The sequence below is a fragment of the Manacus candei genome, unplaced genomic scaffold (assembly GCF_025592945.1).
Source record: "Manacus candei isolate 608988 ecotype Guabito, Panama unplaced genomic scaffold, ASM2559294v1 h1tg000126l, whole genome shotgun sequence".
Classification (NCBI taxonomy): domain Eukaryota; kingdom Metazoa; phylum Chordata; class Aves; order Passeriformes; family Pipridae; genus Manacus; species Manacus candei.
This window is the reverse complement of record NW_026138174.1, coordinates 326,232-398,320: the sequence shown is the minus strand read 5'-3', so window position 1 is coordinate 398,320 and position 72,089 is coordinate 326,232.

Sequence of the window (72,089 nt, the reverse complement as noted above, 5' to 3'; positions counted from 1 at the left end):
TCATTATGGTTTCTGTATTTTACAGTCACTTGTGCACTAAACAAAAACCAGTTAAATGTAGCTCGCTGTAAGAGTGCAAGTGCTTTGAGTGTAAGTGCTTTGAGACAGTAAACATGAAGAAAACTGACAAACTCTAAACATCTCATCTTTTGCATCAGAGCGCTGTGCAGTGCCCTCAGCATGTGCTCTAGAAGCACCTGTAGTACTCACTGGAGAAAGAAGCCCATTCCTACACAGAAATTTTATGCTCTGAAACTAGATGATCTCTAGGGTACAAATAAGTCTGTGTACAGAAGCTGTCCACAGTAAGATCCAGACATACGATTGAAGCTCCAGGACACCAAGGGTTTACAAAGAAATAATGTGAAAAGTAAATGCAGACTTAATAACATTCAAAACCTGAATTTTGTAAAACTTGCAGACCTTGATTAGACCGTTCAGTTGCTAAAGTTTTGTCGAGGTTGTGTCTGAGAATTAATTTGCTCTAACTTTCTATTTTGTGGATATCCTCAGGAGAAAAGGTTGAACTGCTGAGAACTGTGGAAATCAGTGAGGTACCACATTAAAACACAGCAGGTCAGAAAGATGTAATTTTGTGCTAGGTTGCTACAGCATGTAATCATCCTTGAAATGTCTAATTTCTGTCAGGAACAAGTCTACTGTATGAGTGAGTAAAAGAAGTAGGAAGGAACACATCATTCTGAAAATTCAATGTGGTTGATGAGGCACCATAAAAATCCCTCGTGTTTAGTATAAACAAAGAGACATGACATTATGCCAACAGAAGGATGATGAAATGCTCCATCAGTAGAAAGGGACATTGAAAGTCCACCTGAGAGATGGTAGAAATAGATGAGAGAAATGGAAACAGCAAGAAATGGGGAACAGAGACAGATGGACCCAAAGGTTCTGTTATAAGGCTGGTAAGGGACAGATCTGGTTTGACTCTGGCAATTCTGTCAGCCAGATAAAGCCCTCACTGAACTAAAACATTGTGGAATTGATTCAAATTTAGCATCCCAGGAAAAATGGACCTCCAACTTGCTTCTGAAAGGAGGTCGTAGTGAGGTGGGTGTCAGTCTCCTCTCCCAGCTAACAAGTGATAGTACAAGAGGAAACAGTCTCAACTTGCACCAGGGGGGGGTTAGCTTGGATATTAGGTAAAATTTCTTCACTAAAAGGTGTGTCAAGCATTGGAACAGGCTGCCCAGGGAAACTGTGAAGTCACCCTTCCAGGGTTTTAAACATCTCCATCCCTGGAGGTATTTAAAAGATGTGCAGATGTGGTTCTTTGGGACATGGTTTAGTGGTGGCCTGGGCAGTGCTGGTTTAATGGTTGCACTCAATGACCTCTAGAGGTCTTTTCCAACCTAAATGATTCCGTGATTCTGTAAGCAGAATTGCATATGGGGTGAAGCAGTGGGGAACCATTGCCCACCCTGGCTGCCTTTTCTTCTGCCTCCTCCTCATGCCCTTCTTGCAACCTTTTTATACTAAAGCTTTGAGACACTCTTTGGGTTACTTTTGTTGAGATACTCTGCAACAGGTAAATTTAAACATGGGGAAAACAAACCATGCTTTTGAGAGGGCAACCCAGGTGTGCTGCAAAAGTCAGCTTTTTCCTCCCAAACGAAAGCCTGGGCAGAGCCCACCCATTCCTGTGAGGAATCCAGAGGATATCTGAGCACCCTGGTGGGTGGCTGCTCCTCTGTGATGCCCCCTGGCCGGTGTGACAGCAGCTGGGTGCCAGGTGCACGGGGCAACCTGGGGTGACCCTGGTTCCAGCCCTCCCTCCCTGCCACGCTTCACTGGCCTTATTTACACCCAGGGCTGCCGTGGTGGTGTTCCCTTCTGCAGCAGTGGGATCAAACGGGGCCGGTGAGTCAGCTCACGCGGCCAGGGGAGCTCCATCTCCTGCCAGCCCCACCCTCCCTCCCACCTGCACCCACGTGGGCTCTCTCTGAAGTGGGTCATCCCGGGCCTCCCTGCTTCCCAGGGTGGCTTCTTGGCTTCTGGAGAGCGACTGCCTCCTCCACACTGCGACTCTCCAACTGTTAGAAGCATCTGCCCTTTGCTAGCACTCAACACCGGGACCTTGGGGATGTGAACTCATTTTTGAGGATGAATGTTATTCTGGCCTCTTTCACTCCACAGCTCCCCATTTTTCCCTTCAAGCCACCTCCCAGAACCGCCCCCCCCCCCCCAATATCACAACACCCAAACCTCCCATCTCTAAAAGAATCGCTGGAACTGAACTGTGAAAAGGAGGGGAAGTGGGGGGGAAAAAAAAAGGAAATGGTTTCCATGGCAAATTTGCAGGATTTAATCTCGGCACAAAAAGAAGACTTTTAACATTCTGTCCCTGTTTTAGAACAGGCTGGGTAGCAAATGAAATTGTCTGTTGTGTGTTGGCTTCAAGGGTATCTCACTGATTCATGTCCACAGAGACTTTGTCCCCGTGTTTTCCTATTTTGTTCTCGCAATCACAAACTTGCTTATCACTGCCCTATGACGAAGATTAACATAATTTAAACCAAGAGCTTTGTTCAAAAGCTACTCAGAAGCCTGCTAGGAAATAACCGAGTTTCTAGAGGGTTCTCCCTTCTGGAGCTCCCTGTTGAAGTGCTGATGGCAATGATATTATTTGCTATTTGGTTCTTCCAGGTAGTATTAGGCATCCTTGTGGAAATTACCCTTTCTTATAATGCTCCAAAGGTCTTTTCTATTGTAGCTGAAACATCTGATTTGTTGGCCTTGTGACCCAAGATGCATTCAGTAGACAGATGTAGCAGGACAGACTTCAGTTTCCACTGGAAAATCAGCAGTGTCACACTAATTTGGCTTCAAACACTTATTTTTCCCCTCATGAGAATTCAGTCAAATTGTTCTGGGAGCAGAGTACCTTTCTGACTGGCATCAAGTTTGCACACTCTCCAGTTTTGCAAGATATAAACATATCCAAACCAAGCTTGCAAATGATCAAAGACGATTAAATAAATGGATCTTTTGTCTTCTGTTTCTTTCACCATGGTAGCTGATCTCAAATGTTCTTGATAAATAGTTCCTGTCCCACCCCTCAGCTCCACCATCTTCTGCAAATCACACAACTTCAGAGGAGATACCAGGTAGTAAATCTTCTAGATATAATTCCAAAAAGCAGGATCCATACTGTTAATATGTTTACTGACACTTCCACTTCCTAGCATAGAACCCCTTTTACTGAGAAACAGTAAAAAAGGGAAACAATAGGAACAATTATCAGTCTACATTCAGTTATGTAAATGAGTAAAGGTTTTTGGTGTCTGATTTTCAGTTAGATTGCTGTTATCTGGAGGGATTTTTATGTGAAACCGAAGTCATTATTTGTTTGCTTGTAGAGAACTCTTTGAACAAAAACCTGTGTATTGAAAAATCTTAACATGTACAGGTAAAAATGAGTTACATGGGACCTGTTTTGTTCTTCAACTGTAAGTGCCTCTTCCTTGCTCCTATGAGAATATACCTGCTTCTGTATCGTGCTAACTTCAAATGTTTGCCTTGAGACCTCCACTGTGTTTAGTTGATTGGTTTCAGTACATTGAGTACCTCTATATGTCTAAAATTTCAACACTGGGGATTTTTGAGGATCCCAGTCATGCTTACCTCCACACAATAGCTGCTTACTGCAGGCAAGAAAGAAATTACAGTATTTGTAAAAACGCATAGATATTTAGATTATTTTTTTTTCAATCCATTACAATTTCTACACAATGTCACAACAAGAAGTAAACCCAACATGAAAACTCAGAGTTTCTGAACCACTTTGCATTTATAAAAAAAAAAACCATGCAAAACCAAAAGGATTTGTTTGGACTCTCTCATTTGTCCCAAAATACACTTGTGCAAGAACTAAAAGGATCTGTCAGACTTTATACTGAGATCAATGTCTGCACTCCAGGCCTGTTTATTGTTTATGCAGTGCCAGCTCCTGGAGGCTTTGGTGGAAGTCTGGGTGCTTTCCACCTGTGGGACTAATTCCGTCATTATAAGCTTTTGAAGACTTTTTTGAAGCATAAGGATTCTCTTGGCACCACCAGAATATAAATAGTAACAGCACCGTTACTTTACTGTTCTAAACTACCCATAGTTAAAATTTGGAGGGAAATGTTATAATAATAATAATAATAATAATAACAATAACAATAATGATAATAATAATAATTGTTATTATTATTATTATTCAATAATCGTAGATAACTAGGTATTACCAGTTTACAGACAAAGGTTGGATTGGCTGCTTCTTATGAACACTGAATACAAATAAGAATAGCATAGGCACACGCTTGTTTTGTGTCACATACTTTCAAAATGTTTGTGAAATTATGTATACATGTACTTTTAATTGCTCTGTTCCATTTTTTCAAAAGTTTCAATAAAAAGTTTAATCAACAGTCCTTAAACATTCAAAAGTGTTAAAATGTTAGATGCACAGGAAAAGTACATCTTAAGGTTTTTCAATGCAAATTTATGACAGAGGCACCTTAATACTGTTGGGTTGGCTCAAAAGCTGCTCAGTCTTTTGAAGAGCTTATTCTAAATCTAACAAGTTAAGCCTGAACAGAAGAGATTCTGAGAAAGATCTTGGGACAAGAAAGGAAAGTGTTTACAACCCATCTTAACCAGTATATAGTAAAAATGGAATCCATCTCTAAATCATTTGTCATCACACTTCCACCTGTAAGCTTTTTTTCCTCACCCGTGGCTGGTGAAAGGAAAGAGAAAATCATTTCATGTCAACAAAGTGTGTTGCTACAACAGGTATTTTTTTTCCAATGCATTCCCAATATAGAGAAGCTTTTCTTTGGCTGCACTGCTCACAAGGCACAGATGGTGAAGTGGAAGACACAAAACTTCATCGGGCACAGCTTCTCTAAGGATCCCTGCACACATTAGTCGGCGCATCAGCTAATTATTTTTGTCGATTAATCAAATCTGTGTTTGTCCTGAACTCAATGCTAAGTCCTGCTTACAGGGATCCTGACGATTTCGCTTATTTCAGCACACCCAAATTCACACGGTGGCTCTAGAAGGAATTTTTAGTTGATGGTAATTGCATATGAGCCTCCTAATGAGTCAGATGAGCTCTCTTGCTTTCCTACTGCATTCCAATGAATTCATCTGGGTGTGGGAGCCGGGGAAAGCTTGTTAAATATAGAGCCCTGGCACTGAGAGACGAATGCAATGCTGCAGAACCTCTGTTATTTCTTAAGAGTTTGGGCTGGGCGAGGGCTGTCCTCGTTATCACTTCGCAGCCTTGCATAACTTTTTTTCTAAATCAAACAGCAGAACTACAGAGTGTTAAATATGCACTAACATGGTTTACTTGCTTCCTTCATTTTCATCTTCAGACATACAAACATTTGTGCATTTGTACGTCTCTTGTTCAGACAGACGCCGCTACCTGTTTTCTAGGCACGTACATTAAAGAGGTTAATCTCATTAAAAATTCTATAAAGTACAAGAAAAATTCTATAAAGTACAAGAAATACTATAAAGTACCGGAAAAAAGTCTACTTGTTAATTACTGAACTGGCTTTGCTGAAATTTTCACAACAGAGTGCTTCAGTGCAATTGCAACACTTTTTCTTGGTGCATTAAGTTCAGCTAATATTTTTTTAGTAAACAAAAGTCAGATCTTGAAAGTATTCTCGGGAAATATTATCATCTGTCATCTTTGCCAAAAGTGCAGCTGCACAGTATGTATGGATCTTCACTTCCTAGGTACTGCTCCTCTACAAATGCTGCACAGTGCACATATTTCTGAAGGTGAGATACATTGATTGGAATCATGATTCGACAGATCTTCTAGCTAATCTCCACCCACACACACACACAGAGTACAGTCCATTTCTCAGTGTAGTTGTGTTTAATTCATCATAAAAATGCATGTAGGGCTAATTCAAAAAGCAGAATATTTTCACCTCTATGTGAAGGCTCTATAGGAGCTCTCTGGGCAGCATGGGACCACCATCCAATTCACTGGGCTTCCAGTCTGACATCCACCCAGCTGGAAGGCAAGTACCTTTTGGTGTCAGCATTGTCAGTTATGTAGCAGAGAATTTAGGCTGGAAATGGGGTTTTTTTGTAGGAAAAAGTTTCAAAGAGCAGAGAGCACTGCAATGACGGAACAGCCACTCAGGAGTGAGGTCCATGTTCTGTACGTCAGAAATGTCTTCATGATAGGAAATCAATAAATTTTATGTGAAAAATACGTCAAAGTCGTGTTCTGTTCTCCAGCAGTAAAGCCTGGCTGCAGCATAGCCACAGTCATAGTATGATGAAGAACATTTCTAGTTCTTTTCAAACAACATGTCCTGGCTAAATTGTCAGGATATAAATAAAATTTACCTAATGATTAATATATGCTATACCAGCTCAACACAGTTTTTCAGCTGTAGCCTTTGGTAACATTTCAGAGAGGTCTGTGCTAAAGAACAAATCCTATAGATTTCCTCAGAACTATTAAAAAGTGGCCACAGAAATTTAGTTATGGTCAACTTCAGATTATTACTGGTTTAACAGGATGGATTTCTGGGCTTAATTTTGTTACTTGCTCTGAAAACACCGAAGAAACTACTTTAGGATGTAAATGAAAAGGACAGTTAGACCTTCAAAAGGAAAAAGAGCTCATGGTGTTCTTTTCCTGAGTTTTCAACTGTAATCCCTTCTTTTCCATGGAGTGGCTGCAGCAGCAGGTGATATATAATGGCTTGCCAGTGGCTTTACCAATATTTACTGACAGCAGAGGAGTAGGATGATGGGAGTGTCCCAGGCTCAGGTTCAGGCTGTGATGGGAAGCACCCTCTTTCCACTCTCCTAGAGCTTTGGTTTCTCTTCACCAGATTGTCCCTGTCTCTTCTCCTTGTTCGTGGGACTTTCTTCCCACACTCATTGATGTTGACTATTCAGTCTGTCCTGGTCTACAATTCAAGATTCCCAAACCCAACCTCCTCATCCAGCCCATCCTTTCTCTCTTTTTCCTTCTATCCCCACTCTCATGCACAACCCACTCCAACACACATTTTACACCCATGGTCCCAGGTCCATCCTTCTGGTTCCTCACCTGACCTGCCTCTTTCCTTCCCCCATCATATCTTGGCTTCTTCTCTCTTCGTCTGGTCAGTCAAGATGTGATCTCTACATCTCTGTTGGGCTGTTCTCTCCTCTGACAGAAAATGGGATTTGGGATCTGTGTCCCATGAAACAATTGCATTAAGTATTTCATTTAAACTAACTAACAAGGGAAAGGGAGGTGGTGGTGTCCTCTACTACCTGCATCAAACCACTCACCTAATGCCTTAAAAAAGAAAACTCAGAGTTATTTCCCAAACACAAATAACAAAAAATGCTTACAAATAAGGCCATCATTCCTTTTGTCTGTGTGTAAATATCATATCCATGTTCTCTACTTCCTCACTTAGTCAGTTCCCATGGTTTCCTCATGACCAACCCCTTTCTGCCACCCAAAACAGCCCTTGCCTCTCCCAAAAGGTGCAGGGCACCTGCCTGAAGGCATTGTTCATAGAAACAGGACTGGAGTGAACACAGTGCAGGTACAATAGAGTATACACCACTTCTTGGGATCAAGCCCTGCAGTAGTAGAAGTCCTTGAACCTTGCTCATGATTATCCACTTTTCTTCCCCCGTCTCTAGAAATAATGTACCTTTCAACTCCACACAGCTTTGCATTCCCCTGAATGCTTATTATTCGGTTGTATTTTAAGTGCTCTTCCAGTTTTTCCTCTGCATGTGACCACCCACCTCTCCACCTACAGTCTCTATAATGTGATTTCTATCTGCTGTAGCTTATAATGGTTTAAATTATGCTAATTGTATTCAGAGATTAAAGTAAAAATCAGTTCGACTATTATTCTGCCCATATACTGTACCAGTGCTGGTAGTTATTCACTTCAGAAATGAACATGGCTAATAAGATAAGAAAATTACTCTGGCATACAGTTAGTCAGTTTCATATTTAATTAGCAAGAAAAAAATTATTTCCATGTCTTCTTATTGAAGGAAAATTAACTCTTTTGCCTCTGACTGTGCTTGCTGTCGAAACTCCGGTTCATACCACGCAGATTTCTCTCCATGACACCTTGAGGTTCGGTTTCCTAAATCCCTTATGCCTTTTCAGTAAATATTTTTTTTCCTTGAAATGCCATGGGCAAACACATCCACACGGCATCACTGTGGGCCATCGAGGCCATGTCTTAGCAGCACACACAGGGGGTAACTCACTCCCAACAGCCTCGTTCGTTATAAAAGCACGAGAGTTCGTTCAGCAAATGTTTCCTGGTCTAATTTTGTTAATGTGTCATGAACAGACTGGTCTCCAAATCGCTCTCAAATTTGAGATTAAGCTTCTTAAGCGTTTACCGTGGCAACAACAAAAAAAAAGAGGTGCTTTCAGAATTTAAGATGGCCATGATATGCTGTCAGAAGAGGCCAACACACTCCCACACTTGCTATAAATAACGAACCAGAACACAAGTACAGGCTGGATTTAAGTGAATTTCTTCAATCGCTGCAAAGTACACTTTGCTACATGGTGAAGAGATAATGTGTCACAACACATTTTGCATAAAGTGAGGAATCTATCCATGAGAAACGCTTCTGTTTTGGATTTCCCCCCTGCCAGCATTGTGGCAGGGACCCTCTCACTGAAAGTAGCCTGAATCTCCATCTGAAGCAAGTGGACACCATTTGCCCAAGGGAAATAGAGACTCAGCCTCCCACATGCAGGTCAGGTTTGGTTGCAGGTGGATGGGCAGAGTGCTCTGAGAGCTCTTGTACTCATCTCCTTTCTGACAGAAGTTCCCAATATTTTTTTTTTTTAACTCTCTGTTTAGTTTTTGGTGAAACCACAAGTGAGAGCAGAGAACCAAGTCTGCTGAAGGGGTTTGATTTTGTTTGTGCAGATATTGTGCCAAGGTTTTCAAAACACCCTTGTCAGCAGTGATGAACCCCCTGCTGCCAAACCTTTCTGTCCTGTGAGGGACAGTTCAGGTGCAGACTATCAGGGCACTTCTGGACATCATGTGCCCCAGGGCTGGGATATTTTTGGAATATTGGCTTATAAAACTGTTTGCTTGCCTAGATTCACTAAAATCTGAGTGCTCTTGGTTGCGTATTGCAAATTTATCTCTCTGTGACTGCAGAATTTAATCCAGCACGAGCAACTCAAACCTGAAGCAAGTTCAGCCACATCAGTGCAAGACAGCTATTCCATTTAGTCTTTCCTTGTAACAGCATTTTATAGCCATTTCCATATCTAATTGCTACAAAAGATGTAGGGCAGTGGAAAATCAATCGTTACTACTACAGAAGCTCCACCTTTCCTGTTACTGGACTTTCATTTCTTTATTTTGTTTGTATTGAGACTTTTTTTATGATCCTGCAAAATTTATTTCTTTTTTATAGCACTTAATGTGTTGACTATGGTCCCTATCCTTTGGTGAGCTGCAGGCTACATGCCCATACTTCATATTAAACAGTACAATTTTAAGTTACTTAAAATTAGGTATATTTTTTTATCCAATCCAATATATTTATCTCAAAAAGAGAATCTGGAGCAGCTGTACTGTTTTACAGTTCCTTTCCCAGCAGTTTCAAAACAATACTTTTATTAAACAACACACACATGTGTGTTGTTATCCTCCATGTCAACAGAAAGACTTATGGGTGAAATTTGCATTTTATCCCCACTGGAAAACCTGCAGTGCACTTGCCTAGAACATCAGGAACATCTAATCCACTAGCACATGCAAGAGAACCTTTTTTGCAATAACAAAATCTGACTCTTTGCCTGTGATGTTGGATTCCATTCAGGCTATCATGGTTGTGGGGATTTAAACACCTGATTTATAGTTTTTGTCATTCTTCTTGGTGCATTGAGAGTGTTTCTGAGCATGAGACTGATGAAACCAGCAAGAATGTGGAATGGGCTGAATTTAAGAGATGCAGATGAGTTACAGAGTCATATTAGTTTTATAACAGCTACAATTTATTATCCTGGACCATTGCAGTCATTGCAATGGACAGTGCTTTGGGGGAAAATGTGTAGATGTGTTTATGTAGCACATCCAAAGATAGATAACTGGGGTAGTGCCTTGGCATGAAATTACTCCAGGAACTGGAGCTGATGATCCTGATTGGTTCCTTCGAACTCAGCATATTCTTTGATTCTACAATTCTACGATACTCAGGTAAAGGGCAATCTGCTGCAGCACCTTCATCTGCTTCAAGTGATTATTTTCCTCCTGGATCTTCCCGTTTCTGTGACTTCCTGGACATCCAGGACTGCCCAGCACCACCTTGCCTGTCACATTCTGCCACATCTGTCTTCCCACAGGGGTTCTTTGTTCTACCCCCACTCCCCAGGCCATGCCAAGTCTTTGCACCTCTTCCAGGCAATACCCTCTGTACCCCCTCCCTGCTCCCAAGCCTAATGTTAGTCCCTACTGTGTGCTTACAGGAGAGCTAGGCTCATCCTGCCAGGTGCCATGGAGAGCACTAGAAGGGCAACTCGTGATCTCTAGGAAGACACAAAGCCTAAAACCTTCTTCTGTGCCTGGTGAGGTAGAGCTTGTGAGCACAGCCAGCTTTAACATTCCTTCCAACCCAAACCATCCTATGATTCTCTGGTGGTAAAGCAACTAAGCTGAGAAATAGTTCTCTCTCAAAGCTGACATTATTTCTCCTTTCTGACATGATCTCTTTGATGTTGCTGTTCAGGAAAGAAGTTCTGTTCTCTCCTGGCTCATCAATAAGCAGCTTTGAATAAATCATTCCCGTTAATGATTATGTGTTTCTGATTCAGAAACCTCAAAATGAAGTGTAACAATTGTTCCATTAACAGGGTAACAGGTTTTATAGCAGTGGCATCAACTATACCCTAAATGAGGGCCAGCCCAGTCATTATTGGGTAAAAAGGTGGGTGGGAATAGTTAGAAGTTGTAGGATCCAAATCTATTTTGTTCCCACTGTCGCTGTGGCAGTGCCCGTGTTCTACCTTGGCTTTACCTACTAGGAATGAGCCAGTCTCTTTAAGTCTTGGACCTTATTTATGAATTTATCCATTTAAGCTCTCTTGGATCTCTGACACTGGGTCACTCAATAAACCATCTGTGCTGCCTTTGAGGAAAATCATTGAGTTTAAACCCTTTGCTCTGGAGGGGAAGGCAAACTCTGTATCAGAATTAGCAGTGATTGGCTGCAGTCCAGACCTGAATAACACTCAGTTTTACAAGAAATCAAGACTGGGGCTCTGAAAAATGAAAAAGCTGATATGTTGCTCTGCAAAACCAAACACGTCAGCAGATCTCAAGTGCTTCAATAAACTGGACTGTCCCTGGGCTCCACCCCATCGCAATAACCTCTGCTGGGCACTGGGATCTCTTTGCTCTCCTCCCACCTTCACTCTGCTCTCTTACACAACGCTGCTGCAGGACCTCTGTGTGCCTCCTGGGGACCCTCCATATGCACACAAAGAAAGAGAAGGCTCAAGTTTGGCAGAAGATGGAGCTGAACAGGTGGTTTTTTTCTGCTGATGAAGCAACAAAGCGATTTGGTTTTGCCTGAAGTAACGATTGCAGTGTCGCAGGAAAGCAACTGGTGCCAGAAAGTTAATCATCAGACCCTTTGCACACTTGCTTCCCACACTCTGAAAATTCAGTTCTGTGTGTTAGTGCAAGCTCCTCATATTGCCATTGCAAGCATGAAACCATTTAACCTGATATGATCATTCTGGATTTTACAATAATTTTTTCCCTGGTATGTCTTAACTGTAGTCAAGATATTGCCAGGTAAATGAAATCCACACCACTGGATCACCATTAAACTGCCCAAATTAAAGTGCACTTCAGTATTTTATTTTGTTATCACAACGAAGTATTAATTGCCAAGATCACCTACAGATGCTCAAATGGAAATCAACACAGCCACTTATCACATAGACATCCTTACTTGTAAGGATTGTATAGTTAAATGATACAAAAATCCTGACTACCACTTAGGAGAGGTCTACCTGGAAAGGACTGGAAACACGGGAAAACCTACAAATTCTGTGTGTTGAAAGCTCAAATCCTAATTATTCTTACTTAATGGTATCTCATAGCATGACTCCATGCAGCTGAGGAAATAAATCCCTTACCTCCTTATGAGTCCAAGAATAGCTCTTTCTGCACACAGATGAGAGCCTTGCCCAGATTAACGGGAGTGCTTTCTAGAGCACTCTGCTTGGAGGATCTCATCTTTCCAGTATTTGTTATGCTTATCTGAACTTTTGTTTAACTCTTTTGCTCTTCTGCGTTTCCCTCTGAAATATTGATTTTGATCAGAGGCCAGAAAGAGGGTGGGGTTTTCCAACACTCGAGCTGTGGCAGCTGGGACTGCAAGGATTAAAGACATCAAGGAAGAGGGCGTCCACTTCTCTAGGATCAGCACTTCACTGCCACTGCAGGGAGATTTCATAAATATTCACAGCCATTAGCTAATTACAGAGGCTTGAATCAGCTCCTGTTTCGCTTCTCTTTCATAAGGTCTTTCTGCACCTGTTTGCCTTATCACAGTTTGGATTTGTTGTTAGAAAACATCAATGGTAAGAAAGTTAAGGAAGAAGTTACGTTGATCCGTATCACTGGGGCTTGGAGACAATTTGGGAAGTGCAGGGTATGTTTGTTGGCCTGCAGACCAAGAAGCTGGGAAGTACTTGGGGTTAAAGTTCAAGCACAGCCTCCATCCCTCCCACCTTTTCCCCCAAGGTTTCAGGTTTATTGCCTAGCATGCCTACCCCAAACAATACAAATTTGGAAAAAACCTCCAGCTACATTCCTCCTCCACAGCTTTAGATGATATCCGCAGCAAGGAAAATATACAGATTAACAATAAAAGCGTATCTCATATCCCCTGAGACCAGAGGCTGGGTTTTCTTTAGCAAAACTTCAGTTCTCTTTTTTGGATACTGAGAAGAACTGGACTCAGCTGCAAGTAGCTATTTAGCAGTTGGAGCACAGTGGTGGATGCTGAATTCATCCTTAGCACTGGTCCCACTGGTCCCACAAACTCATGCTCCTTCTTCCCACAGGACTTTCTGGCAGGAGAGCTGCTATGCAGCAGGACCAGGAGCTCTCTCTTTTGTCCCCTGGGTGACATCTGTGTTCTTATCACATCTTCCTCCCAGAGAAAGTCAAGTCTTTGGATTATTTTTTGGAACAGGTTGTTTTTCTTCAGAGCCTCAGCCAGGCACACAAAGGCTACTGGAAAAGAGAGAGATGTTGATCTCCCTGTCAGGCTGGACCCAGAATGTAACTTCAAGCAAGCCTGAAAGCTCATCTGGGGTGTTCTCAGGACATTTGAATAGGAACAGCTTGTACCTCCCTTGGTAGGTAAAAGTAGATCAACTTGTATCACCAGAAAAATAAACATATGAGTGTAGCAATCTTCTTCAGGTGCGTGGTTTCACTCTCGGTGACATGACTGGGCCAACTTTGGAGATTTAGCAGTTCTTCCAGTCTAGGATACATGTGGCTTCAGTTATGGTTAATCATCTTTATGCTGTACAAACTTCTCCCTTGCTTGGGGCTAAGACAGGTCTGGAAATCAAGAAATACAATTCTGTTTCAGGCAAGATTTGCCCTTGCATTGTGTTTTCTCCACATGAGATATAAGAAGCACGCATTAAACATGAAATAGTTGATCTTGACAAGGTCTTTTTGAAGTAGTTGAATACACTTGTCATTTTATGCTGGAAGCTGGGGCACGGGGAAGGTATAGGGACTAGCTACTGTCATATATTAGTAGAATTGGGACATCTGTCTGTTTCATTATAGTTCTCTAATGACAATTTTTTCTTTACTATTTCATCCCTAGGCTTATCTGGTTTCAGTGAGGGGTTTGCATGTCTCTCACTGAGCCTGCTCTAAACTAAATAGCTTAGGAGCAAGATAGATGTGTTTGTTTTGCAACTGGGTTTCTGCCCTTTCCTAAATATCATAGAATCATAGAATGGCCTGGGTTGGAAGGACCTAAAAGATCATCTAGTTCCAACCCCCCCGCCGTGAACAAATCCAACACTGAGATGATGGGTTTTCCAGCAGCTGCTGATTTTTCAGTTTCCCAGGTGTCTTATTCAAAGTTTCATTGTGAGTTGCAGAATACATGTATCAGAGTGTCCCATTTACCCAAAGCACCTCCAATGGAGATGCAGCACTTCTTTTTCAGGAATGAATCATGTTTTGTATCCATCCCAGCAGGCCCAAAAGGAAACTCAAAAGTAATGAGAAACTTGCCCACTACAAGGGAGTTTCAACTCAGAGGTGAAACCTCACAGCTGGCTGGCTGACAGTCCTTTGCAGCATCTAAATTTCACAGCTGTAATTCTCTATTTCCAACAGCAACAATGAAGACACGGGTGAGATTGGCATGTCTTTACCACTTCATCCTCCCGAGTTATGATTTTACTCATGAGTTTCAGACCCAGATCCCAGACACGGTAGAAACCAAAAGATGTCAAGCCTGAGTGAGCTCGCTGTGCCACTTCTTTTTATTCACAAGTTCTGTTGAATTAATTTTCCCCCTTCAGACTTCATACCTGGGCCTCCCACAGAGCTTCTCCAGGGTTCCTTCTTGTCTCCTTCCCCTCTGTGAGCATGGGGTCACCAAATCTGGTGAAGCAACAGTGATCAGTGGCAAGCAGTGCTTGTTAGCAAGGGAAAAGCCACCAGCCTAATGCTGACTGGCTGTGGTGCCTGTGTTTGAGAAAGTCCTGCTCCCATCTGCACTCTCTTTACTGATCCCTGACATTTCACTCCCGTTAAATTCTTTCGCTTTCATTTTCTCTGAATACACATTCAGTTTCTTCACAGCACAGTGTGTCGAGCAGGGAGGAGAGGGGCTGCATGGTCCACAGGATTTATGCACAGCATAGAGGTCTCCAAAGGTGCAAAATGTGTCAGTGCGTGGAAGCACAGGAGGAAAACAGAGTTTGTTTTCAACTCTTGCACATACTTACAAGTGGAGCCCCTAGTAGCACCTTCATATGGGCTGGTAGGGCTGCTCACAAACTCCCAGGTTTTGTGGACAAGTGAGGATACTGCAGCAGGGGCAGAGATGCAGCTGCAGCCACAAGGTGACTTCAGTCCCTCACTGTTGGCATCCTGTCCCTCTTGGCCTCACAGGCATTGCAAAGGTTCCAGCAAGCAAACAGGGCTCTGTGGAGAAAGTTTAGCTTTCCTGGGCAGGACCATCTACACAGCAAGCTGCTAAGACCCTAAGGAAGGGTCTTAGGTGCTGAATGAGGCTGCTTAAAAGGGCAACCAGCCAGGGCTTTAGGGTTTTGGCAGAGTAAAGGAAGAACAGCACTGACCCAAGGCAAATGCATCTGACTGTGAAGCAAAAGTCAGGCTCAGGGTGTATCAGGCAGAGATAACCTGCACCTTTCCAGAGCATCTGGGACTTATACAGGACAGCATCCCTCCCTGGGACTCTGCAGTGACATGGAGCATGGTGGCCTGCCAGCCCTGCCCTTCAGCATGCCTCACAGAGGGGGGATAATGTATCAGGATAGCTTATGTCGCTGCCAGCATCCACGGGGAATCCCAAGCCTAAAAACCCCACAAAAGTATTTTATATCCCCACCTACAGCAATATTGCAGGCTATAAATTTTGCATGTGGTCACTGTATTTTTCCAGAGCATGTGGGCGGCTGTCAGCTTCCTAATCCTGGATTTATTGGCAGCAATGAGAGGAGAGAGGAGGCTCTTGTCAGGGACCAAGAGGACCAGCCTATTCTTGGCACTTCGGAGGACTCCTCTGATGGTGGTTTGATGCATTGGAGTCCCCACAGGCTCCCATAAATGTCACCCTTGCCAAACCTGAAGGTGATCCATCTCTACGAGCAACCCCCTCATGTTTCCATTACAACCAGCCCTCAGTTCCCCTCCCTTTCCCATACCCACATTCTGGGTGGTAACTCAGCAGCAGTACTCTCACAGCTACTGCTGAGGAGCTCAGGCAGAGAAGTCAGCTCAAGCTCTGTCTCCTTGCAGGGAGACAATTTCCCAGAGCAGCTTTCTCTGAAGCAGAAAAGGAAGACTTTGGGAGAAATGTCAGTGATGAACTGTGGCTGTGCTCTGCCTTGTGCTCTGCCAAGACATGTTGAGGGCCAGCAAGTCCCACCTGCTGGAGGTGGAAAGCCCAGATAAGGACCTCCAAAGAACTTGATTTCATTTCTAAGACTCCTCTGGTCCCCCAGACCCCTCATTTTCCAATTCAAAATAGTAGTAGAGACTGCAAACCCATGAGCTGGAGTTGACAACTATTCCTTTGTAGCCAGTTGAAAGGTACAGGGGGATTTTGCTGGAGCAGGACAGCAGACCCAGGGTGAGTCTGTGGCTCTGTTGACTTCAGACACACCTCCACACCCCCCAGCTCTCCACTGCTGCAGCACCCAAAGAGATCTTGGCATTCATCCATAAGCCCTTCTTTATGTTGTGGCAGGAGTCTAAAGCACTGTGGAAGCCAACGAGTAAAAATGGTGCTCACAGCCTGGTTCCAGCTCCAGGATCTCTAAATAGCAGCTACTGGTGCCAGGGTAGGATTTATTACCAGAATAACATGAGTTTCTTCACTGTTCCTCCATGGATTTTAGCATTTCTTTCAGAAACAAGAGGATTGCTTGTCTGCTGGTGCCTATGAAATGAAAAGGTGCCTGGTGCCTTTATCTGGAGTACTCTTCTCTGAAAGCCAGGGAAGAAAACATTTCAGAAGAAAAGCAGGGAAACCCAGAACTGTTTCTTTACATTATTCACATGGACTCTGCTACCTAAAGACAGTCGAGCACTATTCGTGTGTCTCACTTTGTGCAAACATGTGAGCATCTGGCAGAAGCACATAACTTACCCATGGCTGGTGTGAGTGGAACTCTTGCATCCAGCAAAGAGCAACAAGTATCATGCCATATAAATAAGTGACAGCTTTGGAAATGAATTCATTTTAGAAGAGCCTGTCAACTTGAAGCCTAGCCACTTCAGAAAAAAAGCATTTCAAAAGGTTTTCAGGTTGATATCTTTGCTGAACTTTCCCCATCACTCTCAGCATCTCATTTTTGTATCATTACCCTTTTGCTCTGCTGTTAAGAATACACACACACACACACACACAAAGCTAGAGGAAAACCAATCATCTATGCAGATTTACATGAAAAGACAAAATCAGGAATGTGTCATGACTGAGGAAAAACTGATAAGAGAAATCAACATGAACCAGAGAGGGAAGGCAGGAGAGGATGTTAGATGACCCTCCTTGTAAAACAACTTTCTAATATACCTGTAATAAAAGTGAGTTTACCAGGACAAGAAACTCCAATCCTGCAAGCTCTGCACAGAACCCCTAAACCAATGCAGAGTTGCACTATTTAAATTTAATTTTGTTTTTGTTTTGGTACTCCCTAATAGCACAGTTTAGAGCCACCTTCAATATACCATGCCTTGGTGCAGGGAACTGGGTTTTCACAGCACTGTCTGCAGCAGCACAGACTCCGGGCAAAAGGGTATCAAAAGTCTCTTTTGCATTTCCCACTTTGGCTTCATCCAGTGCTAAAAAAATGAGCCCGTTTAAGCATAACTCACAGTTATCTCTTTCAGCTCGCCTGTAAAATGTTAATGCGATGTGTTCCCTTTTAAAGATCGCTTCGCGCTGCGAGGGACACGTGAAGCGGTCTCTACAGACAGGAGTGCGCCCGAATTAATCTAACGTGGAAGAAGGAGGAATATGAGGGACCTTTGCGAAAGGCAGGGTGAAATCCACCCCAGTGCCAGAGAGCCCACTGGCTGTGTGGGCAGGCGGCATGATCGGCGACACTGTCCACCCTGGCGCCGGAGAGCTCCTCGGTTCGATCCTCCGAACCAGGCAAGATGTGACTCACGCAGTTTTGCTCGCGAAGAAGGAGGACCATCTGCTAGTCATGAGCAGATGACAAATTCACTGCATTGCGTCTTGTCGCTACTTCCAAATTTGTAAGTAAACACATTTTGTAACCTCTCTCTCAGAATATTTGAGAGCTCCGATAATGGGAGGGGGGGGGAGGGAGGAGGCAAAAAAAAAAAAAAAGAAAAAAAAAGTTTAAATTTATGTAACGCACGGAACGGGGGATGGGGGGAAATAAATGTTTTATTCTGAATGGGGTTCGAAAGCACCCGCTCCAGCCTGGTGCCGGCTCCTGTAAAAGCCCTGCAGGCGAAGAGCGGCGCTCCCTGCGCGGGGCCCGCGGTGCCTGCGCTCCCCCGGGCGGCCGCCGCTCCGCGATGCAGCCGCCGCTCCTCCCGCTGCCCCTCGCTCCCCTCACGAGCGGACAGTGCCCACCCAGAGCACACCTCGAGACCGGCAGCCTCGGAATGGGAACTCCCTGATCCCCCTCCACCGCGGGCTGAGCCCCCGCAGATGCCCCGCAGCATCCCACCCGCCTTGAGTCGTGCTGCTCCTTCGCAGCCCAGTCCGTCCATCACCAGTTCCTAAAGCCGTTTAGGGCACGAGTTATGTCCTCCTGCCGCGTCAGGGGCAAAGAAGCTAGGCAGCACAGAAGCAAGGGTTTCAACACCGTCAGCAACCTCTGCGGCTCGAACAGGTCAGCCCAAAGCTCGAGCTGTATGTTGTTACCTGTGTGTTGGATCTGAGCTTGCATAACCAGAGGAACCTAAGGAGTTTCACCTGGGGAGGTTTAGATTGGATATTAGGGACAAAAACTTTCACTGAAAGGTTGATCAGTCATGACAGCAGGCTGCCCAGGGAAGTGGTAGAATCGCCATCCCTTGAACTGTTGAAAAGTTGTCTAGATGTGGCACTTGGGGACATGGTTTAGTGGTGAACGTGGCAGTGCTGGGTTAACAGTTGGACTCAATGAGCTTACAGGTCTTTTCCAATTTCGACGATTCTATGAGTCTAGGAATTTAAGCGTCTGTATCTTGCTACATCTTCATCCCAGACACTGAGAGAAATAATTCAGAGAGTGACCACAAAACACTCCAGACAAAGTATTCCCATGATTTTTGAAGGACAAGAGCCTATGACAACCAAAAAAATTGCAGTAATCACAATTATGGAAGCCATACCCTAAATGCAGACATAAGAAGGGCCAAAATCACAGGACCACCTTCATTTTTCGTCAGTCCAGCCCTTAATGGTCCCAGACATAGTACAGTCTCAATTGAATGGAACTTTACTGCTTTTAGCGAGAGATTGTCCTTGTCCAATCACTCTCCTGGTGAATAACTGCTTTGCTCTGAGTCTCTGCCATCTGGACCAGACTGACAGGATGATGAAGGACTAACCATGCTGTCTCTGAAAACTGAAATCGGGGGAGTAGTGTGATGATGAACCTTGTGGCTGTGCAACTCTCATGTTAGCTAGCCCCAGGAAAGCAAAGCCTCTGTCACTGTTCTGCCTCCTCTGTCCCAGCTCTTTGCACCTGCCCCACTGATTCCCTGACTTCAGCAGCTTTCAGCACCTCTGCTTCTTCTGGGTTTGAGTGACGCTGATCTTTAATGCAGGATGTCCCAGCCTGCCCTCAGTCTCCTTGGTGTTTGTTCACACCTGAGCAAGGAGAGCAGAGCAGCTAAAGATAGGAAGGAGGAAGAAAGTCAGAGACCAGCAAGAGACCTCTGCAGACCAGATGGTGAAATCACAGGGAGCAGCACACAGCCCTCGGGAAAGCACCTGAGTCTTTCACTAGCCAGGCACCCGTAGAGCCATCATCCTCCCTTGGTGACCCACTGGCTTCTCCTCCTTGTTCAAGTCTTCCTTCTGCAGATGCTCCTCTTCACCTTCCCACTTTCGAGGGACTTTTGCATCTGCTTCTCTCTTCTGCTCTGGTGTCTTCACGCTATCTCTGTGCAACCTCACTTACTGGACCAAATTCTAATGCTCTTCCCCTCTCCCTTGTGATTTACAAATCTGCTTCCCTGATCCACCTGCCCCAGTGGAGGCCTCTCCCTCTAACACCACCCAAAAGATAACTCCCCCTCCAGCTGAAGCCCAGTGTGGTGGGAACAGAGCAGCTCAGCTGACAGCTCTGGGGTGTACCACATGGCCTCAGGAGCATGCTGCCTGTCCCACAGGCATCCTAGGAGGCATCTTTGGCTCAGATTTATCACACTCTCAGTCATTTTTTCAGGTTTTTTTTTTCCTGGATACCATCTTTACACTGTGGCCTTTCATCTCCTTTAAGCTAAAATTCCTGTGCAGGCTTCTGGCATTTCAAATCTCAGCTACTCCCACCTTCTTTTCCTTCTGGCCTCGAAATGCACTCTCATCCAACTTGTACCCAGCTCAAACACTGTTACGAGCATCCTTTCCTCATGGCTGGCTTTCACTCTGCTACTCCCTCTGCCCCTCTCCCCCTGTCCTGATATGTGCAGCAGAAATCCCTTCCTTCTGCTCTCAAGGCCCCCCAGGGCATCACTCACTAACCAAATATAATTTCTGCCCTCATCTAGCCTTTAATTTGAACCTCGTTTTCCTGCTTGACAGATTTCTGGACAAGCACCTTTGCCCATTCACTCCCACAACTCCTCAGGTGTGAGACAGGCCCACCACAAACACCCACACAGCGACTCTCTTGTCTTCTGCCAAAATCATCACTAACAGCCTCTGGGATGCTCTCAGAAAATCTTTCCCGTGGACTGTCCCTGTGCTGAGCTCATTTCTAGCGCTGCTGTTCCATCATTTCCTTCTGCTCTCCTTTCTCTTCGCCTACTTTGTCATTCCCCTTTGCCTCTGCTTTGGTGCTAAGCTCTCTAGCACAGGGCCCATCTTTTTTCCTTAGCCACTCAATACTCAGTCTGGTGATGTTCTGGTTCCTTGATTAAGATTCATATGAACTATGGTGATGTGAATAGTAAATCATTAGGATGGATTCCCTGGTGCTACACTGTCATTCGGTGCATTTGCTACAGCTCCCGGTAGCAATTTGTATTTCACTTTGCTTCAGCACCTCAGTTCTGAAGGTAGGAAGTGTGTGATGTTAATTATCTCTAATCATGGCTGGCATTAAAAGTACTGGTAGAAAACCCAAAGAAGTGAGTGCCACAGTTCCTTTTCTCAGAATGAAGATATCAGTTTTTCCTAGAGTTACATTTTTTTAACCCATTTTGCCGAAATTTAGTGTAGTTATTTAACTTTCATTTTCTTTCAGCTGCTAACCCCTCACCTAGTTCAAATGATTCATCCCTGCTGCATTCATTGCCCAGGAATGTTGGCTTTCAACAAACTACAGCAAATAATGTAAAATAAACACGAGCATGCTTTCATCTCACAACAATCTGGGTTAAGTACATATTTCACACACTGCACCACAGGATATGTTAAATTAAAATCAGAACCACCAGATTTAAAAATCCAATGCCAATTCAAACCATTGATGAGTTACTTCTGTATTCACTTACATGCCATAGCAGGCATGAGTAACAACCATTGCTTTATTTACCCTAAAATGTGCCATTTGGCAACTTTTATCTCCATTAGTTAAGGAAAACCAAGAATTTTGATTTGAAACTACTCTTCATAGAAATTACTCTTTTATACTCTTGAGTATCCTGACCTCCTTGAATGAATTTGAAAGCATACAGATAGTCATGCCTCCATCTTCCTCTTATTTTAGTGTTCTACATTTTCAAAATTGCTTTAAATCACACTCTGAAAAAAGCAACCTGGAATGGCTTCCTTGAAATGATAAATGTGTTTTTAAATGTCTGCTGCTTTGTGCTGCCAGAATCATGCAGTCTGAGGTCTTGCATGTATTCATTTCCTAGTCAAAAAATGTAGGGAACCTACATTTGAAAAAAATTGAGTAAAAAAGAGGTTGCAGCAATGGGAATCTGACAGGAAAATATCAAAGTTCTGGGCAAGGCTCAGATTTAATGCACTCTTACTCTAGATTTCCATAGTGTAACATTTTGTGAATCTAGCTTCTCATTCCAACAACACTAGGACAGGAATCATGCTTGGTTGTTGATTTATTTTGAAGATATGCAGAATAGGCATTATATTTCCTTTAGACTTTAAATGCAAGACTAGAGATTCCCTAAAATTTAGAAAGCCTCTCGTTCAGTGCCGTGTTGCTATGTTTAGACTTCAGCAGAATCTAAAAGAGTCAGAAATTAAATTACTGTAGTTCAGTTTTTTTCTTTATATTATGTCTTGATCAGGCCTCTGCTTTCCCTCTGCAGTGTCTACTTGAAGAGATGAACAGGGACGTTTTGGGGAGCTTTGCTAATGCACTCGGCTTTCTCCAAGTTGCTTGGAAGGATCTGCACTTACGGGAATGAGTGAAGTGTCCTGGGGACAGAAAAAGAAACAGTTTCATTTTAGCAGGTTAATGGTTCCTGGACACTGAAGGACCTACCACTTGCCAAAACTACTTCTTGCTTTTCTTCTTTCGGCTTTCGTGCTGCTGTAAATCTAGACAACATCTTTCCCTGACCAAGGAAAAACATTGACCTTTTCTGGTGTTGACAAAAGCAGCAGAAGACAAATCCAGATACAAATATTTTCATCCATTGCCACAGAAACTCCTTGAGACCCATATAACCCTGTCTGGTCAGCTGCAATGTGAACATAGTCCCTTGGCTGAGAAGGGATGGAAAACCTTTCTCTCTTTAATGAGAGTATTCTTCCACCCAGCACAGGAGGAGAAACATCCCTATCCCCAAACCCCTGTTTTGTTTTCTTTTAGGTCAGGTTTTGTATAAGGAAAGCTGTGAAACTTACAGTAAGGACTAGAGGTGGGAGGTGGTGACAAGAAGAGCAGAGCGGTTGGCTTTAAAAGACAAATGCCTTTTAAAAGACATTTTATTCTGGATGAGACTTTGAGAGAAAACTGAATGTTTGTATTCCCAGAATTAGAACGACTTTTTTACAGCACTGCTACAATAATTAAGGTTTAGAGCTCCGTTCAAAACCTACTACTACCACAAGTGGCATTGGTAAAGAAAAGAGGATAAATAATCTAGTGGTTCTTCCTCCTTCAAAGTTTGAAAAAAAAAATAAATCAGGATTTTCAAAATTACGGGAAAATTCATCATAAGGCATTTTTTCAGTTGGCCTCAACAATCTTTGGATCCAGTCCTTGGAGACATTACTACCACTAGAACAAAATGGAGTGTCAGGGGAGAAGAGCACTGAATCTCAAAGCCATTGCAGAGAAGAATTAAGTCTCCTTATGTTCCTGTGAGGTCTATATACTCAATCACAAAAACTTTTCAACTTCTTTCAGTGGCTGAAGCCTTTCTTCTGAAATCTCCAGTTGTGCCTGTATTACAGGTTAGGGGAGTGGTAGGATAGGCTCATGTTAGGAGACAGGGAGCAGGTGCAGGTACATCACTGGGAGATGAGAAGGCTGAGGGAGATCCCAGCTCAAGTTTTGTTCCAAACACTTCTCTTCTCTACCACTGATTGCTAAATCATTCATAGGATCTCCATGGACCAGCCCACTACAGAGCTGCATGGAAATCTTCTATGGTAATGCCTTTCCCACCAGAAAAAAAAAAAAAAAAGCTGAGTTTTTAAAAATAAAGGGTTTTATTTAAGCAGAACAAATTCAAAGAGAACTAATTCTGGAAAACAATTTTTTAAAGAGAAAGTCTTCAAAGGTCTCACCCAAACTTTCTGGAAGCAAATGTTTCGGTTTTTTAGTTTGAAAAGAGAGTTTACGGGGTTTGACTTTTATTTTGTTGTACATGAAAGAAATTAGTTTTCAAGGTGGGGTATGAATGAGACATTGAGATTTTATCCTAATTAAACATTGACAGCAGTTCAAAAAGGGGGTTTTAGAGTGTTCTAGGGGAATTTGGTTTGGCCTCAGGAAATTCGAGAAAAAATGGAATGCCTTTGTTTCCTTCTGAGAAACAAGAATATTTCAAACCCATTGCTTTCTCTGCAGAGCAAAAAAAACAATCCATCTCTCACCCATCCCTAATACTCAGGAGCCTTTTTATACATCTTTTGCAATGGCAGGGCTGGATTTGTGCTGTGGGTGCTTGGTGGGATCACAGCCAAAGAAAAAGCACTGTGCTGTCAGGGGAAAAGAAACTTCAGCTCATGGGTAGGAGTGGGTGAGCCTGAGAATTACCCATGCTTGTCTGAAAATTGGCAGCCTGGTTGGAAAGCATCCAGGATCTCCAAGTGCCCAGAGTTTACAGGCCAGCCCAGGAAACAGCCTGCTTTAACAGCCCCGGGACACCCGGGAGGCCTTTTTTGGTGAAGTGCAAACCTTTAGTCACACTCACAGGCCCCACCTTTAAGCAGCAATCCAGTCATTCTCAAAGAATGTCTTAAAAATAATTAAATGGCTTTACATCATGTTCTAGGAGATTAAATTTTTCTGCCTTGCGTTTCTTAAAGCTACCAGCTTATAAGGTAGCATGTCAAAGTAACAAAAGGTCATACGTGGCACTACTTGCTGCCTCCAACAAAGAGGAGTAGCCTGGTACATTGTAATCCCTTTTCTTTGCTAACAAGAGGAAAGAAGATAAATGCAACAGTCTTGGGTTAGGCTGAGTAGTGTCAATAGACTTTCTGCATCTACAAGTTCCCTCTAGTCATGAAATGTTAACACAAAATGGGCATTAAGTACAGCTGATGTACCCTTTCCCTGAAAAATAAGTTGTTTTCTTCACGTTCAACTTCTAAAACATATATAGTGTCCCCTAGTCTCCCTTTAATACAACTGCAGAGTGGTGCATTTGGGATTGCTTTACCCCCTGTTAAGTTGTGGATGTCTTCCAAACATATGTTGAACAGTAAAAAGTATGTCCTCCTAAGGTGGAATTTGGAGAGTCCCTTCATTTCTCCAGTACTTGTAAAAACAAACAATCAAACAAACAAGCAAAACTAGTTTAAAAGTGAGGAAAGGCTCTAAATTATGCCAGTGTGTTATCACCTGCTGAGGTTGGAGGGCGGTTCTGTTTTTCTTTTTTTTTTTTTTCACTTTCATGAGACTTAAATATCCATATTTTAAGGTTATCTGTGGCAGAGAAAAAAAAAAGATCATCATGAGCTATAGGCAGACACAGATCCTGTAATAATGCACTGCAAATAAACCCCTCGATCTCACAGCGAGACCTTTGTGTTATACCATTGCTACAAGATTCTTTTTTTTTAATGCTTTTCAAATCAGCTTAATTATGATTCTCAGAAGAATCTCAAATTTCTTTTCATATAAGGATAACAAAAAATGTGGGTGCCATTTTTGAGCACTACTCTACGTTACAACCCCATGTCTCATTCCAGTTCCTGGCACCCCAAAACACAGAAACTCTCCTGGGCAAGCTGCTGGTCTCCTCATGTGGAGAAAGGACATAGAGAGGATTAGGTAGCTCAGGAAAAATGAAAAAGCTTTTCCAAATTTTTCTCTCTCTTTTCAAGTGTTTGATGAAAACATTATGGAGGAGGAAATAGGGGAAAAGAGAAGTCAGGGGCTTTGTGTCAGATTTAGAATATGAAAGATGAAAAAGGAAAAAGAGACAAAAGAAAGGGAAGGAATAGTATGAAAACGAATGAGAGAGGGGAAATGGCCAAGATATACAGAAAGAAAGCAAGAGGCAAAGTGGCTGAGAAAAGATGGAGAAGACAATTTGAAGGAAACATTTGAGGCTGCAAAATAGTAGCTGTACATGTCTCTAGTGGAAAATAGTAATTAGAGGGCACATATAAGCAAATGTGACATTAAAAATTACACAATAGCAGATAAGTAAAGGCTGTGGGTAGGTCTGGATAGTTCTCCTCCAAATAAGGCAGCTGAAAGTCAGCATTCCCTTATTGCAGCTATTGTGAAGCTAAAGTTCACTTGTACTGAAATGTTTCCTTACTTTGTATCATAGCTTGATAAGTGATTTGTTCCACTGGGAGAAAACCTTTTATCACCATGGCCCATGTGTGTTTTGTTGGCACAGTATCTGAAGTGCAATTATTCAATATACTTTTTCAGCTGGTGGGTATTTGTTTGAATTTTTAACAAAGGCGGGGTAAACCAGTGTTTTTCAAAAATTCTGGTTTGCACTCTCTCAGCTCTTCTGTTGCTACTTTTTCTGTCTGTCTACAGCCAAATCCACTCCCTAAAGCACTGAGGCACTGCAACCCCTAAACCAAAAATCCTTTGAGTGTTTGTAGCACCCTGCTCACCCACAGACACACCGCTTCTTCCAGTGGCCATTCCCACTGTCGCTGTGCTGATGGGCTCTGGGAGGCCAAGCACGTGATCCCTGATTTCAACAAGGGACCACTTCAGGGACTACACACAAAACCCCAGTGCCATAGCTGCAGCAGGGCTCCTGGTTCTCCCAGTGCTAGTGCAGCCACTGCTTGGTGACAGCTTTTACAACACTCTCACACTTGTTAAATTCCTCCTCTCCTTGATTTCATATGCTGAACAGTAGCCAAAGCCATAATCTGTGATCTTTCTACCTCCCAAGAATCTTGTTTAAGCCATACAGTTTAACAAACAGGTGTCCTGTTACAACAACAGTGACCTGGAAACGACAAAGAACTTTTCCAAAATGTGCCATGTAAACATCATATTTTTTTCAAGATGGCTTTTTTTTTTTCATTCTCTTACTATTTATATACTATTTACACACTATTTACACACTATTTACACAGTAACCTTTATTTTGCTGGACTTTTTTCTCTTCAGCTCTTGAATGACATAGGTTTTATGTTAAAATAAATATTAGCCCTTGGCTTTGTCCATGCAGACATGTGAGTATCTGTCTAAACTGAAGAGCATCACGACAGCATCTGATGTTTTGTGGTAGTGATACCTTTGAGCATTTTGACCAATAGTCTTTGTAACTGAAAAGTACACAGAAGTTAGGCAAGGCTGGGCAATACGTAAACATTATCTGCCAAGAGAGGCTGCTACACTGTACAGCTGCTGTAAATCACAGGCTTGGTAAAAGCTGATGCTGGGCTAAGTATCCTACATTCAATAAAGAAACCATTTCCTTTCTTTGATGATGGGTGACCATCCTCAAGCCACTGACCACATATTGTGAGATGTGTCCCTAGGGATTTTTTGGAGATAAGACATTGGAGTGGTCCTTGACTGCAGCTCTATTAAAATCAGTCAGAGAGTGAAAGTAAGGAAAAAGCAATCATACAGCAAAAAAAGAGTGTGGCCCTGGGTAGAAATAGGAACCCAACACTTCTTTTGGTTAGAGAGCTTACTGAAAAGTCCAACCATCGTTTCTCAACAAGGAAATGAATTTGTTGATTGTTCCCACTGGTCCAGGAAGAAAAACAACTCAGAATAAATAAACAGGGTTGCCCAAAATAAATATTTGTCTCTAAATATCAGTGTCAAAACATCACCCTCATGGAACTGAACGAGCATGATCCCAAATGTTCTATCTTCTACTGGGATAAGGGAAAAACTGCGTGCACTGGACAGCACACAGACTTATAGATACAGAACTGGGGAACTAGGACATTGGGGTGAAGACCTGTCTCTCCTTCATTTGGGAAAATTCTCAGGTCTAGATAAGAAAGTGTGAGTAAGAGAGAAGTAGCATAAAATCAGTCTTACTTCTCAAGGTGACCTGCCTTCCCCTTTCACTGAGCCAGTGCTGTTGCCATGTTGAGCTGGCTCAAAACTGAAGAGAATTTTGACCATTTCAAACTATTTACATTTAAAACAAAAAAAAGACTTTCAGAATTCCGACAAAGCAGAAACCTAATAACTCTGGCAACTGTGGGAAATACTTAGTGCAGTATTCTGAGACTTCACTTAAAATGTTATATCTTGATGCATGGCTTTTCATTTGTGGATTGCTTAAAGGCCTGGTCATGACCATGGACCACTGGCAATCCTACTGAAACTATGAAATCACAGTGCTGCTCAGCAAGCAGGTTGTAACTCAAATTTGTACAGACACAGAGAAGACATAGGAACACAGATTATCTACAATTCTTATAAAATCTTGGGGTTTGTCACATCTTTATATATGCTTGCTGGTCCCTTACATAACAATCCTTCTTATTGAATTATTACATTTTAGAGGTATGGAATGGGAAAAGATCTCTTGAATCACCATAATTCCCCCTCCTACCACAGGCGACTACATCCTAGAAGTATCTTCAAAAACCTGCTCAAACTCCACCTTAAGAATGCTTTTTTTTAACATCTCGGCTTAACACAAATATTGAAACTCGAGTTCCTGATAACATTCTGACTCCAAGCTTTGAACTAACCTTTGAAAATGCTGTAAGCTGGTTATTTTCTACCGTCAGGTGACTTGTTACTCTGCAATGACGTTTGCCTTTCCTCTGAGTGTGGCACACTGTGATTAAGAAGTGAGTTGTTTATCCTCTGTTCATAATCACTTGTAAAGATCTGAAATACCTGTTACACACCACCAGCCATCCCTCCTGTTCTCTGCTACATTTTCATTTAGCTTTATGGTCAGTTTAACATTCTTGAGCCAAATCAGAAGGCGTAGGACAGTGCAGTGCTTATTCCAGACACATTCAGAGAATGTTGAGGTAGGATTTTACACACATCCCTGAAATCCCATGGTGCATTCTGTTATGATCCCTCCACCCAGAAGTTTTATGAAACAGTCAAGTTTCAAGGCCAGGAGTTACCATCATGATCATCTGCAGTTTTTCATCCACTCAATCCCTTAATGCCCCTAAGGGAATTACTGTTCCCTCTTATGTGAATCAACTCTCCTGAGCCAAGTGACTTCTGTTTAAAGTAAAAACTGTTCCTCAAGAAAAAAAAGAAAAAAAAAAATTAAGTCCAGCCTTGCTTACGTCACCTTTCACTATCAAATACCTTCTCTTAACATAAGAGCTAATAAACTATCAGCAAGCCATCTGCTGGGTTCATCAGTGAGCTAAACACACAGAGCTTCAACTCTGCCTTTGTGAAGCAAATTTTTCCACATATCCAAGGCTTTTTGCACACCCTCCTTGAACTCTTTCTGGTTGGTCACATTCATTTTGAAGAGGATGTCAAAGAGCAGACACAGTACTCCAGAAAAGGTCTTGGAGTCTGGCTCAGTACAGATATCCAAAACAGGGGTGTCTATTGCTGAGGTTATCCCAAGGGCCAAACCTCTTCTCTGGAAATCTGTAGCACAACTTCCCTGTCCTGCCCACAAGGAGCTGATTTAGGGTTTGGGAAATATGAAGCATTTCTTTAAAATTCCATGAGGAATCCAGGCAAAAGGTGAGGGACACAGATTCTCTCTGGGGATAGGAAAAAAGGGAGAGACCCTGCTTTTGAGGTCATTTCTTTCTCACCAGTCCTGATGCAGTTACCTGTTTAGGAGACAGGTTTTTATATGTACACTGTCACAGCACTGAGGGATGTGGAATCAGGGTCAGCCCCACTGTGTTGGACATTGCAGATCCAAAACATAAAGCTACTCTCTACCCTGTGAACAAAAATTTCTATCAATTTTTTGCTGCAGACTCAGAGTGGTCATAGGGCTTTTGTTTATTGTTTCTCTCACTGTGGTTTATAGCAAAAAATATAGTAATGATCAACCTAGTTCTTCTGTATTTTTTTCAATCAGTGCCTTATTTGTTTTCTTCCAACTCTCCAGCAGTGTTCACAGTGGTTCAAAGGGCTCGTAAGCTAGGACATCAGAAAACAGGTTGTCAAGTCCTGCAAACTAATATGGAGTAAAAAAAAATAATAGTAGACTTCCTTTTATTTTTTTTTTCTGAATCTTTCAGTTCCTGACCTATAATAGAAAGGTGTATAAAAATATTGACATTATTTGTGAAACAGTGAGGATCAGAAGATTTCTACAGGTATTAAAAATAATGATTTAGCACTTCATTAGAGTTTGCTTTTCTGTCTAATTCCCAGTGACAGCTCTGCTCGCAGTACCTGGCCAGTAATGGTGTTCAGTAAAGAAACTGGGGCTAAACTCAATAGGAAGCAATTGTGGAATACTTTCACCACAGAGCAGCCTTATGAAAGCAGAGATTGTATTCATTGGTTTCACTGAGGAAAAACAGTTCTGGGTTGTGGATGAGGAAAAATTAATTGATACATGCTGCTACTCTTCATTTTATTCTCTGAATAATAGCTGAGGTGAATTCAAGCCATGTCACTCCACTGAATTTGTTTAGAAAGAGGGCAAGGAGTGGAGATGGCATCCCATCCAAGGTTTGACTTGCATCTCATAAAGAGATGGGGAAGATGTAACTGAACTTAATTTAATATGGTCGATTTTGCTTCAATTCCCCTCCAGAAATAGAAATGTGATCTACCCTTATTTGGGAAAGAAAGGCTGTGATGAAAATAATGAAGCAAGAGGTAGAGGCCATAGTGGGAAGGTTCTGGATCCTGATGGTCTCTCTGCTTTAGATGCTCTCACAACTATCATCTTTATCCTGTGGGCACTCAGCTGGACTGGGATGTGGCTGCTGTTTGTGCAGCAGATGGATGGTGCTGTGGCCAAAGTATCAACACAGCATTCAGGAGGAATCCGTTTCTTTTCAGGCTTTGACATGGGCTTTCTCCACAATGTTGAGCAAATAACCTGTACAAAGGGAAAGCAGAAAGGTAGGCAGGCAAATTCATTCATGTCAGTGCTTAAACACTGGGGATTATATAATTTCTGCATTAGAAACTCTATGGGTTTCAAAAACTATGTAATTTTTTAAAAGAAACACAACATCAAGATTTCCCTCCCCCCCCTTATCTTGTGATGTGATTTTCCCCTACATAACAATTTGGATGACTTTGTTCTTAGTAAAAACAAAATTAGATCCTTTAAGAGCAAAAATAGCTATTTAGAAAAAAACAATACTAAGCAAACAACAATAAGTGTATGCCATTACTGTACTTCAGAAATGAAGCCCATCTGCAGTCTGCTTTCTGAATCTCACTGCACTGAGCTAGTTTGGGCACACAGACCCTCACTGAAGGATGAAGAGGTGGCAGAAGAGAAATGGATGAAAAGATCAGCCAATAAAAGCCAAGACCAAAGCTCGATAAAACAGGTGGAAAACAATAAGTAAAAATGTCAAGCATGAGTGAGGGAAAGTCACCCATTTAATTTTCCTCAGCCCAGAGAGAATGGTTGATTAAGTTAGTTTGAGTCACCAGAAAATGTATGTGGTCTCCCCAGAAATTGCTCTCCACACAAGAAATTGGAAGGCCACCTCTGCCAATCCAGATCTTGGGACCATTTCATCACATTGTAGAGATGCACTGAAGTATCTGCCATCCTCCCAGGCACCATATGGACCAGAGCTTGTGGCTGTTCTCGTGGGATTCAGTAATTATATTGTCATTATTCCTCTTGTTTACTGGAGGGAAAGATGTTATCAAATTTTAAAGAACCAGGTGGGAAAAGTCATGGAATAGAAAGAAGAGATTGAGTGCTGAATTACTGAAGAATGGAAGAAAAAATATCCCACTTTCCAAACCTGTAAGGCTTCCAGCAAGAGGAAAGAGCCACCCAAATGCAGAAACCACAGAGGAAACAGCAGTGACTTTGAAGCTCTAAACCTCCTCCTCTGTGCTGTACAATGTTTTGACCTGTGTATGTGTCTGCATGTGTACACATACAGAGAGAAAGTGAAAGATCATCTCTGCTCTGAAAAGCTAAATTATTAGAGCTTTGGAACGTTATAGGACTTGTTCTCTAAAATTTGCAATGAGTTAAGTAAGTCATAGGAGATTCAGGGGCTCTACCTTTCTTCTATAAGACAACGCTGGCACCTCACAGGACATGATGGCCATGGAGAAACTTGCTTTTCATAGTCATTAGGCAGAGGTGAGGAGTGCCACCACCATTCCTGGTGCCATGCAGAATACAGAATATACATAGAATAGCTCTCACTAAAAAGAATTTAATCTAAAGGGTCAACCCAGAGACTGGGAGCATTGCAAAGTCAGTCACAAGAACACAGGACTTCTGTTTTCCAAAAATACCTTCCTGATGTAGAAATACCAGTCAATGATCAAAACTGACCTGGCCTCCCAGGATTGTAAATCCCACTGACAGACACCTTAAAAATACCTCTCTAGTTTCTGCTTTTGGAAATACTGTGCCCAAGAACAACTAAAAGCAACTCAACCTTTGGAAAGCACACTGAGGGAACCGCAGACTCCTTGAATGTCACTGGATTTAGAAAGCAGATCTTCTGGCCACACAATGTCCCCAACTTCCTGCTTACAAACTGCTTCAGCATTGACTCAGTAGGAATAACACCATCCACTGAATCACCCACCCATCTGCAACACCTGCTTCTTCCTCAGCTATTACGCCTTCCCTGGGATGACTCAGTTTAGCTGCTCTGAGCCTGTGAGATGGGAGAAGACCATACCTTAATTCACATGGATTTATGGGAAATGAAGGCCCCCTACTAATTACTGGCTTTCTGCAATCTGGGATGCAATAATCCCTTGTCCACTCCCTGTGACTCCACTCAGTTGGGGGCTGTTCTGTAACTTTTCCAGCCCTGCCTATCTGGAACACTTTCCTGCCGAGACACTGACTCACTTCCTCTTTAGGAAGCTCACCCAAAATCCTTTTCATTTTAGCTTATAAACTATTATTAACTCCATCTGTAAAGCAAAACTTTTATTCATCAGTAGAGCTAGCTGGGAATTTTCCAGTGATATACACTTTTTTTATTGTAAGATGTTGATTTGTTAGAACATAAATCTTTTTTAGAAACACACCAGTTTTGCTTAGGCTTTCATCAGAAATAGTACTTGCATCCAAAGAAGAACAGCTCAGCTTAGCCAAGACACTAGTGGTTAGGTCACTGACATAGCAAAACTGAGGTTTTTGGCAAAACAGGGACCTGAATCTGACCTCCCTGTCCTACACAGTGTCATAACAGCAATCATCTCTTAGGATGGAACAAGATCATGGCCTCTCATTGATGATGTTTTATTAAGCGACAAGTCAGTGGTACAAAAACTTGGTCCTGATATCTTCTACATTTCAAACCAGTGAAATCCCTAGGTAATGGGCAGTTCAGGAAACCCACCATTTTTTTTTTCAGTCTTTCTCATTTTCCTGAGAAACTTCAAAAAGTCTCAAGTTTTTCCCACCAAGAAGGATGTTTTTAAAAGCCTGAAAGTTGTCACAGAACAGGAGAATTACGAAAGATTCCAGATGACTTGTACTTACTGTTTTCCCCAACAGTAGCCCCAAGAAGCAGGTCACTCCAGTCATTTTACAAGCCCACAGGCTGCAGCCAATGTGCAGGTTTTTTTCTTAGGAGTGGTGGCAAATTTCTTTGGGATATATCTCCATCAGAAAACAGACCACATCAGTCAAAACGTTTCCTCTGAAGTACCTCATATTTATTACACTCCTGATGAGTGAGGTGATGGGTTTCTGTGGCTGATGGACACTCCAAATTTGTCAGAACATAAGCACAATTGCACGTTTAAATTTCACTGTGGATAACCAGTAGTGCATTACCCATGTGTCTATGTTTTTTCATGGGCTAAAGAAGCAAGACCTGACTAGCAAGTGTGGCTTTTTTTCCCTCTGTTTTCACCCATGGTTTCAGATATATGTTTTTCAGAAGTAGTTTCAGAAATGTACTTAAGATCAAATTTTCATATTTAGATATATATTCAGTAGTTTAGTCTTTGAAAATATTCCATTTTGCAGCAAGAGGAATGCCATTATCATCTGAACTGTATCCCTATTTTGTATTCTTGTAGTTTTGCTCATTAGGAATCGTGGGGCTAATGGAACTACTCCCACTCGTTTGGTTTTTGTAATCTGTTAATCATCAAGTGTTGAGCTTCTGGGCAACTTTCAAACTATATTAACTATTTTACAACTATAGGTTGTTCCCCATTTAACAGCCAAGAAGTCCTGGAACTGCTGACCACTATGGACCTACAAAAGAAATGATGTGCTGTCCAGCACCCATTTGATCAACACAACCAAACAGGGTGGTGTACATCTTTCTGAAAAGCAAAGGCTTTTGTTTCTATTCTGGCTGGAATGTCCTACTACGTGAGGACACTCTTTTAGTGCTGTTTACTTAACTGTGAGACTCCATGGTGAGAAAGGGCTTCTTTCTGCTAAGAGAACTTCATTATTGAATATCTCATTTCTAGGGAAAATGCTTGTCATCTGTTTCTAGGAAAGACATTATTTCAAGGAGATTTAGCCTTGGCTGTGTCTGCTTTCCATGTACATGCTGTGGACCCATATTTAGTGCTAGAACAAAAGGACAGTGAAGGGAAATGTCTGTGCAAAGGAAATTTTCGACCCAAGAGCGGTGCCTCAAGGGTTTTGACTGAAAAGGAACAGGAAAGAAAAAATCCAAGCCAATCTGCCTTTTCCACCCCCTGTATTTGTCAGTTGCTCCCCCTCCTTTAGACTGTCAGATTTCACTCCCATTCTACTGTACAGGCACATAAATCCTGCCAGATATGCTTCACTCACTTAACACCTACCTGCCGGAGCTTATTCAGAGAGAGGGGAGAAAAGCAACCTCAAACCCTGGCAATTCTTATAAATCACAGTGTTGCTAATCTCTTTTCAAGAGAGTCAAATGTAAAGTCATGTTCCTTCTTGTGAAAACATTACTAGCCTGTGGGTGTCAACACAGCCTTCTTTTCCAAGAAATCTGTTGCATCCCACAGCGACTCCGGAGAAATTGCACTCTCATGACAGTGAAGAGAGTCTGCTAGAAAAACATCACACGCCAATTCCATGCAACAGCAACCTCAACAAGCACTTGTTTTTGTAAGATCAGCTCTCCCTAATTTCACAAAAAGCAGAATTGAACTTGACCAAGATATACTTTAAGGGACTTGTTTTTACGACGTCATTGTTGCGAGCTCTTTCCCCACCCCAAAAATCACATTTTTAGCTTCTTTATTCATTCTGTGCCAAGAGATACTATCCTATTTCTTTACAGCTCTCTTATAGAGTAAAAAAGAACTTAAGCCACCTGGCTGCTACATGTACACATCCTTCTACACCCTGTCTTCCAACAGTGGGATTGTCTCCTCCCCTGGGAATACACCTCCTTAGCACCAAGGAGGTCAGCTCACAGCAGTTAACCTGTTTTTATAAAGGTCTTGTCCTTTCTTGATTAAAAGATCATCTCTGGCCCCTCAGACCCTTGCAGAAACCCACCTACTCATGAGATCTGAGGAAGATCCCAAGCTGCTTCCCAGATTAGTATCTGGAGAGTGTCCATAGACCACTTGCAGGGAAAGAGCCTTTTCTAGGAAGCATTTTTACAACTAAGTAAAGGGAATAAGACATGTTTTATGAAGAGAGGGCAGAGTCTCAGGCAGTCAGCATGCAGTATATCACCTAAAGACAGCACCCATTAAGCACTTTGTTCCAGTATTTAAAGGGTGGTTAGAAAGAAGATGGAGACTCCATTTTTACAAGGAATCACATGGAAAAAACAAGGGATAATGAGTACAAGTTGCTCCTGGGGAGATCCTGATTACAAACAAAAGGAAAATTTTTCACAGTGAGAACAACCATTGGAAGGATCTTCCCAGGAAAGTAGTGAATTCCCCAACGCTGGACACTTTTAAGATGCAGCTGGAGAAGGTGCTGGGCCATCTTGTCTAGACTGTGCTTTTACCAGGAGAGGTTAGACCAGATGAGCCTTGAGGTCCTTTCCAACCTGGTATTCTATGATTCTATGATACTGATTTGAAGTCACATGGAATGTGGGACTCCTCTGCATTAGAAGTTCCTCACTATCAGGACGGGAAGATCCTTTGAATTCACGTGCATGATGAGGAGCACCATAAAATGACCAGAGATCCTTCTAGTTCCTGCACTACCCAGTGTGAATCATTTACAATTTGCGTATGTTTTGGTTTTATGTATTCATTTATTTGGGTACAGAGGGAAGTTCTTATACCCATTTGTCTGTGTTGTAGTGTCTAGAGCTTAGACCACAACTTTACCTTGGCCGTGTTTCTGCCCAAAATAGTGACTCGACTTGTGACAAGTTCATATGAAGTCATGGGGCTGTCTGAGGAGGCCTCGCTCTAGACAGAACTTGTCCTTTCCGATCGTCCCGCTTCCCTCTCTGCAGTTATCCCAATGCCAGGGTGAAGTCAAGGCACCGCCTTTTCAGACTGCCCTGGAAAAGCAACAGCACATACCAGCCTGTGTCTGTCAGCCTGTGCATGCACACCTTAGGCATGAACAGGCAAAGCTTCGGCCTCACAGCCCTTCAAGGGTGCATTCAGTGGCTGACAGATGTACGGGTAACCCTGTGATACTTCATTACAGGAGGGTTTGTTAAAAAACAAACAAACTTCGAGCTACAAAAAAAAAAATAAAAAAATATTTGTTCAAGTGTAACTATTGGTATGCTGAAGTGGACAAGAGGAAACAATAAAACAACAAGCTGGTTCCACTTCACACATTGTTCTTCATGTTCATCTCCCAAAGAACAGGAGAAAGGGGTCATCTCCTCTTTCAAAAGTTCACCCTCTCACTTCATTAAGCAGTGGGGAGGCCTGGGGAAATGCTGCTGTTTGTGATTCCCTCTGTGCCTCCCTCCCAGGTTGCAGCCTGCACTCCCAAGATTCAGGAGAAATCAGCCCAAGGGGTGGCTGTGCAAAGTGGGTTGGGGCAGCAACCCCACCAGGGATCCCACCAGAGTCCCCACCTCACATCACCAGCCAGGCCTGCTCTCCAGTCGCATCTCACTGTGTATCTGTCCTCTCCCACATCCCTTTCTTCTGGGATGATCTAGAAGTCTGGGAAAATATGAAAAAATCTTTTCAAAACCCATCAACAATAGGGCAGGAAAAGGAATAGAAGAAAAAATCACTGAAAACAAATGAACCAAAAGACAAAAAGAAGTACATACATGTTTTAGAATCACTATCTGAGAGATTTGGAAGGGAAAAAAGAATAATTTTTCTATGAATTGTTTCCTATTAAAATTTTGTAGCAAATTATGACCCCAATAAGAGCACTGGCAAGCTGGCATCCATTTTGTTCTGGTTCATTAATCCATTCTGAGAGGTGACAGCCCATATAATGCTTTCTTGGCAAGGCAAAGAGGCAGTTCTTTGGGTAAATCATAACTCCACTGGCATCACATGTACAATTTACACCACACAAGGGCCTGTTCCACTATCTGAATTCCCTTACCCAGTTTGTATCCTGGCCAGTTCGACTTTTATGGTTAAACATCCTCATCGTTTATTATTCACACTGTGGCAGAAACTTGAAGTCACAATCAGGATGTTGTTTGCACCGGGTTGGATGCTGTGACAACATATGCAACACTATTCCAAAGAGCTTTCATTCTTATTCTGCTGTTATCTGACATATCCCTACCCCGAGTCCGTCCAAACAGATTTTCACCAAGTGCTTAAATGGCTGAACTTTGGCCAAGAAGGCACCATGGAATTACTCACAGTGGCAGCCCAGATGAAATGTAAGCATCACCAATTCATCCAATTATTTTTCTAGAGAAGCTGGGGCCAGAAGGGACTTTGTACATCATTACTCTTGATATTCCAGACATTCTTGTTTGGAGTTTGGTTCTGCAGAAAGAAATAATAGTTTGTTTCATTGACAGCGGAGGACAAGTAAAAATTAGCAGATTTTATGGGACATAAAAAAGTCCATTAGAAAATGATGTTTAGAGAGAGGCGTTTTTCATCATGCAACACAACTCTTTATCATGTTTCAAAATAAAATATTGATGCAAAACATATGACTATGCTTACCAAATATTAGTTTTTGAGTCATCCATAAGTTTAGAGATATTATAAGAGAATAATACAGGAATGTGATGGATAAAAGGAGGGGAAATGTGATGGTAGTTTAAAATACATCTTTTTTTGACTCTGTTCACTAAAGAAGCTAATAGCGGCTTCCCAAAAGTTGATTTTGATAGTGATTCACTTCCATGCTTTAGTTCACTCATTGCTCCTGTAAAACTGAACTTCAGTCCAAAATCAAACCATAAATATGGGCACCTCAGGAAGTCTGGATTGTTTGAGATCTGAATTCAGATCCCAGTTCTGCATATCAGCCAGGACAGAAGTCTAGGTCTGAATGCCCTTCAAATACTGTGGCTCTACCTGTGGGTCCTCATATCCTCAGCTGGTGTTTCTCTCCACTGGAAAGGCAATTACTATCCAGGTAACAAGCAGGGACAATATCTTTAAAAATACTCACAAAAAATGACAGTTGAACAACTTAAACTGTTTCCCAAATGCATGTGGAATCTGCCTGGAAGAGACTCTATAAAGAGAACTACTCATGAATCAAAAATCTCTTTAAATTTTTCTTGCAACTTGAGTTAAATTTCTGGGTTATTCAAATTTATGTGAAATTGAGATAAACCTCCAAGATTCAGTCACTTTTAATAGCATGAGATACAGACTTCTCAAACCTGCTGTGAAAACTGAAACCAGGGCCAGCTTTTCATCCACAAGACACACTTAACATCAGTAAAAAAGACATCACTCTCTTCTCTCACTTCCTATACAGTTTAAGGAAAAGAAAAAAAAAAAAAAGAAGGCAAAACAGGAATATGCAGGACAGATAAAAAAGTTATTTCTGAAAAACACAGTCCTTTCTCATTCTGGCACTTCCACTCCTCTCAGATGCTTTGTTTCATACATTTACCAGCTTCCATGCATCCCCAGATCTGCATGGGAGATACTCAGGCTCTTTGCAAGCAGGGCAAACCTCAGAGGTGACCCAGAAACCCGCTCAGCAAAGCACTTGCCTGCACCCGTCAGAGGCTGAGCACAGCTGAATTGGCACCTTAACCCATACCAAGCCACTGCTGCCAAATCCAGGCAGGATTTTTCTAACTCCTCGTTCCAAAAAAAAAAAAAAAATAATTCTCTCCAGCCAAAATCCCCTCCTGGCCTGCAAATATGTTCAGGCACACACCTCTGTGTTGTAAATGAAATATCTGGCGTACTGCAAAACCGTGCTGAAGGAGCCAACTGGAACCGAGCAGAGCCAGCACTGGGAGAAGGTGTCTGAGCTGTTGAATTTAGTGACTACTCGTATGTCATATCCTAAGAAGCATTATACATCTCACTTTAATAGTCATGTTGGTGGGTATGAATTTACCACCTGGTCTTTTCATACCCAATAGTGGGTATTTTGAGGGGCAGTTCTTGAGTTGCCTTCTGTGGAAGACAACTATCTGTCATCCTGGTGGAAAAGGAAAGCAAAGCTCTTGTGCCATCCACTGACCGACAGTAAGAGTTATAAGGAACTCAAGCTGTCCTGTTTAGTTCAATAACATGATTAGGTGCCCAGACCACATCTTTTCAAGTCCAGGTCAAAGAAAGTGGAGCGAGCCTTTGAAATCACTAATGAACCTCAGTCAGGAGACTCCAACTTATACATGCCCTTGGATACAGAAAGCATTTCTAAAGGAGTTGGTATGAACTGTTTAAAATTTAATATTATAGTTTTTATGCTTTCTAGATTTCAGCGCTTTTTAGGGGGTCACATTAGTAAGAGAGAGAAAAGGGAAAAAATGAAAATTAGGTAGAAGGGATTTTGCATGTTCCTTAATGAACTAGGAGGGTGACTGAACACCATTCCATGTGGGGCAATGAAAAGACCAAAGCATGAAATCATTAACTTTCATCCTAAGAGTAAGTTGGTACTGAGAACTGTCTGAGTCAGTGCCAACAGCCTGATTTCGGATCTTTGGCATACATGCATTCACGTTTATTCCAATGAGGTATTATGAAGTAATAATGAAGCAATGAGGTAATCTTGAAATAATGAAGAAAACCTAAATTTTCCCAGATAGCAGGGGTAGAGTATCTAGCAGTCCTGAAATGCTCTGCAAGGTTTGCAAAGCACTGTATCCAACATCTACTGGGCAGAGTTCATTATATTACCATAATTTTCCTCCAGATTTTACTCTCTTAAGAAGTCAACAAAGAAAAGCAGAAACAAAGTCTGGATGATTCCTCAGGAATCATTGGTCTATTATTTTCCCAAGGGCATGACACTCTACACCCAACAGACATCTGTCTGATCTGGTATCAAAAATCCCCAGCAAAAAATAACCTATTAAGCTCTTGCTGAACTCAGCACGTGGTAATTCAAATTAAATTCATAAAGGTGAAGAGCATCTGTAAGGTCCCACATGCCTAGAAGAACAAATTGTGGGAGGCAGCACCTGACCATGTAAGACATAAGGGTCTTTCCTAAGAACAATCCATACTTGCAGCTGAGCCAGATGCTCCTTCTAATGTGTTGTGAATAAGCAGCTCTTCCCCTCTTACAAACCTGAGCATGCAACATGTTAAAAAGCTTTTAAGAGGGGAGAAAAGGGAACATAACATCAGCTTGGGAAAGTGTAGCCACCCTCCGTACAAAAGAACAGGCTTCCCTGGGACACCTTTAGCAGCAGTCTGTTAGCTTAATTTCACACTTTCCAGGTGTGCCCAGCAGGTGAATGCAACTTCCAACATCATCCATGTGCATCTCCCCATCTTCCACACATTAAAGTGCAGCAGGTCCTTTGCCGCTCGTGTCCACCTTCCCAGGGGTCAGTTCTTCCAGTGTTCAGTGTGTGTGTTTAGGAAGCTTGCATGGGCTTGCCATTGCTTAGAAAGAAACTCTTCATCCCAGAAGGTTTCTGAACCCCCCTGTAATCCGTTGGGATCTCACCTGTGGCTGTGCTGATTTCCCAGTTGCAGCCTGCTGCAGTTTGTCTGTGCGAGGTCTCTGCGTTCCGGCTTTCCCTTCATTCACCAGCAAGGGGAGCAGAGGACACTTTTCTCCTTGGAGCTCCTGGCTGCAAGATTTACAGTCTGGGATCTCTCTGGAATTTTTTCCTCATTTGGCAGACAGGTCCTTTGACACCTTAGGTACTGTGCTGTCAATTAAGTTCACAAGGCTAAGCACGCTGTGATTAATTTTACTTGATACCGAGTATGGAGAGGCTTTGGTGGAGCAGCATTCTCAGGAGAAAGTACCAGTGCCTTCCTGATATCCTCAAGCAACTCTTGCCACATTCTATGGCAAACTGCAGACCCAGCAGGCACTGTCCTGTTACTCCATGAATTTTTGGACTGCAGTGTTGAGAGACAGTGAGGGACGGCTGTTCCTTAGGGAAGAGGGGCCAGGAACCCAGACTCATAACAAGGCATCAACTCCAGGGCTTATTGGAATCGTTGTGCAGTTCCCTGGCCAGGCAGAAAAAAATAACTTATAAAAGGGAAAGAAAAGGGTAGTTGTTTCCTGACTGAAGGAGCTGAGTTAACTCATGGAAGCCGCTGAAGAGAAGAAAGGAAGGGTCAGGACCATGCAGGCAGGAGTGGGGATGAGGTATGGCATGAGTAGAGGAGGAGGGAGAAGGATGCAAGATGGTATTCTTGAAGGTGGCAAACCATAATTCTGGCTCACCTGCTGTAGGTGAGCACACATGGATCACACACATGGATGTGATGTGCAGCGGGAGAAAACCTGGACAGCAGCTCTATGGACATGGGAGCTGCACATCCTGCCCTGTTTACCACTGCATGATAGCAAGAGATCTCTCCTCTCTGAAGCATTTTTGAGCTTACAGTTAGATAAAAGCAGCCCTACACATTTTCTTTCCCTTTTTACCTACAGATGGGAGTAAAGAGCCTTGTACCTCTCAAACTCTGAATCACTGGGCTTACAACAAATATATCCACTTTAAGAAAATGCAAAACATAGGAAGTGTTCTCAACAGTCAAGAAGAATAGATTATCACATCAAACAGTCTTGGCAATATTTATCATTTTTCATGCATTTATACATTTCATGTGGTGCAGCTTACTTACACTACAACCCAGAAAAAACGAGTTGGCCCACCTTGGAAAGAATCTCATATTCTTTAAGGTATTTTTCTAGACTCACCAAGTCTTATTTTTGGTTTTGCATTAAAATTCTACAAGGACGCAGAACTAACCCCATACCAGCTGTTTCAGACATGGCAATGTGGTATTTAAAAGTTTAATGTTGTAATCTTAAACCTGTAACTTGGGGCAACTCACCCTAATATACTTTCCTTGGAGCAACCTTCTATAATCATCTTTGGGAACTGCATAAATGCTATGCATGAATCTTGTCCTTAATTTTGTGTTTTCTATACAATTTTCTAAAAGCTAAAAATAAGTAATAATTTTACTTGTTTAAGCATAATATAAAACTCAAATGTGTATTAAAAAAAAACACCTGCAGCAAAATACTTAAGAGGATGAAAAATGTCAACATATATAGAAATGAGATAATGTTTTCAGCTAAATATTTTTTTTAAATGAAGCTGTTTTGGTATGAGAGTACAGGTAGAGGCTTGATATTCTTCCAGGTAGGTTTTATGTTATAGGTTTTATGCCAGAGAAGTTGTGGATGCCCTATCCCTGGCAGTGGGGTTGAAACTGGATGATCTTTAAGGTCCCTTTCAACCCAAACCATCCTATGATTCTGTGATACACGACTGACAAAATATTCCTTTCAAAAAAATGAAATAAAATCCATTTTATTTTTCTCCCTAGCACAGTCTCTTTATTCTGTCTAAAGCGCATTATGATGAAGACTAAATGCTTTTGTCTGGTCACTTGGTCATGTTTGCAGAGAAATCTGGATCCTGTCCCTGCCAGGTGAGTTTCAGGACCTGAAATCAGAGCTGGAGACCAGTTATGCTGCAGGCAGTCACTGCCTCACATCGCTTTTCCAGAACAGCAGGTAAGTAACTCCAGAGCTGCAGCACACAGAGACACCTGGCTTCAGCCCCAGATGACTTTCTTTGCAGCTCCCCTCCCCTCCTCTTTTTCTGCCTCTCCCAAGCCTCGATGGAGCACAATTTCTGGGCCAAGAACTCTCCCATTGTTTCCCCTGTAGCACAGTGAGTGCAGCATAATTCATTTCCATGATTTGGTTCAGGAAGAGCATTAAGCAAGAGCCTTGAAGAGCTCCATATGTTTAGCCTGTCAAAGAGAAGATAGAATATTCTTTTATTGTGAGTATGTTATGTACTCTTACCAAGAAGAAGCCAAACACGAATCAATATCTGGGAGTTAAATCTGGAAAAATTCAAGTGAGAAATAAAGACCAATGTTCTAAGATCATAATTAATTATTTGCACAAGCTACCACATAAAGAGGTGAATCCTTTATCTCAAGTTTAGGTGCCTTTCTGGAAGAGATACTTTAGACAAATACAAGATGCTGAACACAGATTAAGGGTAGTTGGGTGAAATTTTCCAGAGGTCAGACCACTAGTTTACACTTAGAAGTACATATATCTAACAATCACCTGGTTTTAAAGTGTATTTAACTTGAACAAAAAGGATTCAAGGCATTTTAGAAGATTAGAAAGTCAATCTGTAGTTTATACCATTCAAATCTGGAAAGCCACGAAAAAAGATGATCGTATTCTATTCACCATGGAAACATGAATACACTGAAGAAATCAAAATGTTGGCTACTATGTGATGGAAGACAAAATGGGACACAAGGGCTGTGAAGTGAGTGATTAAAAATGAATAAACTTCTAAAGACCGAAGGACTCAGCTTGTAAAATGCATCCTGTAATTGCAATGGGATAAAAGCAGCCAAAGACACGTTTCTTGGGAAAGATGCTGGTAAACCCCAAAGACCACACACAGAAAGCCCAGCATGCGACAGCAAGTTGAGGAGGAAGGTTGTAAGGTAGAATGGCAAGATGGAAGAGGTAAAAATAAAGATCAAATAGTTGAGTTAGTGGTTATTACATTAAAAAATTCATGCCATTTCACAAATATGAACTGATTTTAATATCATTCACTTCTCCTGTGACAGTGGAAGGACAACAGTGGGAGATTGTTGCTGACCATATTTCAATTTAGCAATGCTTTCTGTTGCTAAGACACAGATGTGATTTTTCTGATTGCCTGAACATGATTACCCGTGAGTTTTCTATTAGAAATAAATGTGTAAAGTGACTATTTCACTGTGGATACAGAAATCAATGTCACAAATATGAGGAATTATATATAGGGAAGGACAGCTATAAATTCAGACCTTCTTGGATATAATTTCTTCTCTCCCTGGGGTAAATCAGTAATAAGTTGGAGTAAGTAAGGTACAATGCCTTTTTTACTCTCAGCAGCTTCTGGGAGGGCTTCCCAAAGACATGGGACACAGCAGCCTGTCACTGAGGGATAACGTGGGTTAGGTAAGTACCTTCAGCTTCTCCTTTGCCTCTTTTTTTCTTGTGAGAAAAAGCACTTTTTTTTTTTTTTTATCAAAGCAACCACAGCAGTTGGCCAATATTGGGTACTTTGTTTTGCTTGGGAAAAGAAGCTAGTGCTGGAGCTGGGTGCTTAGTGCAAGACTGATTATTGAAAAAGGATGTCAGGAGCCCTATTTTCCTGAACTCAGCATGGATGGGCAATAGGATGCAGTTTCTATTTCAAGATTCTTTTCAGCCAACACAGTCCACAACAGAACTTCTTTTTTCCCTTGGTCTCTCCCTCTCTCTCCACAGCTTTATCTTAACAGCAGATGACAAGTAATTTGGTGGTGTGTCCTCATTTTCCATCTCTCTCTATTTCTTTTCCTGCAGACAGGGTAGCTGGTGTTAATTCATCTCCTGTGTCTTTTTGTTCTCTGTGTTCTCATTCAGGCTACCATTTAGATTGTTTCTCCCATCAGGAACAAAGAGAACGTTAATTTGCCCATTGTTTCTCTGACTCAAAGGTATTATGCTCACCAGATTCAAAGCAGAGGTGTGACTGCACATGGATCAAAGACAAGATATGCTGAGGGCCATTCCTTCATCAAGGTAACATCACCTCAGCCATAACTTCCTCAGCCTCTTCATTTAATTTGCTGACATGTGCAATGACAAACCACTGAGGACAAGTTTCTTTCCTGACACAGGTGAGTTCCAAGCCAAAAACTTGGTATCCTGAAAGCTGTGCCATACTAGTTCTGTCCACCAGAGATGCAACTGGCTAAGGATGCAAAGTCAACAAAGGGAAATTGTGCTCTCAAACATGAAATGGCAATTCTCTTTCTATACCAAAAATATGGGTTTATTTTGTTGTTATATTGCCTGTTCTTTTGTAGTATGGTTTATCCTTGATTTCAAGCTAAACCATGTCCTGGCTCACCTTTCTGGAAGGCTGGGCTTAATGGAGAGGTGGACAGTGAGTAGATCAACAACTCAGAAGATAATGTGAGACAGTGTACACAAGGAAGCATATGCAAAAGCTTCAGTTCAGTTCCTATTTGAGCAGAAATCACTGCTTTGCTTATTACTTATTTTCCAGGTTGGCTTGCAAGTAGGTTGTTGCCTCTCAAACTGAACCTCCACATTGTGAAGAGCCTCCTCAATCAGCCCCGTGATAGAGAAGTGTATAAAACTGAACTGCGCAAATGCAGGTTTTTAAAAATCAGGTCAGAGAAACCCTGTCTATGAAGAGGGTCAAACAGCAGGAAGAAGAGAGAACAGAAAAGAGAAAAAAAAGCATGGATGTCTTTCCTGTTCTCATTTAGCCTGAATAAGAAATTAAAGAGGGGAGGAGAGAGGGAAGAGGAAAGACAGAACTAGAATAAAACTATTTCAGGATCTTTTATGGATGCCAATCTTTATTATTTACATATAAAACCTGACTGGACAAAGCACTAAAAATACACTGTATCTCATTGGGAACAATCCTATACCAGCAGGGAAAAGTAGCAGTTGACATAAATGGCCTTTTTCTATCATTAGCCTCTGTGATTCCATATCCATTTCATCCACAGCACGTATGCTTCTTACAAGTCTCTCTGTAATAATAGTTCCAGAAATACAATCCAGTGCAGCACTCATTCTCTGCACTACTGAGGAACTGGTGCTTTTTAGTGCTTGTCATATTGGTATGGACATTGATGACAGAAGTCCCAATCCTCCTCTCTATTCCATTAGTTTTATATCAGCATAGTTCATGCAGGCAAAAATGTATAAGCAGAATATCTCACACAGGTTTTGGGGTGATTTCTACAGAAAGAACAGGTGACACAGCGTGCTACAAAACTCCTGCAGAAGATGAGTGCTATTATCTGTCATTGATATACATACAAATTACTTATCAGCCATTAAGCAACTGCCTTGACTTTTCCACTTGCTTCCAGTTCTCCGGGTCTAGAGTCACCTATCTTCATTATATTAAAGTTGTCCTATCAGTCTTGCAGCAAAAACTGTTTTTACAGGGCAAATTCCCCTGACCTGACAATAGCAGGGGAATCATCGTTACCAAAAGTAGGAGGTGTATGAAGAGTTTCAGTTAACACCAGAGTACCCTTACAGCACTCTCTGAGAAGGCCCCATAGGGTACCTACTGTAGGTTTTGTACCCGACCCAGCACTTGAATACCATGTGCTGTCTTCCTCTTTCGAGGTCACCACTTAGCAGGAGACTCCAGCTTGTTGAAGTATGTGGGTACTCTGACTGAAGCCAAAATACCCAGGGACTTTGTTCCAGCAGTTTTTTTTTGTTTCAGGCTTTTCCCACTGAGATTATCTGAAGATCACCTCTGATGTGACTTTCTGCCTTCTCTGTATTGTTAGAGAGATGACCTGGCATGACATGCAGGTCTTTACCACGCAGATGTTATCTAGGTTAACATTCCCCTCCCCGTATTCAACTTCTCATTGCAGGTTTTTGGCTTTGTTGTTTTGTGCAGACAGTCCTCAGGGAGAGGGAGACCTTTGGGCTTGACTGGCCCACATTTCTTATTACAGGTGCTCTTGCAGCACCTTGTGAAGCCCAAAGGTCAACCTAAATCCAGGGCTGGGGACTGGAACAGGCTCTCCAGGGCAGTGGTCACAGCACAAAGCTTGACAGAGTCCAAGAAGTGTTTGGATGATACTCTCAGAGGCACAGGGTGTGATTCTTGGGGATGGTCTTGTGCAGGGCTAAGGGTTGGACTCGATGATCCTTGTGGGTCCCTTCCAGCTCAGCATATTCTGTGATTCTGTAAATCCAAATGATGGCCTTACAAATACTTCTAATTCCAAGCCAAGACCATTTCAGCTCAAAGAAGAGATGTGTTCTATGCGCAGATTGTCCAAGAGTTTGTTCAGCCTCAGCTGAGGGAAGCCTCAACTGGAAAAAGGTAACTGCTGTGTCAGAGTTAGAGTAGATTGCCCTCAACACATTAATCATGAACTGACTTTGGTCGTTTCTGACCCAGTTGTGTCTGTTTAACAAGAGAATGAAGACTACCTCCTTACGAAACAGCACATTTCCTACTCAAACTGTCTAGCCTGAAAAGTTTAAAATTCATCCTTACTGATGATCATTGCAGCACTACGTGCGTGGACGGGGGTATTAAATGCCTGACTCTTCCTCCACTTGCATTTTGGATTCTGGGCACCCATCATGCCACGGCTTAACAGCAGGAGCAGCAGCCAAGGCAGCTTGTGCAAAAGTCCTGAAATGCCATGTTTTACAAGCTGAAATATGAAGTGATAACTTCAGGAAGTTTGTTCATACTTTGGATAAGTGACTGAGGGAGGAAGCAAGTGCGTGGTTTCAGAACGAGTGAATTATTTAAGCCAACAGCCCAGAAATGCAAAGGGAGGATGTCAGGTCTCTGGAAGAAGCTGAACTGGACTGTATTCCCTCATCATCAACAATAACAGCGTGGGTGTTCTGAATGCTACCAAGTCCTGGGTTTTGACACGAAATTTTACATCACCACAAAAAACCCACATCTGTTCAAATTTGTCTTCACCAACACTTCTGTAATTTAGCAACTTGCCAGTTGCATAATAAAATCAAACTGGGCATGTTGCCTTATGTTTGGCACTTTGCTTTATTTACATTTTGCATAGGTGCCCAAAGATCATCGGGCAATGATTGATGAGAAATTCACAATATTACTGCAGGTTTTTAGATTATTAGTCATTCTTGGACAAATGAGATAATGTCACACAAAAGTTGAGAGAACCAGAGGGCTTTTTTAAACCTGCTTTTCTAAGCTAATGAGATTTGTATATTTCCAGTGTACATGTATTTTTAACTATGTGCAACTATGAGACCTGGCAATACTTTTTGAACCTGTTCACCAATTTAAAAGAAAAAATCTAGCAGGAATATGGGAAGAGATGTCAAAGATACAACTGTCAGCCAAATTCATTAAAACAGAGAAAGAGCTAATTAAAATTTACATGAGAGAAAAGAAAGGGCAAGAAGGAGAGAAAGAATGAAAGAGAGACTATAAATGTCTAGCTATAGGGAAAATTTTAGTTACAGTTCATTTATTAGTAAAAGTGAAGCTGATCAAAAACCCAACAGTAAACTAGACTTCCTTTATTCCAGTGCTTAGGAAGTTACTTGGAGTTTTGATTTCTTTATGCAATAATATTTTCCTGCATAGAGTTCCTTACACATAGAATTCAGCGACATATAAAAGGACTTTAAACAATGGGAGGCTGGAATATTTAACAGATAAATTTAGAAGGGAGGGAGGGATTCCACTGTGCCAATTGGACTTCACCATCTCCCTTTCCTTGGCATCTAGAGAAAAACTCCATTAGAAAAGCAAGAAAGCATGACAAAGTAAACCCACAGGTTTTTTCCCTACTGAGAGCTTCAGACATACAAACGGGTCCTTGCCAGATAGCAAGCGAGATTGTATCATTTCCAAACAACTGACTCAAAGAAAAAAAATAAAATGCAGGCACCTTGAGAATTCTCTCAGGCTCAGAACTGCAGAGATCGTTTTGCAGAAGTGAGCTTTGCTCTTGGATTACAAATGTTTGTGCCAGATTTCAGTTTCCGGTGCTTTTGCCTGCATGTGAGTATGTGTGAAATTATTAATCCTTGAAAGCAGGGACTCGTAATAGCGGGGTTATTGACATTTTCTTGGCTCTGACATTGCAGATGTGATACTAAAGACAGGAAACATTCCCACTGTTTGATGAAGAGGGTACCCAGGAAACACCAGCAGTAATCATTCTTCAAGCAGAAGATGTTTTCCGTCATCTCCTTCTTGACAACTATAAATAAAGGACTCAATCTTATTTTTATACACTATTTCTACACCGTAAGAGACAGAATGATATATCCCACAGTTTACTCTGAGAGCCATATACACAGGGATGAGATTATAAACAAAGTATGTATGCACCACAAATGTTTGTGTTTTAAGCAGTGTTAGGAAGCAGAGGTTCACAACTGCACTTGCTGGCCTTGGTTAATGCAGAAACACCATTTTTCTTGCTGTAGCTGAAGTGTTTCAAAGACAAATGTTGATATGCAGACAGAGGATGAAATCAGTACTTACTTTCGAGCGTAAAAGAACTATTAAGAGCTACCAAAGTGAAATGCCACTATTTTTCTCAGCTATGTCAAACTAAGATATTTGGAAACAGAAATACAGACATTACACTGTGGTGCTCATCCCCAGGCCTGAAAGATCTCTGAATGAAGCACCAGTACTCCTCTTCCCCTTTCCTTTCCCCTTTCCCCTTTCCTTCCCTTCTCTAACCTTCCCAAGCCTTCCCTTCCCAAACCTTCCCTTCCCTAACCTTCCCTTCTCAAATCTTCCCTAACCTTCCTTTCCCAAACCTTTCCTTCCCAAACCTTCCCTTCCCTAATCTTCCCTTCTCGAACCTTCCCTAACCTTCCCAAACCTTCCTTTCCCAAACCTTTCCTTCCCTAACCTTCCCTTCTCAAACCTTCCCTAACCTTCCCAAACCTTCCTTTCCCAAACCTTTCCTTCCCTAATCTTCCCTTCTCAAACCTTCCCTAACCTTCCCAAACCTTCCTTTCCCAAACCTTTCCTTCCCTAATCTTCCCTTTTCAAACCTTCCCTAACCTTCCCAAACCTTCCCTTCCCAAACTTTCCCTTTCCAAACCTTCCCAAAACCTTCCCTTCCTATTTCCCTTCCCTTCTCAAACCTCTCTTCCCAAACCTTCCCAAAACCTTCCCTTCCCATTTCCCTTCCCTTCTCAAACCTCTCTTCCCAAGCCTTTCCTTCCCAAACCTTCCCTTCCCTGTCCTTTAGGTCCAGCCATGTCATTCCCACTTAGGGGGGAAGTAATAACCATAAAAAAGGTCCACAAAACAGGGAGCTACTGGGCAAATAGGTAAAGGAGGTACCAATCCAACGTTCCGCATCTGAACATTTCATTTTCTGTTGTCTTGTTATTCAAGCTCTTTTTATATTCTGTTGCCTGAATCAGCATGGGCTCCCTTGTCACCACGTGTGAGTTCCCAGGAAAACGCTCTCCTCCTCCCACCTTACTTCTTGCTGCAGAATTACAGCCATTTAGCCACGAGGAATCCATCACGGGCCCAGTTGCAGGCAAAGAGTGAACAATAAAAACAGAGAAAGCTGCAACTGCCGCGTTGGCACTACCAAACCTGCAGCGAGAATAAATCCTCACAACCTTACCCCAGCACTGGGGGAATATGCACATCTTTGGGAAGCAGATTTGACCCTCTGCCCGTTTTCCCCCCTGAAAATCTGCGCCGCGGGTTTGCAGCGGTTTTGACACGAGCGCAGACCTTCGCTGCACGGCGGCAGTATCAGTTTGCAGGCAAATGACCATGCCGGGAAGTGTGAGTTCTCAGGCTATCTAATGACTCTGTCAGCATGGATGTGTCAGTGCTGTTCTCACAAGGCAGCGTAGAGCCTCGCACAGGAGTCATGTGAGAGCGAGTGAGAAATCAGCTGAATCTAATCAGAAGGAATGGCATAATTAACAGGAATTCTGTGAGGAGCTGTTTGTTAAGTGATATGCAGGGCTCTCTCTTTAATGGCTCATTATTCAACCAAGCCTGAGTAAAGCTCCGCTGTCTCCACGGAGCACAATGTAAATAGAAAAACAGCTTCATTTTCCCCATCCTGTCACTGCAGACCATAATCTAAGATGATCATACTTTTCCATTTTTCACACAACTTTTCCACAGTGTGGATAGAGGCATCTAAAGTGTTATAAAAACGTGCTAGCTGAGGAAACAGAGAGAGGCAAGCTGGCCAGAGCTGCCTGGAGAGGGCAGCCCCAGTGCTTTCTGGCTTCTCCTGAGACTACTCAAAGTGTGAGGAAGCAAGAAGATAATAATAGGCTCTAGTGAGACAAGGAAAGTATTGGTGAGGCAAGTTCTGCAAAGAATTTCAAGCTCACATGGGGAGGTTTTCTTGGAAAGTAGCTTTCTCTTTGAGAGATAACCAGATAAACCCAGCACTGGCAGGAGATGTGGAACCTCACCCACTCCATGACACTGCATTGTATGCAAGGGGAAATTTCAGTCAGCAGAAGACAGGGAGGAAAAAGGAGCATCAAGCTGGCTGTTGCCAAAGGAGTAGCTCCAACGTGGCCTCACATACTGCCACTGCCACAAGCCAACCAGTATTGCTTCTGCCCCATCATCCACCTTAGAGCGTGGTGAATGCTCTTCCTTCCCCTACTGCCAAGGACTTGTTTGCTAATGGACTGCTGACAGATGGGTAAGAACATTTGTTTTATTTCTCTCCTTTTATTAATTTCTAAAAACACCCCAACCCCTTGAGAAGAAACGAATGCCATCCATTCATCTCTTCCTCTGCAGCCCAAGGAAATATGGGCACCCCCTGTTGATTTAAATAGCTTAAAAAAACCCTCAAAACTAAAAACTAACTACTGTTTCCTGTTATGGGAAATGCAAGGATGTGGCATTAGGTTTTCTTCCATTTTGTGCAAGAAATGCAATCATGTAGCTGTCACTGGCACATCAAATCTGTGCTCCATAGCTGTTGCTGACCAGCAGCAAACAAAGCCCACCAGCATTGTAGGGCAAGGACATCTAATCAGTGTGCTCTAGATTTTAGTGTGAAATCTAGGTAGGAAATCAGGGCCAATACATGATCAAAGACATAATTTAGCTGAAGAGCTGCACAGTGAACGATTTTCCATCTTTATTTCTCACTTTTTCTGTCGACAATAGCAAAGACTTCTCTTCCTCAGACTTCCACAAGTCTGCCAGAGATGTTCTGGACAGAAATGTATGTGCCCATATAGGATACTGCATGTTCACAGGCCTTTACCCATCTCTACTGTGGGGAGCACATCTGCCTAGGATTCAAATTTACCAGCTGTGCCTTCTTTCCCTGCCCAGAAGCTCTGTCCAGACAGGATCTGAAAAATACATGTCCATTTGGCCTGAATTTCTTGATGTTCAGCAATCCAGAAGGAGTGATATTTCCAGTCAGAAAATGAGGCAAGATCAACAAAACCCAGACACATGGCAGTTGTATCTTTTACAACACAGATGTACTGGATGCATCCTCCCTTGGAAAAAACTTTGGTTGTTATACCTCAGTTTTAATAACTTCTGCTACAAACTGGATCCCATTGCATCAATTCACTCTTGTTTCAGCAAATCCCAGCTCAGCTTTGCTTCTAGGCTCCTGTTAGTGAGCCCTGTTAGTTAGCAGCCAAGGAAATTAGAGTGTTTTCTAACTGCAGGGGTTTGGAGAACCAAAAGTAACCCCAAACCCCAGACAGTGGTTAGTAGGCAAATGTGAGGCTGCTTATACGTGAAGGAATGTCTCAGTGGAAAGAGAAATAGAGACCAACTTTAAATCCATTGCTGGTGATGACTCAGAAATGAAGAAACAGGAAGTGTAGATCGAGGAGCAAACCACGCCATGACTGAGACACCCAGTTTCCAAATGAGATACAGTTTGGCCAAGCTGTCCTAAGAGTGGCAAGTATGTTTGTGGTAGAACAGATGCTTCTTGGGAACACTCCACTTGAGCAGAAAGGCAGCCATACCTATAAGGTAAGAAAATCCCCTCCCAGAATAAAAGTTCAAAACAAAAATAAAATACCTGAATGTAATTTTCCCGCCCATTTTCTTTTTTCTTTTTCTCTCATTAGACACATTAGATCTGTTGGAGGGATTTTTTTTTTTCCATTCATGTTTCATGAATGCAAAAAACATGTGCAACATGTGCAAATTAAGGATTTATTTGACAGACAAATGGCAGCTGCCAAAGCCAGCAGGGAAAAGTTTCTGAAAGCTAGTGGTTTCACAGATCCTTACAGTTGTATTTTTTTTGTGTGCTTGTTGTTGTCTGGTATGTAGTAGATTCTGGTAGGAATCTCCAAAACTGATGATTTTTTATGTTTTGAAGCCCTCTGTATGTTATTTATGTCAGAATCAATAGAACAGTTCATATTAAAAAGATGTGTTGCAACAGTCAATTCAAACAGAGCAATTTGTATGCAAGTGGAACTGATCAATCCAATAAAAATGATTGCCAAGTCTCCTGAGACTTTTAGAAATACTTTCAGAAACACATTTTTAATAAAAAATAAATATATAGGAGCATGAGTTTCAAATGGGAAGCAAACCTGTTCTGAACACCTGAGGAAAAGAATTTACACATTGATTAAAGATTGTTTATATTAAATTATTAATGCTGTATGGATATTTTAGTAATGAGTGTTATTTATTTTTAAATCCTGGATTTTTCATTCAGATCCTATTTGCCCATAGAGTTATTTTGGGGGAAGTGCCAAGCTCCAGGATAACTTCTCTTCCCAGATTTAAGGAAATAATGTGCTCTTTTACATTCTTATTGTGGTATCTCCACAATAAGGTGTAGAAATATCTGGTCAGAGAAGGGAGATGAGGGAAAAGCATTTCCTTTAACCCATCAGTGCTCACAGTCAGGCTCAGGCCACACTCAGTCTAACACTGATGTGACTATAAGAAATTTTACTTCTTATGTGTCAGAAAGGTTCTGAAATACCAGTCTAAGAAGGTGACACTTTTGTTAAAAGAGAAAAAACCCAACAAATTTACTGAGGTAGAGACTACAGTGTATCTGTAAGCTGTTAAGAGAGTCCTTTTCACTGGAAAGCAAAACACACAGTGATTTAATGTTCAGCTGAGTCAGCATTAGAAGCAAAGAAACAGCTTCCAAGGCAGGAAGGAGAGGATGATCCTTTAGGTTTGGGTAATATCAATCTTCCTTCCTTCTGACTGTAGCAGGGACAACTTTGTGATAGGACTCCCCCATGGAAGTTTTTTAAAATCATGGCTGGTTTTGTTCCAGCCTCAGAGATTGGGCAGTGACAGGACTGGGTGGGTGGTGATACAGTGAGTGTGACCTGCAGCATGAGTGGGCACTGGCCTTGCTGTGTCTGTATCTGTGAGTGATCAAAGGCAGTGGCTCCTCCTCTTGATGTGGCACCTGCTACCTCACAGTGACACGAACCAGCGTCGTGATGACCTGCTTACACAGCATCTCTGGGCAGAGGGGGAACACTTCCCAGAGGGTTCTTACGTCACAAGATTAAATAGTCACTTTTATGCTGTTATTTCTTTACACTACAGAAAGATTCAAATAGATGCCTGCTGGTTGGCCAGTTAGAAGGAAAGCTATCTTGTCAATGTTTGCTTATAAAATCTTCACTCAGACTTAGACATAGACACAGCTTGTAAGTAATTTCCAGGATATGATCTGGCTGGAGGTATTCAGTGTCTACGGGATTAATTTTTGAAATTAAAGTTTCTCTGAATGGACTCCCGTTTTGCTGTCTTACCTTAAATCTACAAGTCTGTGCTTGAACCCAGATATATTCCCCTGCTGACTCACCAAAGAGATGTTCTCACGCAAACTCTGCTGCCTGTCGGTGAGAAAGGCAGAGCAGTCGGGTTACAGAGCTGACTGTTCTAGAAGCCATTTCTCCCATCGACTGCAATTTCCTCAGCCTCTGGGGAATCATGACTACTAGCTGTGCAATAATTACATCAGCAGGAATAAAATCATAGAACTGAGGCCTCCCCACACAGTCACAAGCCCAGATGATGGGGACAAACAAGAAGTGCTGTCACTAGTCACCGTCAGGCAGACTTAGGCTTGCATAGTTGTGGGGTACATGAAATGAATGACCTTTGGCGTGATACACACTTAGTCATTAATAAAAAAACCCCAGTCATTCAGCCTACTGCTTCTCCTACATTACCAAACTGTTTTCATATTCCAGAAAATAACTATTCCTGTGAAGTCATCCAGTCATCCCTCCCAGGTTACTCTCTTTGCCTAGATTATATCTCTTTCAACTTGGGACCAAAACTCTGGGTAGCAGCATGAAAAGAAGCAATCATTAGAGACATATTTGATGAACCTCTAACATTTAGACTCAGGTACAAGACTAGTCATCCCTGACGTCAAGGTTTCCATATGGCAGCATAAATAAGTCTGTGAAGCAGAAATAAATGAATGTCTAAAATGAGTAACCAAGCTCCCCGTGAGAAACAGATGAGGTAGTTTGGAAGATGAGATCAACCAGTTATCTTTTGACATTGCAGCATCATTTTTGTCAGCTAATTCTTTATTGAGCAGAGCCAGAACAAATTCAAAAGCCTGACAGCGAACATCACTGAAGAGGGTGATGTCCTTACTAATAGTGCTTATTTCCTCCTCTGATGTTTAGTGATGTGTTCCACCAGATTCAAGTCCACTGAGGGGTCAAGGAGACTGAATCGGACAACAGCTTCACAAAACCAGTTTGGGGAAATACCTTCTGATTTTATCTTCTGAAAGACAGAATTGCTACCACAAGCCCTCAAACTTAGGCTCACATGTGCAGCAACTTATGTCAAAGTATTGCCAGCACAGACTTCTTTTTTTTTTTTTCTGAACATCCTCAAATTCCCCAGATTTGTCCTGATAAATGATGTTAGTCACACATCTTCCCATGGAATTTGTCCATCAGATAATTGTGCCTTCAAAGACCTCAAATCACTATTTTGTGGCATGTTAAAACAGAGAGCAAAACCCTGAGAATTTTATTTCAACAATGTTAATTTCTTCAGTTTGACCTGCAGGTACATTGCAGATTACTATGCTCATGCTAGCAATAAATTTAAAGATCAAAACAAAAGGCTGCAACTTTATTGAAACTGATAGCTGGTATTTCTGACATAACCTAAAAAGGTATTGTGCCAGTGATTTAAAATTGTAAAGTTTTACTGTGCTTGGAGAGGAATCATTGGCACAGTACCACAATGTTCCCTAAGGCAATCATGCACACTAACCACAAATGCGGATAAAAATTTCTCAAGAGCAACCTCTGTATGTTTTCCTGACCACAGAACATGTGGAGGTAAAATGTCATGCATTAGCCCCTTTAATAAACAATTTCAAATTATTGACAATACTAAAATAGAAATTTCAGATTCGAAATCCTGACTTTTGGGGAACTGCAGGTGGAGAGCTGGGACTCAGCAGCTACTCTGTGTTGCACAGACAGCGCTGACATTACGATGCAGTCATTTGATGTGACAGGGATCATATGCATTCCCAAAAGCAGCTCCTTGGGCTTACAGTCCTTGAGCAGTCATAAAAATAAGATGTCTCTGGAGGCATTTCAAAGATAAGGCTGGAGAGAGAAGGGCCATGTGGTTTACAACACTCTTGGATAAATCCCATGGTGCACCAAGGCCATTTGCGAAGTATCCAGTTCTCTTCATGACAGCAGACAGAAGTGCTGTGCTAGGAAAGCAAAATAGGAAGAAAGTATTTGGAGCTCTGCCACTTTTCCAGAAGAATTGTGTTTTCATGGAAACACACTCCCAAGAGCATCTTTGTCATAAAATTTGATTTTGTTGTTGGGTTTTATGACACACACCCCCAACACCTCCACCCCTACCCCAGCAGCTTCCGAACCCCAGGAGGATGGCTGTGTGACATCTTCTCTTCTTTCAGAAGGATCACAAACACTTTATTGAAGATTTACATAGCCTTGTCAGTTTGTGCCTTTAGGGCATCTGGTGTTTAGTCACACAATCGTATGAAGGAGGCCTATTAGCCTTAATTTCTGCCAAGTTTGTCGCAATTAGGAAAGATGCTCCTGGTTTTTAACATCTGTGCAAATCATGTCCTGGTATGGTGTTTTCTGTCCTTCTTCCCTCCCTTTCCTGCCTCCTCCCTGGGATGTCCTCCTCCTCCTCGACCCATAGCAGGTGTCAGCAAGCGCCAGCAGTGTCAGGCTGCCCGGGGAGAAACGGGGTCCCTGCGGTGGCCGTGCCATCTGGGCACCCCTGGCATCGCCCTCCTGCCAGGCTCCTTGCAGGAACAGGGTGCATCAGGCAGGGCTGGGGCTTTTGATCTGAGATCAGAGGTGGGGAAGGAGACTTCACTTCAGTTCCCTTGCCGGCTGGGGTGGTTAATCTCTTCCCGTAGCATTTACGTAACACCTGGGAAGCTCTGTGCTGTCAGCAGAGCTTCAGGTCAGGGGATGCCCCTGTCCCTGGGAGGGGAGCTCCTCACTGCCAGGCACAGTAAAAAAGGCTCTCTGCTCCTTTTGGGAGGTGGCTGGGTGGGTTTGTGCTGAGGATAACACAGCAGTGGGGGTCAACACCCGCCTCCCTGAGTCCTCACCCCAAGCAAAGGCTGCTCTAGCCACACAGGACTAAATAAGTTGATTTAAAGTAGTCCCCAAGCAAATCTTTACTATTTCCTCCTCCTGTGCTGCATATAAAAGAAAAAGCTTGAAGTGTCATTTCTTTTGCTTAAAAAGAAATCTAAATATTAAGTCCTGGCTTTCTTATTTGTGCTGTAGGGTTCCTTGGAGGGCTGGCAAACATGGGGAGCTGCAGCATCGCAAGCATCGAGCAGCAATGGGAATATATTTCACGTAAAATGCTGCTTGTGTTAACATCTCTTCAGCACAAATGCCTGCAAGAACACTCAAGGGACAAACTCTCTGTGCAAATTTCAATATTTCTGCCTTTTTCTCTGCAGGCAAGAAAGGTTTCCTTCCCAAAATGGGAAGGGTGTGCGACATTCTGGATATTTCTAAAAGAGAAAAATAAACAGATAGCATTTCGAATAAAGTATTTAAAATATTTACATTGTTTGGAATGTGGTATGTATGATAAATTAATTAATGCATAGAAAACTATCCATCTATATAGAGAACTCTGTCTTCATGTTCATATAGATGTGCCTGTATAGGCAGAGATGCAATGATACAGAAAGAAATGTATTTCACAAATGTTGGGGGGTAACAGGACACATCATAGGACACGGGACTGGAAATCACAAAACCTGGTATTAAATCCTGGCTGTGCCACCGAGGTTTGGCATCATCTTGGGGAAAGAACTTAGTTTCTCTATGTCTGTCTTTCTTCTCTGTTTATCTGCTTAAATTGTGTCTCTAAGGACTTTCAATTTTAATGTGTTGGTACCAAGGTTTTCACCGTGAGCATCTCTAGGTCCTGCTCCCATCAATCCTCAGTGGTTCAATTCAGTTTTCTTTTTGAGTACTGTTCTGCAAATCTGGGAATGCAAACCAGAGAAGTACATTCCCTGTGAATCTAACAGCTTCCAGATTGCAAGTCTAACAGCTTCAGTTCCCTCTAGTTTATGAAAGACTGTGCTTTGAAATGTCAAATTTCATATATATTTAAGCAAAAAGCTTATGCCTAGGTAAGATTTAGAAACGAGCAGCAAGTGTTTGTACCCTAATGGATCACAGTCCTCCCCACTCTGTACCTGCAAACTGAGGGAATAAAAACTTCTTTTGAGAAGACAGATATGAAGAGGTTCCCACAGCAAAACAGAACTGCAAAGATGAGTGGGGTTTGCAGCACAGTAACACACAGCCCTGGCCAGCAGGCTGATTTAATTGAGGCTCATCTAAAGAACGGAGCTTTTCATCATAGCAGAAGTCATTTCACTTGTACATCTTGGAAAACTCATTCAGTAGGATTCAACATCAACTATTAGCTAGTTAGTATACTTATTAATATGTATATTTCTTTGTGAGTATACAGGGAGAGGGGGTAGGAGTGCAACTGTGCAACAAACCCTTGCTATGAGAGCAGCAGGAATCCATCAGGGTTCCCCACCTCCCCACTTGCTCTGGGCAGGTAGATGAGCTCCAGCCAAGCTTTTTGGTGGAAGTGATGATCTCCACCAGCCTTAACTGGATATACGTGGAGAGAGTACTTTTCCAATTCTTCCATAGTCATGCCCACAAGACTGAGTACCACAGAAGGAGACTGGGCAGACCTGTTCCCTAAGCAGGAGCATGGAAGCAGAATGACAAGGAGAGAAGAGACTGGTATGCATACATGAAAATTTAATCCCAAGTGGTGATCTGCACATCTAAAGGATTTGCAAGAAATGCCTTATAGATGGGGGTATAGCAGATGGTGGGGGATTTTTTTATGAGTTCCTTCTGAATGCAAGGAAAGCAGAGAATGGAGCATTTATGCAACTACATGTTGCCAGGCTTTTTTCTGTTTCTTAAAGGCTTAGATATTTGAATCCTAGTGGTCTGGCTATGGATTTTGCCTTATATCTTCTTTATAAATTGCCTCAGGTATTTAAATTTTACATCGTTTACATTGAAAATAGAGTGAAATATGTTTGTTTGTGTGTGTACGTGTGTTTTTGATAGGGAAATCAAATGTTTATTGTGATTCAGCCATGATGCTTGTTAGAGCACCCTGGAGTATAAAAATACACTGTCTCCAGATATGCAGTTCAGAGCTGACAACAGACAATTCATTCTGTGTATTGATTGCTTCTCTGAAAATTTTCCATAAGGAATACATTTTCTCCATAAAACAAAGGAAAAAACCCCAACCAAACTAACAATATATAACTTCAAAATTGTGATATTACATTCCTGCATGGAGAGCAGCACAGATAAGTTTTTCCAAGATACATAAAGGGATGAAAATCATTGCTTCTACTGGACAATCCTACTCTGTTCAAAGTGTTAAAATGTTATTTGCATTCACTTTTTGGTTTGATTGAAATGCCTTAATTTCTTCTGGAACCTCTCCTAAAGGTTTTTCATTCAGAGTAACCCTAATATTGCTAAATGACTAAAGCAGAAAAGGAGACAGCATATGTCCACATCTGTGCATATATACATTCTGAAACAACTAAAATCAGTGCCTTAATGTGATGGGGGTTTAGAGGTTGAGAAAACATACTTCAAAGGGAAAAATACTGCCCAATTTACTAATACAAAATATATTCATTCTATAAGGCCTTATATGGCCCTTTCTAAAGAGAGAGTATACACTTAAAACTTACCCTACCTTATGGTAGCTCCTACTATAAAGAAGAAAATACAAAAAATCACCCAGAGCTCCATCCAAATCTCAGGCTAATTCAGAATGGTCTACATGCACACTTCTAAGGTGAAGTACATTTTAAGCATTGAAAGTAGTTCCCTCCTCTTCACCATGCTTGAACTGGCTCTCTCATCCACCAGACCTCTGTCTCCAAGGGCTGAGTAGCACTTTCAGCCTTCACTGCCCTGAGCTCATCTATTGCCCTCCCGAGTTCTGCTCCTGCACCTCTCGGCCAAACACATCTGAGAGGAGCTCATCAGACACAGCCCTCACCAGAGAACAGTGCCTGAAATGGATTTAAACACCCAAGGAGGCATCCATATTCCCATGGGAACAGAGGAGCCCTGCAGCAGGGTGTGTGGCAGCAGGGGTGACAGATCCAATGTGCCCTGGACACCTGAGCAGCTCCCCTTCCAGCTCAGGAGGGTTCCAAGCCCCAGGCCAGCACCTCCTCTCCTTTGCCAAAACCAGGGAGAACTTCTCAGCAGCTGAGGAAAGAAGGCAGGAGCCAAATACCAGCATGGGAGAGAGAGCAGCTCGGTGCTTTGGAAGGTGGTGACAAGCTTTGGCGAAGAATTCAAACTTTTTGCCAGGAACAGAAACTCCTCCGTTCTCTGCAGGAATGCTCCTTCCCGGCTCATTCCCTCGCCTGCGGGTAAACACGCTCATCCTCTCCCTCACCGGAGCTCTCCTCAAAGGCAGCTGGGAGGGTGAGACCTTTGAGGTGACTTTGAGCTCACCAGCACACTGTGGCTGGTCTGTGGTGCACAGAAGGCTGGGCGGTTGGGGTTGGTCACTTGGCCACCAAAGCAAGATAAGACACTTCCACTGTCATCATCCCAATTAAATACTGGGCTCTGTTTGTTCAGATGATCTCTCTGCTACTCCCTCTCTTGATTAGCCACATAGCAGAGCTTAAACTAGAAGCAAATAAGACAGCAGGAGAGAGAAAAGAAAGCCTTCCTCTTGCTTTTAATCTGCCATTTCAATAACATGGGTTTTCTCCACCATCAGCAGCACCACACAGACACAGTAATTGGTGGTGCACCCCAGGGGTCAGTACTCGGTCCAGCCCTCTTCAGCATCTTCATTAATTATCTGGATGACTAAACAGTCTGGACCCTCAGCAAGTTTGCTGTTGATATGCCAGAGGGTCGTGCTACCATCCAGAGGGACCTTTCCAGGCTGGAGAAATGGACTGGCAGTGAAATTGCAAAGTTCAGCAAGTGGAAGTGCAAAATTCTGCACTGGGTGGGGAACAACCCCGTGCACCAGTACAGGAAAGATCCTGGGGTCTTAGTGGATACTAAGTTGAACATGAGTTGCCCATGCAGCAAAGGCAGCTGAAGGTGTCGTGGGCTGTATTAGACAAAGCATTGCCAGCAGGTGGAGGGAGGTGATCCTTCCCCTCTCCTCAGCACTGGACATATCAGAGGGACTTCAGCAAAAAGCCATAACAAAGATGTTTAAGGAACTAGAGCATTTCTTCTGTGGGGGAAAGGCTGAGAGAGATGGGAATGTTCAGCCTGGAGACAAGAAGGCTCAGCAGGGATCTCATCAGTGCACGTAAATATCCAGAGGGAGGGTGAAAAGAGGACAGAGCCAGGCTCTTCTCAGTGAGGCCCAGTGGCAGGACCAGAGGCAGTGGGCACAAACTGAAACACAGGAGGTTCTGCCTGGACACCAGAAACAGTTTTTTACTGTGGAGTTGATGGTGCACCGGGACAGCTTGCCCAGGGAGGTTGTGGAACCTCTATCCTTGGAGATATCCAAAAGCTCCCCGGACATGGTCCTGGGCAACTGTCTCTGGGTGACCCTGCTTGAGCTGAGGAGTTGGACCAGATGACCTCCATATGTCCCTTCCAACCTCAACCATTCTGTGAGTCTGTGGTTTGAGCATCTGTCCAGGGTCTTCTCAAGACCATTTCACAATTTCAAAGGCTGATGTGTTTGAACACTGCACATCAGCTTCCAGCTGGGGGTGCTGATGTGGCACATCATTTGCAGTAGGCTGTTCATCTCACAAAAATATTGCCATGTCATTGCTTGAGCCACCCCAATCTCCCCTTTTTGGTTTGATGTTACAGTTACGCTGATCTATTGACTGGTTGACTTGAGAGGGACAGTTCTGCCTGGAGAGGTGTAAGATTCAGACATATTCAGCCATAACATCCTGTGAAAGACCCAGCTCTGACCAATAGATCTCCTCTTCTTGAATGTCAAGGTGTATCTCAGGCTTCTCAGGCTCAGTCTCTTCCTGACCCTGAAAGAGGTAGAGCAGGGCTCTACCTACATCATGGCTCTTCCTAAATGGTACTGACCTGTGGCACCAGAAAAGATGTGCCTGGTATTGAAATGGGAATATCTGGCATTAACCTCTTCCTCTCCTACAGGAACATCACAGTGATTAACACTGAGTTTTCAGTATCAGCCCCAGGAATATGATGAAGGAATACATCAATGAGGTGAATGAGTCATTTCACATGTCATGGACCTGTGGTCCCAGACTGCCTGCACACTCATATCTGCCTTGCTTACCTTCCTTTCTTATTTTTGAGGTTTTCCTTCCTTCTCACAGCACCTGCAACCCTATGTTGTTAAATGAAAATAGAATTTCCAGAGACTAAGACAGTAACTCAGGAGAAAGGTGCAACTTCAGCAAATTGGCACATATGGGCTGCTTCCAAAGTTGCTTCCAGCAATTTTGCAGCTGTTAACACAGCATCTTGGTCCAGTCCAGAAAGTACCAGTACTAATGTTTGTCCTTGGGAAAAAATAGCAAAAGAGTTGAGTGATTTGCCAGCTCATATCTTCTTCATCCTAAATCACCGTTTTAAATTCATCAGAGCACCAGCAAGCACCTTTGTGAATTCAAGCCTTTCTACTGAAGGTCAGACAAAATTGATATAGGACTTAAAAACCTGAAATGTCAACTTTGCAGTCACTATTTTGACTGCCATTTTCCATGTGCCTTCCCTGTCGAGAGAAGATCTTTGTAGGTTCTGCACCTTGTGTAGAGAAGAAGAAATTAAACTCTGTTGTGATGGAAGATGCTACAAAGATGCACATAGGAGGAATTTGTTCTGAAGGTCTGAATATTCTCCATTTAAGGGTGCTGGAAGAGATAACTATTCCTCCCCCACTCCACAGTTGCTTGTCACCACTTCCAGCTAAAGGCTCCAGCATCCTTGACCTGCCAGCAGAGCTGGTTGTCTGAGCCCTCTCTTACCCTCCTCTGTCGTAGGAGGGAGTGCCCAAACTGGGAGTGTTTAAAACACTGGGTTTTATAACTCCAGTGTGTTTTGCCTGAAGCAGGTGAGAGAAACAGCTCTCCTGGCAGACAGGATAGTGAAAAGCAGCTGGAGGAGACCCATGATGAGTCACTTCTGGATGTGAACTGAGCTGTTTGCTCACCCTCTATCAGTTTTGGTTCTGTCATGGTGCAGGGAAGACATCACTTTTAAGAAGCATCTCAATAGTGATGAAGAACATTGAAAACGTGGTCCGTCACAACCCAACCCCAGCTGTAACTGGTGAGCCTGGGCTCAAGTATGAGCTTCACTTCTGGAATATTAAGGGCCAGATACCCAGCAAACTGGAAACACGATCTGAATCCAAATAACCACTGATTTCTGGGGAATCCTCTCCAACTGTTGTCTTCCTGGCCTACCTCTGCTTTCACCAATAAATAGTGACAATAATTTAATGCAATAATATCAATAAACTAACAAAGCAAACCCCGTAACACAGTGAAAACAGTTAATTTGTTGGATAAAGGAAATTACTTTAAAGGAGCACTGCAGATTTTGTAAGATCCTTATCTCCTGTCCCAGAGACATAGAACTGCTGAGGAAGAAGGAACCTTTGGAAATCATAGAACCTGAAAATCATGATAAAATCAAGTAACTACAGTGTTCCTGACTACAGTTTTTAGTTGCCATGGTGATACATTTGGACAGCAAATATACTTGTTGGTCTCTCTTCCTGGCAGCGTGGCACAGAGAGAACCACACAGTACTTATCTGAGACATCATTCAGCAAATGTGGGGACTCTTTTCCTTGAGAAGGTTGAGACGCTGCAAGGCACATCATGTGTCATAAAGTATCTATAAAACGGCTCGTTTGGGTTGTGGGCAAGGACCTGGGACTGGCTCAGTTCCAGAGACTGCCCAAACCCAGTTCCTGTGCAACATCAGCTGGATGAGTTTCACCTCTCTATGTTCTTCTTTGTAGAATGAAGATAATAGGTCTCCCTCACTAGCATTGTCTGCTTATTGAAGGATTCACTGTCTCCTATTTTCTGAATTCATTCTGCTTTGATTTCTAGCACTTGTAAAGATAATATTATTTTCATGTAACGGAATAATAATTATTATGAAGTAATAGTATAGGAACAATAAGAAATATTTCTCATAAGAAGCTTCAAAATTTTGAAGAAAAGTGAGAGGAAGGCACACAAAAATCTTAAGCTTCATTGACCTGTGGGACTGAGATTAGCAACATGCACAGGTATCTTTCTCATATGTGCACCCAGAGGAAGCAGAACCAAAGTGTCAGCATGGCTGGTATGGCGATGGACATAAAACAGGCAGGCAGGGATTCAGTTTTTTATTTTCTAATGGTTGTTTTCTAGCTTGCATTTGAGCTAAGACTCTCACAGGACTATTCAGTCTGTTGCCAGTGGGGCAGATTTCCAATCCACTGCAGCTATCACATAAGAAAAGAAAAACTTAAGGTTGAAAAGCAGGATCAGAAACAAGTTCTGAGTCCTTGAGAGGCATAAATGGCAGCTGATCTGAGAGGGACAGCAAGGACTCTCTGCTCAGGCTTCCTCTATAAAGGCTCACAGATGGCTTTATCCTGAGCCACCTCTCCACCCATGGACAAGCACACACCCCAGTCGGCTGTGCTGGATGAGCAGGGCTCAATCCATGAGGTCTTTATGATGCCCACATTGTCTCCCCAGCACAAAGGATCATGTGTGGTCTCTCATCCTCTCCATGTGCAGTGCTGGGGCGAGCTTTGGCCATGGGCAGATGTCCCCGCAGCAAGGCAGCAGCAGCAGGGGAGGTGGTTGTGGTGGCAGCAGATACTCCTCGGCCAGTTGCACATCTTCTTCAGGCTTCCTATCAGCAAACCACCTCTGGTCCCACTGGATTTGTGTACACACTCTTCCAGGCAGTGGTTACATGGAGTGTGGATGAGTGGAGCCCCAGCAGAGCTGAGATCCAGGAGGGGCACAGGATGGCAATCGCAGGGCACAAGCTCTAACTTCACCATTTATCCTAGTTGCCCACAGAGCATGTTGGCAGCCAACCCAAAAACACCCAGGGAAGGTGCTTTGCCCAGCACAGCTATTTCTTCAGAGAACATCTCTACCTGAGGCCTCTTGTTCCCCCAAACAGCCCGATCAGATCCCGTTCCCTGCCTGCCACCCAACACTGCTCACCTTGAGTAAAATCAGACAGTGAGTTAGTGATACCAGGCACAGGCTGAGGCAGATCCTCCTGTCCTTATTCACTGTGAATTGTGCTGTAGGCAGTCACAGTCCCACAGAAATCAATGGGATAATGCATACTAATTAGTGGCAAGCCACAGTGGGAGAACTTGGGAAAACATCTGTCCTTGCCCCAGGAATGGGAGTTCCTTAGGTCCTTGCCATCGACACGAAGTTCGGGGGGCCCTCACAATCCTGTGGAAAGCAAGGTCTTGAATATTTACAAGCAGCATAAAAATTGGCCCCAAAAATCACATTCTCATCAGTTTCACTAAGCCTTAATTATAATGTAAATTGCAAAATTGGAAGGAATTCAGAGACGAGCAACAAGTACGACTAAGGGGATTGGAGGATTGATTTATGAGAAAAGATTAAAAGACCTAAGAATTATGCAGTTTGACTAAATGATGACCGTGGGCCTGATCTCGCAAACTTTCCCAGAGATGGCTCTCCACATTAAAGAGGAAGCACGATTTAAAAATATCTACCATGTCCTCTACTGAGAAGTTCTGCAAATCAGTATTCCAGCCTAAGACAGAGGGGAGCATTAGTTTTCACCTCGCAGCTAGTGAAAGTAAAACATTCTAGTACAAAGCTCAAAGATTGCTTGAGGTTTTGGGGGGTGTTATACATGTAAAAAAACCCCAGAATTTATTCACATCAGATAGAAATATGGGAGTATGCAAATACTTGAGATCTGGAAATGACCAGTGCAACAGGACTGATAGAAAATTGATGCTTTTCACTTGGTAGAGTTGACCTGGGAAGGCAGAGGCTGGAGCACAGATCTTTCTGGAAGCTGATAGATTGCCAGCCACATCAAAAACCTGCCCAAGTTATCTAATAGGTTCTCTAATGGTAGAACATAGACTTCTGGGACTGAAAGTACCTTCTTGACAGTTGTGCTTAAAAGGTGTTCTCAGCACCTTTGAGACAACCAGTATCTATCCATGTCTCTGCTGTACTCAGCTCTGTAGCATGGAAAAAACCAGGTATAGTAGTATATCACTTACCAAAGCATGCTTTCTTTACTGTTTCAATAATCATCACAAAATGAAAGAAATAAGATTTGTCATAATTGGCAAACAGTTTTTCCCGAAGAAAAAAATTAGGTGGTATTTTTCTTAAAGTCAGATTGAAATGCTTTACTTCTGAAAAAGCGACTTTCTTTTTGCTAAGTTTTGGAAAGATCAGAACCTTCAATTTTTGATTTTTTTTTTCCCCAATTAAAAATTAACCTACTGTTTTATAAAGCAAACAAATTTTTAAAGTGTCAGATGAATCAGAATCAAAACCAACATTGAATCAAATAGTAAAGAAATCAGAAGCAAAACCAAAACTCAGTTTGATCAAAATGTAGAAAAAAAAATAATTTTGTGGTTTGGCTCAGTAGAAGCAAAATCACACTCATTTTTTTACCTGTCTGTCCATCTCCAAAGCCCATCACTCACCAAGCCTTTGCTTTGGGTAGCTGATCTCCCTGTTGTGCCAGAGCCTGTCTTGGACAAAAATTCAGCTCATGATGCTGGCTCTGCAAAATAGGGTGCAAGTAGATAATGCCTGATCTAGACATGGTAACTGAGAAACCTCACTGTGCTGGTCCCAAACCCAAACCTGGCCCAGAGACGTTTGTCTGAGTCCATGTTTCAATGGAGACTGATGATAGGAAAGGACACTGACATGATATGACACCCCCAGAGGCATTAATCTGCTGCCTCAGATGGTCAGAACACCGTGCTCACACAACATACCTGAGAGAAACAGCATGTGGGAGACACAGATACCATTAAAAAAACAGAGCTGCCCACCTTGGGATACACCTATACCAGCTCTGGAGAAGGCAGTTCCCAGTTTCTCCAGGAATGACCTCAATGATTCAACAGATTCAGATTTACACCAGCAAGCAGAGGTAGAAAAAAATACTTTTTTTTTGGTGGCCCTAGAGCAAAGGAGAAAACCCACTCTCTTCTCCAGCAACCTCATCAGCTGCTTATCTGAAGCAGTTCATGACAGTGAAAGAGGTGGACAAATACGTCATGTAATGCTGCAGTGTGACTTTTAAAAAGGTGGGCACGATTTCACTGAGGCAGGCGAGGGAAGGGTGAGTCAGCAGACGGTTTCATAAGAGCGCTCCGCAGCTGGCTCCGGCTCCGGCGTGGTGGCTCCGAGGGCGGCGGGCAAGGAGGGCTGGCTGGTGGGCTGGGAGGGTGCCAGCCCTGACTCTGACCTCACACAGGACACAGCCAAGGCCACAAGTCACCGAAGTCAACATGGAGAGAAGCAACAGCTGAGGAAAACTGCTGAGGGAGGGAAGGCAAACATCATGGGTGAAAAAACACCAAGAAGTCTTTGCAGCCCAGGGTAGGTCCACCTTCCCTGGAGGTCTTTCTGTTTCCTATTGCATCTCTCTGACTTCCACAAAACTTCCTCTTATGTAGGAGGAGGATGAAGAGGAAGAGAGGGAAAAAGGCTCTGTGAGAGTGGGGAGATAATGCTCCCCTTCCCAGCTCCTTTTTCACAGAAGTTTGGGTAGTTAATCTCCCTGTTGTGCCAGAGCCTGGCTTGGACAAAGATTCATCTCATGACACTGGCTCTGTAAAATAGGGTGCAAGTAAATAACATCTCTGATCTAGACATAGTAACTGAGCAACCTCACAGTGCTGGTCCCAAACCTGGCCCAGAGAGGTTTGTCCTCTGGGTTAGGAGGGTCTCCCTTACCCCACAGAACAGGGCTGACTGCTGGTCAGGGCTGGTGCCAGCATTTCCCCACCTGCCACCGTGCCTGTGTTGGAGCCAGTTGCTCCATAAGTGCCCAGGAGCCATGGCACAGCAGCCATGTCCAGCCCCCAGGCAGTGCTGACACAGCCCCAGGCAGAATTTCCCCCCAGGAGCCTGGTGGAGATGCAAGGAGATGATGCTACAGCATGTGTAAAGTAAAAAAAAGTAAAAAGCAAGGAGCTCAAGTGAGGCTGGTGAGGAGCAGGTGAGCTCTACAGCACCCAAATTAGGGGCAGGTAGATGTCTTCCCCCCTCTCTGTGCCTGGGGACATCAAGGCTTCCCCATGCTGCATGAGGAAAAAGCAGGAATAACCAGGGAGAAGCCACCAGTGCCTTTTGTCACGGACACCAGCACAGCACCCTCCTCTGCACGCAGGGAGACAATGGAAGGAGGAGCTGAGAACCAAACCCAAGCAACACCTGAGCCAACTCCAGGATCCTCATGAGGTAACAGGAAAACATCCTCTGTGAGAGAAAAGGGGGGTGGTTAATAAGGGATAGTGAGCAATGGAAAAACTGGAAGAAACTTCCAAAAAACATGGATTTGTTCACAAAATGTGTGGGTTTTATCAACACTAATTTTTATTGCTTTGAAGTAAATTTTGCCATGCGAACTCTGGTAGGTTTTGATGCCCTGGTCTGATATTGCTGTTTTACTTGATATTTGCTTTGGTTATTCCTGCACAGATTCACACTCACCACTGAATTTTTTTTTTCCTTGAAAAAAAATTCATAATCAGCCTCCCTGAAAAACTCTGCAGTTCAAGAGTGCCATCTTGAGGCTTCCTATATATAAGGACTAGTGTGCTGATTGCACGTCAAAAATTCAGGGAATTATTAGTGAGCTCAAGCACCTTACATTTAAAGTATAATTTTAAAAAGACATGAGCATATGTACAGAGGGGCAGTTCATTTCTGCCAAGTATTACCCGGTGTTAAGGGATCTAGCTAGCACAAATGTCACTCCCAGAGAAGATTTTCAGAAGCAAATAATACTAGTGAGTGCTCTGCTTTGGGATATACTACTCAAAATGTCTTAGGGGATGTTTTTAGACTCTGCTCAGGTCCAACCATCTGAAAATCAGTGAACTTGCAAATATTTTAAGCCAGGCACCCAAAATGAATAATTATGATTTTTACTATTTTTTTTAAATTTGTTTTGCTTGGTTGTTTGTTTAATTTAAATTAAACGTGATGTTAGAGGCAAAATAAAACTATGGCTTTCAAAACTGCTTTAAGTCTACATGGGAAGTATATTGTGTTAGATATATTCCCCTATTTTAAAATCAAGGAGAAACCTTCTTGCTTTGGAGTACAAGTTTAGGGAGTGTTATGAAATCATTTTCCTTCTACAGCACAATCCAGACACCAGCAATTTATCGCTGCAGGAGAGCAAATGGGTAGATTGTTACAACAAATCATGCATAGGTTGAGAATCTACCATTGAATGTGGGATGTTGCTTTTCATTCTTCCTGCTCTAACTGCCAGGTGGCTTTTGGCTTGGGAAAAGGATGTGTGCCAACACGTTCACAATAAAGTGCCTCAAGGATGAGGTGCCTCAGGAAACCAGAGACCCTCAGAAATATGCATTGTTAGCAGCACAAATAACCCCCGTTTCCTCGTGGTATTTTTCATTTTGAAGCCAAGGCAAAAGAGTAAACCTTTCTCACACCATGGCCTGTGATGTATATTCTCCAGTTATCAGCTCTACCCAAGTTGCAAAAGTATGTTTTGGTTTTTTTCTGCAAGAATTTCAGGCTGCTTTAGGTGGGAAGTCCTAAAAGTATGAATTTGACTGAAGTCTGGATGAAAAGTGATCTACCTCCAGCTACAGAACAGTCATTCTACAAGAAGTCCTGTTTGTTTTCCAGCAGCAGCAGACTGCATCAGAAGGTAATTTTATCCTCAGTGTTTGGTACAGCTACAACACATCTCACAAAAGAAATCCAGTATCGGCTCTGATCGTCTTCAAACTCTGAGGGACTGAGTCATATCCTGGTCTGGAAAGAGGAGTGGGTAAGAAACTAATTTCCCTTTCACAGCAAAGAAAAATCATGGATTTCAATTTTTCTTTTCTTGCTCTGAAGTCCAAAATACCTTGCCAATAAACAACAGTGGTGTGTCAGATCTTCTGAGGGCGTTGGGAGCAGCTCAGGACAGTCTATGGACTGTGCATCCCACACAGCCCTGCCTTCTGCTGCCCACCACGGGATGGCTTGGGCTGAAGGAGAGGATTTTTCAGTGGTCCAGCAGTGGCTGAATAGGACAATCACAGCTGGGGGGTCGGAGCAAATGAGACCTATCTCCACAAAGAAAGGCCGTTTTTTAGATCTAGACTGTTGTTAAACCTATTCACAGAGAATAATGCCTTATCCAGGGTGTAGCCTCTGTAATTAATTGAGGACTAACACGCTGCTGAGCATGAAGGAGGTGGCAGAGTCTGTCTCTGTGTGAGTGAGAGATCGCTGAGGCTGAGCTGGTTCACTTGGAAACTATTGCTTGGGAATGAGCCAGGTGTCTATTTTGGGTCCCCTCATAGGCTGGAGTTGCCTGCAGTCAAGTCAGACTCCTTTCTAGGACAAGCCAAAACATTACTTTTTCTTATGGAGGAGAAAGGAGCAGGAATAGCACAATAAGTAAAAAGAAATTTCAATTTAGTTGCCTCTTAGCTCTAGGGATGTTCAAACAATTTTAAGCTTGCTACTGTAATTTTTGTGATCAATTCCAAGTGACAATTGGGAGGCAGTCAAAATGTTCAAGAGGTTTTATACTAAAGTTAATTCTGCAGCCTGAAAGGTTTTGAATGTGGAAGTTTGGACAATTATTTAGCCAAATGTTATATTTTCATTCACCAACATTTGAGTACATCTTTCAAAAAAAATTACATTTTATACTTTGAATTAATATGTTAATATCCTTTTGAATGTTTCATGAAATTTACATTAATTAAGCTATTACTAAGTCTTCTTTGAAGTTTTTTTATTTTGCAGGACTGCAGTGTCTCATAACATATCTTACACGGGCTGTAAGGAAATGACATTGTGTCCTATGGCATTATGTCCTGTCACATCTTCAAGTTGTATTCTAAGCAAGCGTTTTTGACTGTGTTAGTTTAAAACCCAAATGTTCTGGAAAATTGTGATTTTTGGAGCCTGTTTCCTTCATCTTATTCTGTATTTTTTCAAGATGTTTTAGGTACTTGACATTCATATTTATGCCTTTCTGCAAACTTGATTTATCGTTGTAACTCAGAAATAATTACTGCTACCTTCTAAAAGGAATCATACTGTTAAAATTTAAAATCTTTTTTTCTTCCAAAGTTAATAAACGTTATTTTGTGAAGAGGTAAATGAATAAAACAAAAAGAAGACTTGCAGTACAAACACTGGCTAACTACTGACAGCGAATGGGGTGACTTTTCCAGCTTGTGAACGACACGACAGGAGAAAATCACTTTATTGGAAGGAGAAGAGCAGCTCGTCTGTCTTGAGTTAAGCCATCACTGTAGTGATCTGGAATGGTAAATACAGGAACACTCCCTGGATAGAATTGTGAGGTAAGAAAACCATTAGTGGTTCCAGAAGATATTTCTGCCAGAGACACACAAATTGTTGGGGTTTTTTTAATTCATGCATACACAAGAAGTATTTCCAGGAGAATTTAAATAGCATCACTTGCTTGAGAGCA